Source organism: Podarcis tiliguerta (genome assembly GCF_965153285.1).
Source record: "Podarcis tiliguerta genome assembly, chromosome: 10".
NCBI lineage: Eukaryota > Metazoa > Chordata > Lepidosauria > Squamata > Lacertidae > Podarcis > Podarcis tiliguerta.
Window position 1 is genome coordinate 19,611,216 of NC_139543.1, and position 69,253 is coordinate 19,680,468.

The 69,253-nt window shown below is 44.1% G+C and overlaps 2 protein-coding genes across 4 annotated transcripts; one reads left to right on the plus strand and one right to left on the minus strand.

Moving 5' to 3' along the window:
- The first annotated feature begins 8,388 nt into the window (after window positions 1-8,388).
- On the plus strand, window positions 8,389-44,918 carry FAM3C (FAM3 metabolism regulating signaling molecule C). 2 transcript variants are annotated; one of them, XM_083400028.1, is made up of 10 exons: window positions 8,389-8,678; window positions 28,697-28,755; window positions 29,494-29,598; window positions 30,619-30,648; window positions 32,338-32,461; window positions 36,272-36,330; window positions 38,098-38,148; window positions 39,841-39,925; window positions 41,375-41,501; window positions 42,601-44,918. In XM_083400028.1, the coding sequence occupies exons 1-10, from the start codon at window positions 8,404-8,406 to the stop codon at window positions 42,688-42,690; spliced, it is 1,005 nt and encodes a 334-aa protein (XP_083256154.1). In that variant the 5' UTR covers window positions 8,389-8,403; the 3' UTR covers window positions 42,691-44,918. The 2 variants fall into 2 exon arrangements, with proteins under 2 accessions (XP_083256154.1, XP_083256155.1); XM_083400029.1 differs by lacking the exon at window positions 8,389-8,678 and adding an exon at window positions 24,765-24,864.
- On the minus strand, window positions 43,128-59,324 carry WNT16 (Wnt family member 16). Of its 2 annotated transcripts, none has more exons than XM_083399993.1 (4): window positions 59,041-59,324; window positions 55,097-55,371; window positions 52,933-53,219; window positions 43,128-50,474 (listed from the first exon to the last, which is right to left on the minus strand). In XM_083399993.1, the coding sequence occupies exons 1-4, from the start codon at window positions 59,139-59,141 to the stop codon at window positions 50,010-50,012; spliced, it is 1,128 nt and encodes a 375-aa protein (XP_083256119.1). In that variant the 5' UTR covers window positions 59,142-59,324; the 3' UTR covers window positions 43,128-50,009. The 2 variants fall into 2 exon arrangements, with proteins under 2 accessions (XP_083256119.1, XP_083256118.1); XM_083399992.1 differs by having other exon boundaries at window positions 55,097-55,386.
- Between the last annotated feature and the right edge of the window lie 9,929 nt (window positions 59,325-69,253).

The window sequence follows — 69,253 nt, forward strand, 5'->3', positions numbered from 1 at the left end:
TTTTTTGAAAAAATCCCTAAGCCCCGGGGTCACAATTTACGGAAAAATCTGACGTTCTCCAATTCACTCATTAATGGTGCCAAACAGTTGCAAATGCTCCCCTGAAAGGTTTGGCGGTCGAAACAGAAGGATAATTATCACAAGACAAGAAATCAGCCCTTGACAACTTAACCGGCAGAAAAAGATTTTTTTGAAAAAATCCCTAAGCCCCGGGGTCACAAAAATCTTACTTTCAGCAATTCACTCCAAAATGGTGCCAAACATTTGCAAATGCTCACCTGAGAGGTTTGGCGGTTGAAACAGAAGGCTTTTTATCACAGGACAAGAAATCAGCCCTAGACAACTTTACCGGCAGAAAAATATTTTTTTAAAAAATCCCCTAAGCTCTGGGGTCACAATTTCATAAAAAACCTGACTTTCGGCAATTCACTCAAAAATGGTGCCAAACGGTTGCAAATGCTCCCCTGAAAGGTTTGGCGTTCGAAACAGAAGCCTTTTAATCACAGGAAAAGAAATCAGCCATCGACAACTTAACCGGCAGAAACATATTTTCTTGATGAAAACCCAAATCTGACTTTCGGCCATTCACTGAAAAATGGTGCCAAACGGGTGGAAATGCAACCCTGAGAGGTTTGGCGGTCGAAACAGAAGGCTTTTTATCACAGGACAAGAAATCAGCCCTTGACAACTTAACCGGCAGAAAAAGATCTTTTTGAAAAAATCCCTAAGCCAGAATTTCATCAAAAATCTGACTTTCGGCAATTCACTGAAAAATGGTGCCAAACAGGTGCAATTGCAACCCTGAGAGGTTTGGCGGTCGAAACAGAAAGCTATTTTTCACAAGACAAGAAATCAGCCATCAACAACTTAACCGGCAAAAAAAGATTTTTTTGAAAAAATCCCTAACCCCCGGGGTCACAATTTACGGAAAACTCTGACGTTCTCCAATTCACTCAAAAATGGTGCCAAACGGTTGCAAATGCTCCCCTGAAAGATTTGGCGGTCGAAACAGAAGGATATTTATCAGAAGACAAGAAATCAGCCCTCGACAACTTAACCGGCAGAAAAAGATTTTTTTGAAAAAACCCCAAACCCCGGGGTCATAATTTCATCAAAAATCTGACCTTTGGCAATTCACTCAAAAATTCTGCTAAATGGTTGTAAATGCTCCCCTGAAAGGTTTGGTGTTCGAAACAGAAGGCTTTTTATCACAGGACAAGAAATCGGCCCTCGACAACTTAACCGGCAGAAAAAGACTTTTTTGAAAAAACCCCAAAGCCCCAGGCTCGCAATTTCATAAAAAACCTGACTTTCGGCAATTCACTCAAAAATGGTGCCAAACGCTCCCCTGAGAGGTTTGGCGGTCGAAACAGAAGGCTTTTAATCATAGGAAAAGAAATCAGCCCTTGACAACTTAACCGGCAGAAAAAGATTTTTCATCAAAAATCTGACTTTCGGCAATTCACTCAGAAATGGTGCCAAACAGTTGCACATGCTCCCCTAAGACGATGGGCAGTCGAAACACAAGGCTTTTTATCACAAGACAAGAAATCAGCCCTCAACAACATAACCGGCAGAAAAAGATTTTTTTGAAAAAATCCCAAAGCCCCGGGGTCACAATTTCATAAAAAATCTGACTTTCGGCAGTTCACTCAAAAATGGTGCCAAACGGTTCCAAATGCTCTTCTGAGAGGTTTGGCGGTCGAAACAGAAGGTTTTTTATCACAGGAAAAGAAATCAGCCCTCGACAACTTAACCGGTAGGAAAAGATTTTTTTGAAAAAATCAATAAGCCCTGGTTTCACAATTTCATCAGAAATCTGTCCTCCGGCTATTCACTCAAAAATAGTGCCAAACGGTTGCAAATGATCCTCTGAAAGGTTTGGCAGTTGAAATAGAAGCCGTTTTATCACAGGAGAGATATCAGCCCTCGACAACTTAATCGGCAGAAAAAGATTTTTTTGAAAAAATCCCTAAGCCGTGCGGTCACAATTTCAGCAGAAATCTGACGTTCTACCATTCACTCAAAAATGGTGCCAAACTGTGGCAAATGCTCCCCTGAAAGCTTTTTCGGTAGAAACAGAAGGATTTTTATCGTCGAAAAAAGAATTAGCCCTCGACGTCTTAGCATGCGGAAAAACATTTTTTTGAAAAAATCCCTAAGTCGCATGGTCACAATTTCAGGAAGAATCTGACGTTCTGCCATTCACTCAAAAATGGTGCCAAACTGTGGCAAATGCTCCCCTGAAAGCTTTTTCGGTAGAAACAGAAGGGTTTTTATCGTCAACAAAAGAATTAGCCCTCGACGTCTTAGCATGCGGAAAAACATTTTTTTGAAAAAATCCCTAAGCCGCACGGTCACAATTTCAGCAGAAATCTGACGTTCTCTTATTCACTCCACAATAGTGCCAAACTGTTGCAAACACTCCCCTTAAAGGCTTGGCAGTGGAAACAAAAGTTTTTCAATGCTCGGCTAAGAATTCAGGCCTTGACGTCTTAACCTGCGGAAAATCATTTTTCTTAAAAAATCCCTAAGCCCCGGGGTCAGAATTTCAGCAAAAATCTGACGTTCTCCAATTCACTCCAAAATGGTGCCAAACCGTTCCAAATGCTCCCTTGAAAGTTTTGGCAGTGCAAACAGAAGGTTTTATTATACATTAAAAAACCTGCCCTTGGCCCCTTATCCCCTCGAAAAGCATTTTTGGGGAAACATCCCTCGCTCACTGGGTCACAATTTCACCAAAAATCTAATGTTATTAGAATAACTCAAAAAGTTGCAAATTCTCCCCTGAAAGGTTTGGCAGTGCAAAGAGCAGGTTTTATCTTAGATTTAATCAATCGGTCCTCAGCCCCCTAACCCGCAGGTTCAAAATTTTGCGAAATGGATGTCTTGGTCGATGGTATCAAAGGCCGATGAGAGATCCAGCAGAACTAGGAAACAGCTTTCACCTTTGTCCCTAGCCTGCCGGAGATCATTGACCAGCGCAACTAAGGCAGTTTCGGTCCCATGATGAGGCCTGAATCCCACTGGAAGGGATCAAATTGGTCTGGATCCTCCAGGCATGCGCGGAGTTGTTCAGCAATTACCCGCTCATTCACCTTGCCCACGAATGGAAGATTTGAGACTGGGCAATAGTTGGGCATATTGGCTATGCCTAAAGATGTTTTTTAAAGAAGCGGTTTAATAACCACCTCTTTCAGCATGTCTGAGAATGCTCCCTCACAGAGAGAAGCATTCACCGCAACTCATGGATGGCAGTGATCTTACGATTCATTGACCTGGCATTGTACAGCTGCACATGTGGGTCTCCCTTGATGATTTCAGTTTCCATCTGGTCAAGACCAGACCTGGAGGCAAAGATAGTCCACAAACAGCGACTAAATCTGCTTCCTCGGTAATGACATGGTCTGGTCTTAGCCTAACTCCTCCTATTAATGGCACCATAACTCATTCCTCCAATTTATTTGACTCTTATAAACCTTAACTTTTACTCCCCTTCTACTCTTTTCCTGGTTTCAACTGTGTTTTCTTGCTCTACAAAGTTGCATTCATGACCTTACACTACTCCACATTGTAACCTCTACTGCTGAGTATTTTTGTCAGCCAGTTATGATTATTTTCTTGTTATAACATTTCCACATATAATCTATATATAATGTCCAGTGCTCTTTTAAACCCTTATTGTCTTTATATCGCAATCTATTTGTCATACTGGCAAATTCTATACATTCTAATATTTTAAGGTGCCATTCTTCTCAGGATGGTACTGCTCTCCACTTTTGTGCGACAGAATTCGGGCAGCTGTGGACACATACATCCATAGAGTAATTAGATCTTTGGGGATTTCTGTTGTTATTTCCAGAAGGAAAGCTTCTGGGTTTTGAGGAAACGTCCTTCTAAACATTTCCTTAAGTTCATTATGTACTATCTCCCATAATTCTTTTATTATTCTACAAGACCACCACGGGTGGTAAAATATGCCAGTTGTTTCTTTGCATTTTCAACATAGGTCACTTTTACATTTAAATATTTTGCCTGGTTTGCTTGGTGTCAAGTACCATCTGTGAATGATTTTTGGGTGGTTCTCCTTTAACGCATAACTAGCAGTGAATTTTAAATTTGTTTTCCACAATTGTTTCCACAAATTCAAATCAATATTATGACCCACATCTTGTGCCCAACCTTTCAAAGGGCTCCATGCAGGTCGTGCATGGAGTCGGGAGCAAAAAACCAAGATGGGCCAGAATGCAAAAGTGGGCAGAGAAAACCCCCGTCCAGGAAAACAAGATATTATCAAACTTGAAGGACGCTTCCCAGCCAAGGAGGTTGTGAGCCGGGCTGCGGGGAGCATGGCAGCCTGAGGAGAGTCCTGAGGGCTGGATAGAGAAGTCTGGCGTCACCCCTGTGTTACAACCAAGGGAAAACATTGCTCCAGAGACAGAACACCTGCTGTTGTTGGCTTAGTCCAGGCATCCCCAAACTCAGACCTCCAGAGGTTTTGGGACTACAATTCCCATCAACTCTGACCACTGGTCCTGTTAGTTAGGGATGATGGGAGTTATAGCCCCAAAACATCTGGAGGGCCGAGTTTGGGGATGCCTGGCCTGGTCATTCGAGAAGGAGTGTTTCCACCCCCAATGTTCTGCCCAGACACTGAGGTCCAGCACCGAGGGCCTTCTGGCGGTTCCCTCACTGTGAGAAGTCAAGTTACAGGGAACCAGGCAAAGGGCCTTCTCGGTAGTGGCACCCGCCCTGTGGAACACCCTCCCACCAGATGTCAAAGAGAACAGTAATTACGAGATTTTTAGAAGACATCTGAAGGCAGCCCAGTTTAGGGATGCTTTTAATGTTTGATGCATTACTGTATTTTAATATTTTGTTGAAAGCCGCCCAGAGTGGCTGGGGAAGAGCAGCCAGATGGGCATGGTATAAATAATAAATTATTATTAAAATTAATATTATTAAGGAGGCAATAGGTTTCCAATATGTCACCCCCTCATCTCAAAACCCTAGAAACTCAGTTAAGAAGGGCAGCAAACTGCTTCTAGCTCAGGCTCTCCCAAACTGGGGCCTCCAGCTGTTTTTGGACTATGATTCGCATCACCCATGACCTCTGGTTCTGCTAGCTAGGGATGACAGGAGTCATAGTCCAAAAACAGCCTGAGACCCAAGTTTGGGAAACCCTGCTCCTGACTTAGTCAGGAAACCCTGACTAAGGTGGAATCTACACACATATAAAAAATGCTGTCAATATGCTTCTTCTCAAAACGTTTCGAAAACCACATTAAATTTGCCATAGCTCACCGCCACCATCTAATGTCACATTTGTATATTGCACTTTACAACACACATTTTATTGGCAGCTGTGTAGCTGAGTCCGTATGTGGTTGTTCGGGGTCTCCTCAAGCTGGAGATGAGAGTCGGAAGAAAGGATTGTCTTCCTCCCCCCAAAGAATCCCGGGAACTGTGGTTTGCTCAGGGTGCTAGGAATTGCGGTTCCCCGGATTCTTTGAGGGGAAGCTGTGTGCTTTAAATGCAGGATAGTCTGAGACTCTGAAAAACCGGGAATGCTGGTTGGGGGTGATAGGAGTTGTAGTTCTACACATCTGGAGAGTGGCAGGTTGGGGAAGCTTAGGATAGGCTGAGCATGAGATCAGCCTCCTCTGGTCACCGTAATAGCTGAAGCAGCAGGTAGGTCTGGAATTTCCTGAAACTTAAATTTTATTTTAAAAAATTCATTATTACAGTTTCCAAAACCACATTCCATTCCCTCAATCGTACCTTACCTTATAATAAACGATAGCATTTCTTGTAACTTTATTTTTTAAAAATTTTATTTATATTTTTCATCATTACAGTTTCCAAAACCATGTTCACATTGAAACCAACATTTCCCTCAATCATATCTTACTTTATAATAAACAATGCAATTTCTTGAAAATTTCTTCCAGGCTGTCATTCTGTTTTTTTTCTGCGCCATAGACATTTCTATGAGAACACGCCCCAATTCTTTAGAAACAAGTGATGCCACTGCAAGGTCACCCATCTTAGCAAAGCCAGCACAGTAGGTTCTCCCAGCAAAAACCATACAATTAGCAGCTTTTTCGTAGTTCCCCCCTCAAGTTTATTAAATTCTGCAGCCCTGGATTTTTAGAGATGTTCTCCATGCTGCTCTAAGCCCTTCTGAGAACAACAGGAGTTACTGCCAGGTAAATAATAATAATAGTAATAATAGTAATAATAGTAATAATAGTAATAATAATAATAATAATAATAATAATAATAATATCTGGCTAGGTTTCCCCAGACACTCTGGGCGGCTCCCAACAGAATATTAATAATAATATGCAATAAAGGATTGCAGCTTTTATCTGTGGCCTTCCAAATTTTGTTGGACTTCTGTTCTCATCAACCCAGCCAGCATGCCTAATAGTTAGAGATGAGGGTATCATAAATCCAGTGCAATCTGGAGGCTCTAACTTTAGAGGTTAGGGCTGCCATATTTCAAACAGTGGAGCTTTTTTAGCAAAGTTGTTAAGCTCTTTTTTAAAGTTTTGCCCAGAGTTGTCAAGCTTTTATGGCACAGAAAATAAAATAAAATACTGTTTTTGAGCTATTTTTATGGAAAGTCAGCAAAAACGGCACTGCCATCATGGGCTGCCTTACGCCCAGATTTTCCCGGACGATTTTTGCCCAGACACTGCTGCAGCTACAGTATTGCATAAATACAATATGTAGAATGAATTTATACAAAATGTAGTAGACTATTAATATTTCTATTAGTATTAGGTTAATAATATGAAATTTTTAAAAGAATGTATGGGTTAGGGCATTTTTTGTATCTATTCATATCATGTTTCTCTCACCTTTACACAGTTCAGTGTTTTGTTCTTTTCCCTTTTTTCTTCTTTTCGTATCACTTTACTACTTTATATTTGATTTTTCCCCAATAAAATGTCAATTAATAATTGCCAAAAAGAAGGACAACGCCTTTAAAGAAGGAAGAACTTTCAACAAAGAATGGGGGAGATATGCAGATTATTTTTTTAAAAAATGGTAAACAATTAAATACATCAAGCAGTCAAAAGAAATATGTAGCTGTGCGGTATAAAGTAATGGATAGATAAAGTACAGTGAGATTAATTGGAAGTCCATTTTAAATTTCTTCTCTATAAGTTTTAGAATTGTGTTCAGTATCAGGAGTATATATGATGATAATTATATTAACCTTCTTGTATCTTATAGTGCGGTGGTTTGTTTGATTTTTCTGTTATTTGTTTGTTTGATTGTATGTTTGTTTACTTGTATGTACGTCAGTTTTCTCATAAATGTATTTATTTTAAATTAATAAAGATATATTTAAAAAGGTGACTTTTGAAGAAATACAAAGAGTAAGAAACGAAAGGAGCTAAGAAAGAGAGGCAAATGTTTGTATATGCTACGGCTGGCATACGTCCGGATTTTTTTGGACATTTAACAGGATTTCAAAGGTGGAATTGACGTCCGCGGGGAATATCCAAAAGGTGGCGCTTTGTCCTGGATCAATCAAAAAATCAAGTCAATCTAAAAATACTGAATGGTTTAGTTTATGCAAAAGGTGCAGGAATTTCTGGTATGCAAAATGATCAATAGAAAGAGAAGAAAGTCGTTGATATTTTAAGGTTGTTTAAATGAATATTCAAAAATGTAAAACTGAAAAACTTAACAATTATTATTTTTTTAAATCACGCTTTTTTTGGCGTCTGTGTAAAAAATAGTTTTTTTGGGGGGGTGTCCTGGTTTTTCACTTTTTGAAATATGACGAGTGGCGACACTAAGGTGGAGGGAAGTCTAAGCAACGACAACTATGTATGCAATCGTTATTTGAGGATTGTTGCTGTCCATTTGGAGACCCCAGTGGTGAACCTGCTTCTGGAAAACCCATTTTGGGCTATCCGTTGAAGCATCAAAATGATCTGAAACCGTGAGCTGGATTCGAGAGGCGGGAATAAAGAAAGAAATGATAAGATTAAGTTAAGGGTCATGATCATAAAGATAGGGTTGCTATATTTTTAAAAAGTGAAAATATTTGGCAAATCTTTGTTGCGATTTCATTGGCAAAATTATTGAGCTGCTCCCCCCCCCCGCAAAATTTCGAAAGAACTGGACGTTTCCGAGCTATTTATAAGGAAAAGCGGCACGCGATCCATCCGCCCGGATTTTCCCGGATGCACAACCCGACACCCCTCACGCCCGCGGCATTGGCTGCGTCCCGGGAATTCCGGACATATGGCAACCCCGCCGAAACGACGGGGGTGGGAGAAAAAGGGGAACATAAAAAAGAATGCTATATTGTACGCGAAGTCGATTTGTTAGAATCTCAATAACCCGAGGTGGGTTTTTTTTTGGTGGTGGGGGGGAACAATGCGGCCCGGGACACCGCGCTCTGCACTTCCCTCGGAGCGCTCTCGGTCTTGGAGCGCCTCAGGCTACGCGAAGGCCGCTGCGCCACCACAGGCGCGGCGGTCCTCCAGCGCTAGGGGGCAGCACTCCGTCCCTCGCTCTGCGCCGCCGCTCTGGGCGGCCGCCGCTGGGTACGCATCGCGAGCCTCCAAGGCGCATGCGCAGTCGGAGGAAGAGGCGAGGAGGCGGTGGCGGCGGCGAGACGCTCGCTGCTGGTGGGCCGGCGAAGGCGGCAGGTAAGGCGGGCGAGGGAAGAAGAGCCTCCCCGGGAGGAGAGGCGCGCGCGCGTCCCCTGCGGCCTTTTCCATCTCTCCCTTTCCCTTCGGAAGCGGGCTCCTTCTACAGCCTCGGTTCCTCTTTCGCGGCCGCCCTTCCTCAGCCGCCTCTCGGCTGCTGCCCGTCCTCGGCTGGGCGCCTTTGGCAGCTCACCTCGGACGCCGGCGGAGGAAGGAGGCTCTGCGGCTCTTCTCTTCCGAAAGGCGAGGGAGCCCGCGCGCAACGCAGCACACGCAGCCCTCGCAGGGTTCGAAACTAGCGTTGCTCCAGGCGCATTTGGCGACCGGAAACGCCAGCAGTTTCAGAGCTCTGCGTTCAGCAGCCCTGCGCCTGAGATTTCTGGTGAAACCCGCAGAGTGGAAGGAAAGGAGGACCCTTTTCTGCCTCCCCGCTTCCAGCTACTCTCCGAAGACTGGAGAAGACCCCTGTTCTCCTCTAATCATAGAATCTTAGAGTTGGAAGAGACCACAAGGGCCATCGAGTCCAACCCCCTGCCAAGCAGAAAACACCATCAGAGCACTCCTGACATATGGTTGTCAAGCCTCTGCTTAAAGACCTCCAAAGAAGGAGACTCCACCACACTCCTTGGCAGCAAATTCCACTGTCGAACAGCTCTTACTGTCTAATCCAAGAGATGATGATGATGATGATCATTACTTTTGTATACTGCCCTGTGCCCAGGTCTTAGGGCAGTGCGCAAGGAAAAGAGCACAATATGAAAACACAAAATGCATAAGAAAAATACCCGCCCCCCCCATCACACTTTAAAAGGCCAAAGGCCTGGTTAAAAAGGAACATTTTTGCTTGGTGCCTAAAGGTGTACAGTGGTACCTCGGGTTACAGAAGCATCATGTTACAGATGTTTCAGGTTACAGACTCCACTAACCCAAAAATAGTACCTCGAGTTAAGAACTTTGATTTAGAACGAGAACAGAAATCGCGTGGCGGCGGCAGCGGGAGGCCCCATTAGCTAAAGTGGTGCTTCAGGTTAAAAACAGACCGCCGGAACGAATTAAGTTCTTAACCCAAGGTGCCAGCCAACTCTTCCTAGGGAGAGCTTTCCACAAACAGGGAGACATTGTAGATAGCACAGTGGGAACTTTTTCGCCCTCTTCCCCCACTCCTGCAGGCAGTTTCGAAATTCCCATTGTTCTAGTGGCATTTTGCAACAGCGAATTTCATTAGTGCGAGCAGTTTCTGAGCTCTGGGTGCAGCCCTGCATCTGAGATTTCTGATGAAAACCGCAGAGTGGAAGGAAAGGAGGACCTTTTTCTGCCTCCTTGCTTCCAGCTACTCTCCAAAGACCAGAGAAGAGCCCCTCTCAAGAATATTAGGGGGTGGGCAGGGGAAGGAATGTGAAAAATGAATGGAATATTTTAGCTGCAGTTTGTTCGTTTTCAGTTTTGTATTATTGTTATTAAAAAAAGTGTGCCTAGACATTCCATTGTTGTGCCCATAACCTTGGTTTATAAGGTGCCGTTTAGCTCCTAGCTTTCGTATCTCCATTTCTAACACTGATGCCTTCACATTTATACGTTATTCAGGGAGAGCTTAGTAGCAAAACGAAGCTTTCAGCTGAATACAGAAACAGTGATTCAAGAGCTGAAAGGAGCCAATATATAACACATTGTGCAGTAGTTACAGTGTTGGATTAGGACAGGATTTCCCTATGCCATTTAGCTCCTAGCTTTCTTATCTCAGTTTCCAACAATGACCCCTTGCTTTGAGTCTTGCCTCTGCCCTGAACTTCCTAGGTTGCTACTCATGTCTTTCTCTCAGCCTCAGTCTACCCATCTGCGAAATGGGGTGTGCGTGTGGTGATACTGGCTGACTTTAGGCACTTGAGCCAACTCCTGGGAGCTGAGATCCCTTTGACCGCCCCCAATAAAATATTTGAGGAGGCTGGCTCCCCTCCCAAAGTTGGTAGGCGTTGCCATTCCAATGGTGTGCATGGACCACATCATGTGATTGATTATGCGGGGCTGAGGTTAGCTGGGCACCCCCAATATTTTATTCAAGTTGGCACCCCCATGCTTGATGAAAGGGTCGCCGCTGCATAACGCATGTGAAGCTCTTTGCGTGCTTGAAAACATTTTATTTTGTTTGATGTTAATCCCATATATGCCCTATCCAACTCTGCGGTGCAGTGCTTCTATGCGCTTGTAGGTGTCCTGAGAAGTTCAAGCTGCATGGGTTAAATGAGCATCCCAGAGCATATACAGAGTGTGGTTCCCATGGTCGCTGAGTAGCCACAGTCAGCTGCCACGCACCTGGAGCTGGGGAAGTCTGAAGTCCCACCTCCTCCAGGAACTTTGAGCACTGACACTTCTTCCGAGAAATGAAATACTGCTTAACACATATTAATCCTCTTGTACTCTTGTCAGTCTGAGTGATAACAGGGTACATTCTCCCTCCCCGCCTTGTGTATTATGGGTGCATAAAGCAGAGCATGATGATATTCGTTTGTCTGTTATCCACGTCACCACTGGAGTGGTGAAAGTCTGCATTCTCAATTCATTATCAGTGAAGTGGGGATTGGTTTTCTAGATAAAATTTAATAGGAGGTTACAGTGACAACTTCTATGCATGTTAAAGCTACTGCTAAGCCTCTTTGAAAACTTTTTCTGCCTCTTCCTCCTAGGCTATGTCCCTTTCTTTTTATCTACCTAGATTCTGCTACTGTGCCAAATATTTATTGGTTTCTTGCCCTGACCTCTCCTTCTCTGCAGTCTTGGAGCATTCCTTGTATTTCAAGGAAGGGGCAGCGTTCCCAAAAGGCATATGCAGCAAAGCCTACTGGACAATTTCCCCTTCACACCACTTTTGCGTTATTAACATTTACAGACCCATAAAAGTAGAGATTACTCTGCCTTTGTACTGGGTGGGAGGCGTCAGGATGACCTGTTTGTTGAGTCATGATTGTGATTTCCTTGTGCAAAGTTTGCAGGGAGGTTAGATGATGTTAGCCCATTGCTGATCATTTGTTCTGATTTGTTTGCCCTGCCGCATGAGGCAGTTGTTATCCCACACTTGCCGCGGGCACCACTGGCCTCTGTCCCTCTTTCCTTCCCTCCCTCTTCCGATGCCCTTTTGCGTCTCTGCCTCCCAAAGGCTTGCACAGCTGTTTGTTGCAGCAGTCCTGGCTGCAAGCTCCCCAGGGGAATGGTACCTCTGGCGCTGGCCAAGGGATGCTTCCCAGGCCCCTGTGGGGCAGTGTGAGGAGGCACCTCTCTTTGGGGCGGGGAGTTCAGACACACAATTACCTGACAAAACCCAAAACCTTGTCAGAAAGGAGCATGCACAACGGCTATGAATTTGGAGGCACTACATATATTTAGAGTAGTTCTTAAGGCAGTTTGATGGAGCCTCTGACTGCAAAGAGTTTTAAAAGGGCGGGGTGAATTGAGAACAAAATAATAAATGGGGTTTCATAAGTTAAGTGTCAACTGATGCTTGTTGGGACCACTATCATGCTTTCAAGTCCTGCCCCTCTCGTGGGGGTGTGGTAGTAAAGGTTGGTGCATCACTCAGAGGAGGAGTGCACATGCTGTCTCTCTCTCTCTCTGGAGCATGGCAGGGAATTGTGCCCTGTGACTCTGCCCAGGGAGAGGGCAGAAGCAAGAGAAATCGGAGAGGCTGCAGTCACCACTTCATTCTCTTGCTTGACAAACCTGGCTTGGCAGTGTGGAGAATTTGGACTGTGGGGCCCCCTAGAGGGAGAACGCAGGCCACCCACTTCTTCCATGTGCAGTACAGTGGATGTTCAGGTTGTGAACATGATCCGTGCGGGAGGCACGTTCACAACCCGCAGCGTTTGCAACCCGCAGTGCTTCTGCGCATGCGCGGCCGCCGAAACCCGGAAGTAACCTGTTCCAGTAGTTCTGGGTTTCGGCGGATCTGTAACCCGGAAAAACGCAACCTGAAGCGTCTGTAACCCGAGGTATGACTGTATAGTGTGGAGCATTCCAATCTCTTTGGTAACTAAGGTGAAATCTACACACATATAAAAAAAACGCTGTGAAAATGCTTCTTTTAAAAAACGTTTTGAAAAATACATTGAATTTGGCATCCATTCCCCTTCCTTTGTTAGGTTGTAATTATCATCTAGAAGCAGGAGGCTGACCTTTTTTACTTTGTATAAGCTCTGTGTAGGAGATCCATTGGTAGACACCACATTCGCGCCCTTCTCCCAAGTCTTAGCAGTTTGTTTTACAAAAAGAAAATATCTGACAGTGCTCAGTTGAATTCAGTTAATTTTTTTGTAAGTACGTGCCTTTAGACTAGGCATTTAAAAAGCAGTAGAGGTCATACCTTTATTGAACAGTTTAATTAGCGCTTTAGTTTGTGTGTGCGTGTGTGTGTATATATAAAATCGGCTTGCAACTTCTGTGCATTTAAATTGTGCAAATTTAGGTTTTTGCACTTGGTCTAAATAGATAAATGAGAAGGGGCGGGCATCAAGGAAAGAAAAAATGGCACTGACCTTGGGAGACTGTGTATAGCCTTCGGAGAGTGTTTGGAGGTGCCGTGAGAGTGTGTTTTGACTATACACAATTCTGGCTTTACACGTGATCCCTGGAACATAATCCCTTGTAAGTTGAAGGTCAACTCAATAGTACTTCTACCTCAATGCTATTCACATGTGCCTGAGACTGAACGCAGAGTACTGAGGACTTGCTTCAGAGTAAGCATGCATGGGAATTGCACTGTTAATATTATAGTAAAATATTGTACAGGAGGTCATGGAACGAAGGATTCCTTATTATCTAAGCACTACAGTATTTGCCTTTCCAGCTGTAAAATAATAATAAAAACCACAAGTGTTTGCATTGTAGGCCTGGCTTTTCTGATACCATGGTTTTAAATTGCTTTTTAATTTTCATTCTGAAGTGGAACTGTTAACAGCAGAGTTATTTTGCACTTGCATGATGCAAACCTGTACATTTATTTTGGGCCCCTGAGCATCTTTATGTACAGTGGTGCCTTGCAAGACGAAATTAATTCTTTCTGCGAGTTTTTTCGTCTTGTGAATTTTTCGTCTTGCGAAGCACGGATATGCATTGATGGTTTCCCATAGGAATGCATTGACGGTTTTAAGAAAAAGGCGCAAGACGTTTTCGTCTTGCGAAGCAAGCCCATAGGGAATTTCGTCTTGCGAAGCAACTCAAAAAACAAAAAACTCTTTCATCTTGCGAGTTTTTCGTCTTGCGAGGTACCACTGTATATATAGAGAGAGATTGTAGCCCTTAAGACTGGTGATAGATATGAAATTCTTCCTCAGGAAATAGAGGAAAATTGCACAGAATTCTGAACCAAAGTTTTTCAATGCAAAGTAGCTCCTTACTTCCTAGAAGCAACTGCATTAAGCAAAACCTCCCGAGTCTTGCCTTTCCTGGCATGCAATTTTTGATAGCAGCCAGCCGTACAGTCTGCATGGGTGAGTTAAATTAAAGCCATGGCTAAAAAATTACCCTCCTGAAGAAGGTACACCCCCTTTTGGTCCTTGAAATGGTTTCCTTCACAACCCCTAGTTTAGCACTAAAGCATCGAACCGAAAATGCATGTGGCCACCACACATGATTGCCTTATGTGATTTCAGGCCAGAGGCAGAAGTGGGGGAAGCATAGTGTGGGAAGCGTAGCGTAGAGAGGAAGCACAGCGGCAGAGCACACACTTCTCATGAGGAACGCCCTGGGTCAAACTCTGGCATCTTCAAAGATCTATGGCCAGCAGAGAGTAGATCATACTGGGCTCGATTAACCAGTTCTCTGGCTCAGTATTTTTGCATTTCTGTATTTTTCCATCTGAAGAAATGCATGCAATCTAGCTTTTAAAAATCACCGTATTTTTCGCTCCATAAGACGCACAGACCAGAAGACGCACCTAGTTTTTGGAGGAGGAAAGCAAGAAAAAATTATTCTGAATCCCAGAAGCCAGAACAGCAAGAGGGATCGCTGCGCAGTGAAAGCAGCGATCCCTCTTGCTGTTCTGGCTTCTGGGATAGCTGTGCAGCCTGCATGCGCTCCATAAGACGCACACACATTTCCCCTTACTTTTTAGGAGGGAAAAGGTGAGTCTTATAGAGCAAAAAATACGGTAAATTGAGAAATTGCTAGCCAACCATTTTTTCTTTAATGGTCCATCTACTGAGCCCGCTCTGAGCCCGGCCTTGGCCCTGGGGAGGGCGGGGTATAAATAAAAAAATATTATTATTATTATTACTGATACACAAATTAATTTTAAAACACCTTTCTTTTGCATGGGTTGTGTGGAATGAGATCTTTGGTACAAGGCCCGTTGGGAGTGCTGGGCAAAGTCAGGGTTAGCCAAACACCAGGTGCATTTGGCACCTGGCTTTTGACCACTTGCAACCTAATGAGGATGCCTGGGTGGCAGGATGGCGCCTGACATCTCCACCATCTGGAGGTGCATGCCTGGGGAATCATTGGAACTTGACTATTTTACACACTAAAACCACATCCTGTAGAAATCTACCAGTTACATTTAGTTGCGCAGTCAGAATGAATTTCAGAAAGCAAAATGCTTTTTCCGTGCAGCCTGAGCAGGAGCGGTGTACAGCATTGTAGTTAATTGTTGTAACTTGTCTTCCTTTATTCCACCCCACTGCCCTGCTCACAGTTGTGAAGAATATTCTTACATTAGGAATCGTCTGTGTCACCATTCAGAAAAAGAGGCAGGAATAGGCTGATATACAGGCAGACTGCCCTGGATCAAGTGATCCTCTTTAAGTTCTTAACCAAGCTCAATGTTGTCATCTGAACTAGCCGGATATTTAACTGAGAATCAATCACAGTCAGTCCATCATTTGAAAAATAAGACTTTAAAGCTGTCTTGCCCCCAAATGGAAACTAGACATTCTGTTTTGGCAAGCCTAACCTTGGTTTAAGGAACCATTTGGTACCTGGGCTTATATTATCTGAGTTTCTAAAACTGGGCAAAGTGTCTTCTGGTCAACCCCCTTATCTGTCAGTAGCCCTGGTGGGTTTAATGTGACTGCAGTGGCAGTGATCCAAAGAGCATTAAGCCAACTGTATAATTTCCCACAATGCCCCAGGGTGAACCTGGGCTGGAGGCATTGTGGGAAATTTAAAGAGTGGCTATTCCCAGTCACTTGCCACTGCTCAGAAAGAAGGATCTAGGAGGGGCCCAGGGCAAGCTTTGTCCCTGGGCTCAGCCAGCTGCCCAGAGATAGCAGGTGCTGACGTATGCTTTCAAAATCCAGCTATTCTGCAATTACGAAATTGAAAAGGTGAAAGTGCACGCACACTTGGAGAAAAATATCTGAGGACTTGAAAAAAAAATACATCTAATTATTAACCTCCAAAGGAACATGCAATAGAAAAATCATGACCACTGTTGCATAAGAACTGTTATTTCCTAGTTCTCCTTCACAGATTCTAACCTATAGTACTTTTTTGCAGAACAATGTGTAACATTTTGCAAGTGAACTTCCTTGTTTCCTTTCTTTGCCTCTGGTTCTTTAATTTGAGCCAGGCTTGCAAGTGCTGTTAGGATTTGGCACAGCTACATAGAGAAGGGATGGTCTCTGAATATCGGTAAAGCGCCACTTCTGGTTATGAAATAAAACGCCAAATTCAATCCTGCATAGTCCTTCAAATAAACTTGTACACAGAAGCTGCTTTCTCTTAAGGGAGGTGCAGTTTTTGCAGCAAAGCCAACCAGCTGATTAGAGTTCCCTTCCCACTACGCCCTGCGACTCAGTAAACGGAACGAGATACGAGCTCTTTCCAGAGACAGAGATTACATTTGGCGTTGATCAGGTTAAGAAAAATGGTAAGGAGTGGAGGTTTGTGGTGGGAAGGTACGGACTCGATAATTGATAAAGAGTTTCATTTGTAGTGCGCTGAGCATGTCCAGTGGCAGCTATATATATCATAGAATCACAGAGTTAGAAGGGACCCTGAGGTTCATCTAGTGCAATATTAGTACTGAAAAAGGGAATCTGCTGCAAATCGCCTGGGGCAGTTTCTAGTCGCTGGTGGTGACCTGGCAACATGCTAATGAGCCTGAAGTAGTTGTGTGGAAATGGTATCAGTTATTAAGAAAAACAATTTGTAAATTAGGGTTTGCATATCTGATGCCTAATGGCGTGATGTCAACTGTTTTAAAGTTTTGTGTATAAGTAACGAGATTATTTCGCATTAAGTTGAATTAATTTGAATGCTGAGAATAAAGATTTAAGAAGCAGTGTTGACCAGTGACAGAAATTAGGCATTTCCTCAGGGGCAGTGTTAGAAACTCAGATATATAAGATAATCGCCAAATGGCACCTTAAACCTGGGTTACGGTCACCACAACGGAATATCCAGCCACTTTTTTTGCAATGAAATTACTTATTATTATCATTGTTATTATTATTTCTATGCTACTTTATATCTTAAAGAAAAAATATTGAAGTGGTTTACAACACATTAAAATATCAAATACAGCAATCCAGAATAAAACAAATTCAAGGAAAATATTTCATATCCTTCTCTAAATGAGAAGGATCTTTTGCCATCCCCATATTCATTTACCTACAGTGGCACCTCAGGTTACATACGCTTCAGGTTACATACTCCGCTAACCCAGAAATAGGGCTTCAGGTTAAGAACTTTGCTTCAGGATGAGAACAGAAATTGCGCGGCAGCAGCGTGGTGGCAGCTGGAGGCCCTATTTGCTAAAGTGGTGCTTCAGGTTAAGAACAGTTTCAGGTTAAAAACAGACCTCCGGAACGAAATAAGTACTTAACCCAAGGTACCACTGTACTTAATTTATAGAGTTGCCCCACAGCAGAAATGCTCTAGGAAGGCTGTGGGGTATAGTGGTGACATTGGGCCAGTCACAGCCTCTTATCCTACCTCAGAGGGTCATTGTAGGAATTAACTGAGGAGGTAAGAGAACCATGTACTCCTTGGAGAAAAAGGTGGGATAGAAATGCAAACAAATAAGCTCTTCTGCTTACCTTACCTGCTTAAGAAATCTGGAGGGGCCAGCCAGATGGAGATGTCAGCTGCCATCCTGGCATCCAGACATCTCTATGTGGTCGCAATTGGACCTGTGCCAGACGCAAATGGCGCCTGGCTAATTTCTAACACAGGTTACAATTGGCTGCCGTTCTCTTTTTATTTATGCTTTTCACTCATCACCCTTTTCTTTTTCACAACTCAATTCAATAACTCAACCCCAAAATATTAGATTAGCTTTCCCCAGCAGTTGTTGAGGGCTCCCAGTTCCTCCCATCTCCAACCATTGGTCATGCTGGCTGGGCCTGATGGAAGTTGCAGTCCAAAAATCTGAAGATCATCAGGATGGGCAAGGCTGTGTGCAGATTTATGAAGGCTGCAATCTTGTAGACATTTCCCTGGGGAGCAAGCTTTATGGGATTAATGGGGACTTCCTTCTGAAGACGTGTGTTAAGCATTGCATGGTAAGATGCCTCAAGTGTAGCTGCTGTTTAATAAGTGCCAGGAACGTATTATATATATATTAAAAAACTTATACCTGAAGCAAAGTAGAAGACTTTTTTTTTGTATCAAAGGCTGTCGATCCACCCCCCCCCCCCACGCTTTTCAGGTTTAAGCGGGCCAGAATGATCATGTTTTACAATCTTGCATGGGCACGCATGCGGTAGTTACTTATTACTAAATTAAGAATGATTAAGACAGGCTGGTGTTTCTAATACTGGTGCACCTGCTGTGTGTAATTGCAGCCTGCCGCGGGTAAAAACCGTAAAGATTTTAGTGAATGGTTTTTCATCTTACCCGCAAATAGCTTTTTCAGAAATTTAATTTGAGCAGTTTCTAAGAGGGCATTCTCTTCTCCCCGCCCCATACCAAATAGTTATAAGAACCATATTTTAGCTTCCGTTTGTGTACGTTGGGTGAAAGGTCTATATCAGAATCTGCATTTGATTTTTTTATTCCATTAAAAAAAATGCATTACTATAGCTGTTACCTTAGGTGCATAGACTTGTGGAGAGGCTCCTTTAAAATCACTGGGATTTGCATCTGAGTCAACATGCCTTGTTGGATCAAGCGGCAAAAAGAGAAGTTTCTAGAAAAAGTTGCTTCTTTAGATTTGGAAGCATGGGGCAGCAATTGTGAAATTGGATAGGTAGGCTGTTAATCTAACCCTGGGCAAGCCCTTTTCCCTCCAACACCTGTAAAGATAAGGAAGAAAATCATGTTTGAGCAAGGACATTGGGAGGAATGTGAATTTTCTTTTTTCTCTAATAATTGCCCACCTTTGCTGTAAGAGCTCCCAAGCAGCCAAAGCCCATTAAATTCCCTAATGTGGAGAGGAGTGGCTTTCTCTTTCTCACCCAAAAAAGGATTTTTTTCACTTCAGTATTTATTGCTCTGAATGGGAAAAAAAATGTGGGAAATGATGGACCTTGTGAAAGCTCTGGGCCAAAGTAACAACATTCCAGAATTTCTCAACACCGATTGCTTTTCAGAGAGTCAGATCTGGCTTATCCAGTTTTAAAGAAAATGCTATGTGGAAAGGAAACATTCTGTATGGAAAATAGCAGGAGAAGCAACTGCATTAAGCAGTTATGACTGATTTCAAAGGCGGAATTGACATCAATGGACGCATTTAGACATAGCAGTAAACCATAGACCAGCTTTGGGTTTGTATGTAAGGTAATAAATTTGGAGCCGAATCTGTAACAAACTTCCGTTTCCGATTTTGTCCAAATGTGGGGAGGCTGGTTTATAGTAACAAGAGAGTTAGGTGTTTTGATAACAGCAATCATTTCTCGAACTGGAACCTGGCCTGTTATCTCCTCGAGGGGCTTGGAATGCTTGGATACCAATCCTTGTTTTGATCAATTAAAGGGTATATCTTCCTTCCAAACCATGCAGGTTCCTTGTGTACTTCCTTCCGATTGCACTTGCAATTAAGCTACCTATTTACCCCTGAGAGAGGCAAAGGTGTATGATGTAACTGCAATTACTTTCAGTGCTAACCATGTCTTTTGATGAATTGTACGACATGGTGCGTAACAAGTGAGATAATTGCCTTTCTCTTTTGAGAATGTTTTCCCCCACCCACCCACCCATTCATGAATGAATGAGCTGTTCCCCTCCCCATTGCATGCAGGTAATATCTTAAACGGAGAGATTCATTCAACGTAACTAAACATTTTCTTCAAACATGGGCTTGATTCATATCTAACACCAAACTATGAATGCCCAAATGATAGGACTTTTTTGTGCTTTCCCTGATTTTTTAATGATTTATTTATTGTAATACCCCCCTTGCCATACGTCTGGGTTTTCCTGGACATTTTGCCAATTTAGTAAAAATCCACCAGGCCACAGAATGGCTGCCCAATTCCCGGATGTGTCCAGGAAAACCTGGATGTATGGCAGCCGTACCAAATGAGCCTTGTGTTTGCATGCTCCCTGCTTTCCTCACAAACTTTATCTCTCTCACTTCCCCATTCATGCAGAGCATCGTCTGCCATTTTGTCCAAATTTGCAAACTATAGGGCAGGGTTTAGCTAAGGAGTCCTGCCAGTGGAAGCCTTGTTCAAGGACTTTCATTCCACCACGGGGCTTCCCACTGCCTTGGAAGTTAGCTCTTGGGCAGTCAGATTTATCTAGTTTATATATCAAGGAATGAAACTTGTATGCTTCCCAGCATTAGAAATTTGCCAGGCGCATTTTGCATCTGACTATTAGCCACTTGTGACCAAGTGACGATGACCAGGCAGCAGGATGGCACCGACATCTTGGCCATCTGGAGGTAGAATTCTCTCCACTATATTTTATCTGCATAATCAGAACGAATTTCAGGAACCAAAACATACTATTGAAAAATATGACGTTCGAGCCATCAGGCCCCCCAGTTGGCAACTAGGCATTCCGTTTTGGTGACTGTAACCCTGGTTTAAGGAGCCGTTTGGCACCTAGCTTATACATCTGAGTTTGTAACACTGATACTGTCCACCTTCTGGGGCTTCTCATGCACAGAAGTAACCTGGCCACAGTTATCCATGTCTGATGACCTCCACAATAGACCACCGCAACAACTTTAATGTGAGGCTTCCTTTTCAAGAGTTTTTGGTGTGGCACTGAAAACTGCTTTGCTTTCCAGATTTCCTTACCTCAATACATTACATGTTTATTTCATTTTAGACAATTTATTTATTATAGAGAAATATTTATCAACTTATTTTACTGTTTAGTTCTACTAGAATCAGAGATTCCCAAGTCATTGGCATCAAGGCAGAATTAACTTCCTGATGCTTTCACAAATGAGCATCCCATGTTCTTCTAACTCAGTGAGAACACTTTGAATTGATTTAACTAACATAGCATTTTGTCTTTTGTTTTTCTGTGTCCTCTAATCTCCAGCATTCATACCAGAACTGCATTGTTATTTGACTGAGTGTGCACTTTCCCCTTGTTCTACAAGTATCTAATGCTGCATTCTAATCTGCCTGATAGTTAATGGGGCGGATGGAAAAACCTGTTTCCTGGTCAAAACCAGTGTTAGAAACTCAGATATAAAAGCTAGACTCCAAATGGCCGCCCAAACAAAATGTCTAGTTACCATTTTGGGGCAAGATGGCTCTAAAGTCTTATTTTTCAAATGATGGACTGACTGTGATTCATTCTCAGCTAAACACCTGGCTAGTTCAGATGACAACTTTGAGCCTAGGTTAAGAACTTTGAAAACTTAAAGAAGAAAAATCACTTGATCCAGGGACAGTCCACATATGTATTGGCCTATTCTGACCTCTTTTTCTTATTGGTGACTGCTCCTGCTCAGGCTGCACAGAAAAGGCATTTTGTTGTCTGAAATTCATTCCGATTGTGCAAATTAAATATAACTGATAGAATTCTACAAGGTGGGGTATTTCTGTGTGAAAACAGCCCACATCCAAGGATCCCCAGATGGTCTCATCCTGGTGCCCAGGCATCATCACTTGGTCACAAGTGATCGAAAGCCAGGTGCCAAATGCCCCTGGTGCCTGGCTATAATTTTGAACACTGGATTCAGCTGAAAGCTGAGTAAGCTCTCCCTGAACAAAGTGACTGCGAAGGCATCAGTGTTAGAAATTGAGATGAAAGCTGGGAGCGAAATGGCACCTTAAACTGAGGTTATGGGCGCAACAACGGAACACTGGAAGGTGTGTAGATATGCCTGTCAACCCCTGCCCTCAGGAAAAGTGTTGGCACTAGGATGTACATAGAGAAAGTAGAGCACAACTTGTGTGCAACTTTCATAATTTGCCAGGCGCATTTTGCACCGGGCTATCAGCCACTTGTTTACCTTCCCTCCGGAGCGGTACCTATTTATCTACTTGCACTTTGACATGTTTTCGAACTGCTAGGTTGGCAGGAGCAGGGACCGAGCAACGGGAGCTCACCCCATCATGGGGATTTGAACGTTTCCGTGCGCTGCCCTGGTTCGCCAGAAGCAGCTTAGTCATGCTGGCCACATGACCTGGAAGCTGTCTGCGGACAAACGCCGGCTCCCTCGGCCATTAAAGTGAGATGAGCGCCGCAACCCCAGAGTCAGCCACGACTGGACCTAATGGCCAGGGTCCCTTTACTTTTATCAGCCACTTGTAACCAAGTGAAGATGTCCGAGCGTCAGGATGGCACCTGACATCTCCACCATCTGGAGGTGCCTGCCTGGGGATCCTGGGATCTCAACTGTTTTCACACACCAGCAAAACATCCTGTAGAATTCTCTCTGCTATATTTTATCTGCATAATGAGAACGAATTTTAGGAACCCAAAAGGTGTATTGAAAAATACAACTTTTGACCCTCCTGGTCCCTAAATGGCAACTAGACATTCCGTTTTGGCGACTGTAACCCTGATTTAAGGAGCCTTTTGGTGCCTGGGTAATATATCTGAGGATCTAACACTGCTTGTGTGGAAGAAGTGAAACTTTTTCTAGGTGGTAGGGACTGCTTCGGAAGCAAAGGCAAACTTGTATTGTTGGCTGTTAATAGGAAGTGGAGGAGGCGTCCGAGCAGGAAATATCAGTGGGGGAAAAGGCACAGAGGCAAAGAGGACTGAATATTCAGTGATCTGAGAAGCAAGGACATGAGGGAAGAATGAGGAAAACACTGCTGACTTTGCTGATTCACGTGACTGATAGAATCACCGTGTATTTTCAGGGTGACTGTGGTGAAAAAGAGATGAAAAATGTTTACATTTTCCGAGGGTACTATAGTACCCTACTGGAAGTTGCCATTGGGTTAGGTTTCTAGATAGCTTTTTTTAAAAAAATGCAGAAGCCTTAGATCAGTCTCTCTCCATGTCATGCAAATATGGATGTAAGACCTCATAGAATCATAGAATCATAGAATCATAGAGTTGGAAGAGACCACAAGGGTCATCGAGTCCAACCCCCTGCCAAGCAGGAAACACCATCAGAGCACTCCTGACATATGGTTGTCAAGCCTCTGCTTAAAGACCTCCAAAGAAGGAGACTCCACCACACTCCTTGGCAGCAAATTCCACTGTCGAACAGCTCTTACTGTCAGGAAGTTCTTCCTAATGTTTAGGTGGAATCTTCTTTCTTGTAGTTTGTATCCATTGCTCCGTGTCCGCTTCTCTGGAGCAGCAGGAAACAACCTTTCTCCCTCCTCTATGTGACATCCTTTTATATATTTGAACATGGCTATCATATCACCCCTTAACCTCCTCTTCTCCAGGCTAAACATGCCCAGCTCCCTTAGCCGATCCTCATAAGGCATTGTTTCCAGGCCTTTGACCATTTTGGTTGCCCTCCTCTGTACACGTTCTAGTTTGTCAGTGTCCTTCTTGAACTGTGGTGCCCAGAACTGGACACAGTACTCCAGGTGAGGTCTGACCAGAGCAGAATACAGTGGCACTATAACTTCCCTTGATCTAGATGCTATACTCCTATTGATGCAGCCCAGAATTGCATTGGCTTTTTTAGCTGCCGCGTCACACTGTTGGCTCATGTCAAGTTTGTGGTCAACCAAGACTCCTAGATCCTTTTCACATGTACTGCTCTCAAGCCAGGTGTCACCCATCTTGTATTTGTGCCTCTCATTTTTTTTGCCCAAGTGCAATACTTTACATTTCTCCCTGTTAAAATTCATCTTGTTTGTTTTGGCCCAGTTCTCTAATCTGTCAAGGTCGTTTTGAAGTGTGATCCTGTCTTCTGGGGTGTTAGCCACCCCTCCCAGTTTGGTGTCATCTGCAAATTTGATCAGGATGCCCTTGAGTCCATCATCCAAGTCGTTGATAAAGATGTTGAATAAGACCGGGCCCAAGACAGAACCCTGTGGCACCCCACTAGTCACTCTTCTCCAGGATGAGAAAACCTCTGGGTTTTCTAAATTTCCTGCTATTATAACAGGCCTTCCAAGTGTCCCCGTTTTCCAGGGGCAGTCCTGGTTTCGGATCTGATCCTGCTTTCCATTAGGATGTCCCTATTTTCATCGGGAAAATATTGAGGGTATGGAGTTATGCAAGGATGTCAGGAGGAGATAAGTATATATACAACCTTTAGAAGACATCTGAAGGTCGCCCTGTATAGGGAAGTTTTTTTTTATGTTTTTTTATGTTTTTATCTATGCTGGAAGCTGCCCAGAGTGGCTGGGCAACTCAGTCAGATGACCAGAGTATGTATGTATAATGTATGTATGAATGAATGAATAGGATGTCCCTATTCTCATCAGAGAAATGTTGGAGAGTATGTTATAAAGCCTCTGCAGTCACATTTTAAAATTTTATATATTCATTTTGTAATGAAATCGTATTTTTACTTAATCGTTGCAAGCCACCCAAATAACTACTTTGGGCAGAATACAGACACATAGTTAAATAAGCAAACCACTCACTGGTTTAAGCTGGATGAATTTCATAAAAATCAACTGAAGAACAGCTGAGTTATAGCAGTTTAAAATGTCCGAAGCGCTGAAATTGCAACTGGTTTATTTGTTCTTTTTAATGCCAAGGGACGGGGTTGGGGCAGCAGACTCAGGAGTAGTATTAGTGCATAGAGATGTGAGTTCTAAGCGATCAGAGTAAGCAAGACTGTGGAATGTCTATTCAACTGTTCAACTGGTCACCATAGGCAACCACAAATTCTGCCTAGGCGAGTATGCAGAATTTCCCCCAGGTGAGCGTTTGGGATGGCAGAGAGGCAAGGATGCTCTGCAAGCCAAGCCCAATTGGTTTCTGCAGTGGAAGTGAAATTGCTTCTTCTCCCTCATCCTGGGAGCTGATCAGGCTAGCATGGCTGAGGTGTTCAGCATGTTCTGTTGCCAACCCCATCTCACCTGCCAGCTAGGGTAAAACGAAGATGGTAGGCATGACTGGAACCAGCTTGGGGGGGGGGGCAATTTCCCTGTAGGCAGTGTTGGAAAAGGTAAAGGACCCCTGGATGGTTAAGTCCAGTCAAAGGAGACTCGGGTTGCGGAGCTCATCTCGCTTTCAGGCCGAGGGAGCTGACGTTTGTCCACAGACAGCTTTCCAGGTCAAGTTGCCAGCAGGACTAAACTGCTTCTGGCACAATGGAACACCATGACGGAAACCAGAGCGCACGGAAACACCGTTTACCTTCCCACCACAGTGGTACCTATTTACCTACTTGCACTGGTGTGCTTTCAAACTGCTAGGTTGGCAGGAGCTGGGACAGAGCAATGGGAGCTCACTCCGTCGCGGGGATTCGAACCACCAACCTTCTGTTCGGCAAACCCAAGAGGCTCAGTGGTTTAGACCACAGCGCCTTTTAGGCAGTGTTAGAAACTGAGATATGAAAGCTAGGAGCTAGATGGAACCTTAAACCTAGGTAACGGGCGCAACAATGGGATGTCTAGGCATGCTTTTTTTTACAACACGCCTAATGAACTGCAGCTAAAATATTATGTCCATTTTTCACATGGTCTAGTCCTTCCCATGCCCACCCCCCTGATATTCTTCAGAGGGTCTCTTCTCCAGTCTTCGGAGAGCAGCTAGAAGCGGGGAGGCAGAACAAGGTCCTCCTTTCCTTCCACTCTGCAGTTTTAATCTGAAATCTGGGGCGCAACACTGCACCCAGAGCTCATAAACTAAATAAGTGCACCTAGAACAATGGGAATTTTGAAACTGCCTGCAGGAAGGGTGGGGGAAGAGGGTGAAAAAATCCCCACTGTGCTATCTGCAATGGCTCCCTGTTTGTGGAATGCTCTCCCTAGGGAGAGTTGGCTGGCACCTTCATTATAAACCTTAACCAGGCATTTGGCAGATTGACATCCAATGCCCTTCAAAAATGTGATGGGGAGGGGGGATTTGTTTTTATTATGTATTTTGTGTACTTATATTGTAATTTTTTTGTTGTGCACTGCCCTAAGACCTGGGTATGGGGCGGTGTACAAAAGTAAGAAGAAGAAGAAGTGGAGGAACTGGAAGATTGGGGCGACAAGGGGAAAGTCCGAGGGGAAAGCATGGCAGGAACTACAAATAAAAAAAATGGCCTACTTAAGAGGGATAAAATTTCCTGCATTTCAAGATGAGGTCTATTCACTTTCCATTTTGATGCTTTAGATGCTGAAATTTGTACAGCACCTCAACCTTGACTCTTCTCTTTTACATTGAACTCCCTTTTTCTTTTCTCTTCTCTTTTTTCTTCTTTCTTTCTTTCTTTCTTTCTTTCTTTCTTTCTTTTTCTTTCTTCTTTCTGTTCCCTGAATTGTTCAGAAAGAGTTCCCAACTCTGCTTGGTGATGTGGAACAATTAAAAGATAATGCAGGATTTGGTCACAGGCTTAGCAATAGAAAATATTGTGGCGTAATTCAGACAAATTATGGTTGCTGCTGCAGCTGAGCAGATGTGATGCTATAAAATGATCTGATTAACAGCACGTTTATGAAGCTGCCCAAACTGAACTGCTTTGAAATTGGAGTTTTTAAATAAGTTAATTTTAGTGAATTGGAAACGTGGAATAAATTGGCTCTTACAGGCATATTTTAAATTACGTTTATGTGCGGAAAGCCTCTTGAAAGCATTCCCTGGATTTTGAAATACCTTCTCAGGGAATTCTACAAGGGTGGGAGATGACCAATTTTCCAGAAATTGTCGCTGCATGTTAGAATTCCAGATGGCCAAGTCTTGGTGCGTGGTGTATAAATCGGTGCATCTGCGGTAAAACATTCAACTGAAGCAGTGGCGTAGCGTGGGGGGTGCAGGGGGGGCCGGCCGCAACATCTGGGGGGTGCGCTCGCACTCGCAGCTCTCTGCCTCTATCTGGCTCACTCACTGTAGGGGGCGCAAATTACTTGCCTTGCCCCGGGTGCTGACAACCCACTATACCACTGAACTGAAGCTGAGTTGCAGGCAGCAGATCCTGTTGAACCAGATCTCTATCTTGGAAAAATATCAGTGTGCACCCAACCTGCTTTTATATTTGGTTTACGCTGTAAGCATCAGTGAGCAGGAAGGTGCATGTGCCTTTTGAGATTAGCTCTGTTCCAGCCTGGAGAATGTAGGAAGAGCTACAAACAATCTTCCTCCAAAACACATTTGAATTAATGCTAATCTAGCTGTGCCAGAGTCCTGGCTTTTAGCCCAGTGCCCTACTTTCTTGAGCGGAAAAAGGATTCTTAGAATGGGCTCCCCCTCCCTATTTTTATGAAATTTTAATTTAGGAGCATTCGGTGAAAGACAAAATTAGCAAGGAGTATGTGAAACTGGTAAAGTCGTGATACTTTAGTTTATTGGTTTTGCCAGTGTTGTACAAGTGTAAGTAGAATCAGGTTATTCAACAACAACCTTTGAGCATGCACGGGGGGGTGTGGGGTGTGTGTCATTATATTAATATTAAGACTGGAATCCTAGGAGCTATTTTAGGCACAATCAAAAGCTTGCAGGCACCCTCTGGGAAATTGACTCTTCCTTTTTGAGAACTGGGCCCCTGTGTCATATATTGCAAAGTGCTTTTGAAATCTCTGTGGGATTTCAAAACTGTTTTGCATGGGGGACTATTCAAAGCAGTTCAGCACTCAGAACTAGGTTTCGTTTTTTGCACCTTCTTGGTTTTGATAGTAGTACAGTTGGCGTCATTCTTTCTGTGCAAACATTTTCCACTGAGTGAGTGTATGCCAAATGAGCGCAGATGGTTTACTCTGATTCCCCCCCCCCCCCGCCTTTATTTTTAATCCATACAGCATATAATCTATTTGGAATTGGTAGGTGCAAATAAATACAGCTCATGGTGTATATTCACAATTCAGTTGCAATAGGAATGAAAATAGATACATTTATCAATTGCAATACGAATGAAAATAGATACATTTATCAATTGCAATACGAATGAAATCAATACATTTATTGATTTCCATAGGAGAGTTCGTAGAGCACTTGTAATCTCTAACAAATCCCATGGCTTCTCTTTTTAATGTTCTGTAATGTTGCCTCTTCTTACCTAATAAAAGTTGTGCAGTGTTCCAAGGAAAACAGAAGTATGGTACTTTGGGTTAAGTTCTTAATTTGTTCCGGAGGTCCGTTCTTAACCTGAAACTGTTCTTAACCTGAAGCACCACTTTAGCTAATGGGGCCTCCTGCTGCCGCCACGCCGCCGGAGCACGATTTCTGTTCTCATCCTGAAGCAAAGTTCTTAATCTGAAGCACTATTTCTGGGTTAGCAGAGTCTGTAACCTGAAGCGTATGTAACCTGAAGTGTATGTAACCTGAGGTACTACTGTATGGGGCTCAGAGTGCCCAACCTAAAATGAAATGTATACAGATAACCCTTGCAGCCTCTTCTTGTATCCTGTCTTAGTTGCTTACCAAAATAATTTCTAAAAGTCTCCAGATTTCATTGCATGGTGAAATTATACATTTTTTATTCGGGATCATGGTGTTGCCATCAGCCCATTATAATGTTTTAACGGCACTGATTAACAAAAAATGCTCTGTTTGATTGTTCTAGTACAGTATAACTGAATGCTGCTTTTATCCCTTCATTCTCCTAGGGAGCTGGTTAAATGCAATTGTGTCAATAACGAAAAAAGGGCAACCATGAGAATAGCAGGTAAGAACAACGACCACCTTATTTTTTGGCTGGTGAAACAAGATACGTTAGTCTGCGCGGAAATGAAGATCTGTCCTCTCAATGTTTCACAGTTCAGTTAATCATGAGTGTTTAGTTTTGAAGTGGTCAGCCAACATTTAATTCATTGGGACTATATGGCCAGGCTGGTTTAAATTATGTGTGGTTTGAGGTGTATCTGTTTTTTCCAGGCCTGCTTTTCGTAGCATATTAGTATATTACGAATGGGAGCAGTCAGGAATGGATTTTGGTATGTTTAAGGTCTGGGAAGTTTTTCTTTTGTTATATAAATGTTTTTATTTCAGTTTTATAATACAAATGAATAAAAAGAGGAGCAAAATGCAACAGCACTATTCAGAGCAGTCATACACGTTTATGCCAGAATTAATACATTTCACCAGTCCATTTCTGTAATAAAGTGCCATGTGTAAGATACGTATTTTAGAGGTACGTTGCAATATATATATATATGGGGGGGGGGGAACCATATTTGATAATAAGCTCTGTATTCTTTATATTCTAATAAAATTTATTCAAAAGAAAGAAACACACGCGCAGAGCAAGGCTTGTTTTTGTGGGCCAATGGCTCTTGTTCCTTTCCCAGCAGCGTTTAGGGTGTTGCTCTTTTTGATCTAGAACTCTTAGTCAGATGGCTTAACAAAGGTGTTGTTGCATCAAAATAATAGCAGTTAATGATAACGCACCCTTTTTTCGGAGCAGGAGCTGCGAAATTGGCGGTAGCGGTAGCTGTCTTTCTGCTGACATTTTACGTCATATCCCAAGTTTTTGAAATAAAAATGGACGCCAGCCTAGGGAACCTGTTTGGTAAGTGATTTGCTTCTGTTGTTTTCCCTGCATATAATTTCAGCCAGAATTAGGCTGCTAAACAGTGTAATCTTACACACATCTATTCAGATTTAATTCCCAATGAGTTCAGTGGAGCTTACTTCCTAGTAAGTGGATAGAGTTGCAGGCTAGGTGATTTATGCATGTAATAATACTGCTTTGAAAGAATTATTTCTCTTCTGAGCCTTGTGTTCTCATATATGCTGTGATGTTAAACTAAACCGTGCTGGGTGATTTTGTTTTTGTTTTTTTGCAAATTGCTTATCAGCAGCTGCTTTTATTTATTCTATTCTATTTTGTTTCATTTGTTGCCAATTTGTTAGTGTTTTGCTTCCTGTTTGATATACAGAAAAAGGTTTATTTTAAATTTTTACTTATAGGAAATAAAACTTTATAGAACCTAAAATGGCTTTCTTTAATGAGCCAATAACTCAATCACACAATTTAGAATGGAGAAATATTAATTTGTAGGCAGTTATTCCATTCTTAAGGAAATCAGCCCTGAGTGCTCACTGGAAGGACAGATCGTGAAGCTGAGGCTCCAATACTTTGGCCACCTCATGAGAAGAGAAGACTCACTGGAAAAGACCCTGATGTTGGGAAAGATGGAGGGCACAAGGAGAAGAGGATGACAGAGGACGAGATGGTTAGACAGTGTTCTCGAAGCTACAAACATGAATCTGACCAAACTGCGGGTGGCAGTGGAAGACAGAAGTGCCTGGCGTGCTCTGGTCCATGGGGTCACGAAGAGTCGGACACGACTGAATGACTAAACAACAACAACAACAACAGGCAGTTATTCCATTCAGTAAAAATACTGTTCCGTGACAGCACGTTCTGCACTCAAACTGGAATTGTACAGTTTCTGTAGGCAAGCACTGTCTAACCTTGGAGAAAAGCCATAACTTTTAAGCCTTCTCTTCTATTTGATAGACGTTGACCTGTTTTTTGTTTGTTTGAACGTGATTAAGGAATAATATAAAATGTTATCTCTTTCAGCAAGATCACCACTGGAGCTACCTGCACGGCGTAAGTATCGTATAGCAGGGTTTTTACTTTTTCGTGTTCTATGTTCTTAGTTCTTCTATAAACCCAAAATAAGATGCACATGACCCATAGGCAATCTCCAGCCTACTCTCTTATTCCAATTTTCCTAAGAATGACTAGACCACATGTGAATTTACACACAGTGGCAGAGCAGGACCATAGGGGCTGGGGCAGAAAGCCTTGGTAGAGTGGTCATGAGCCCTGGGTTTGAGTTTCCTTGCTGAAAACCCTTCCAGCTACTAATGAACTGAAGCTAACTCCACCACCTAGATGGGGCCCTAGAAGCTACCTATTATTCCTCCTTTTTCTTCTTCTTCCTGGATGGAGATGTTCCCACTTCTTGACTCGGGCTTACAGTAAAGCCATTAAAATTGTTCAGGAGTGTTTAACATTTGCTTTGATCATTTTTTCAGAGAGGTGGCTCATCTCAGACATGGTGGCTCATCCTCTTGGCACTGTCTTCACAATAATAATAATAATAAATTATAATAAATTATAGACAGACGCACAGACACACACACACACACACCCTGCCCATCTGGCTGGGTTTCCCCAGCCACTCTGGGAGGCTTCCAACAGAATATTAAAAACAGGATAAAACATCAAACATTAAAAACTTCCCTAAACAGGGCTGCCTTCAGGTGTCTTCTAAAAGTCAGATAGTTGTTTATTTCCTTGACATCTGCTGGGAGGGCGTTCCACAGGGCGGGCGGCACTACCAAAAATGCCCTCTGCCTGGCTCCCTGTAACTTGGCTTCTCGCAGGGAGGGAACCGCCAGAAGGCCCTTGGAGCTGGACCTCCAGGTTGAATGATAGGGGTGAAGATGCTCCTTCAGGTATACTGGGCCAAGGCCATCACTGGGATGGGTCAGGGCCAAGGCAGCAACAGCAAGGTTGCGGGAGCATCTGCATGGGGCTGCTGAACCTGGAGTTCCCCTGACATCACCACCTTGCTTCATCCTGACCACTGCAGCGCCGCCACTGGGAAGATGCCACTGCCTCCAACCCCCTCTAAATGAGCCGCCACTGGAATGTTCAGCTCCAGATTTACACATTCTTTATGTTCTCCCCAGTGAACATTACATTGAGCTATATCTCGACCCGGGTCCCCATTTTTTACTGGACCAGGACTCCATCAATCCTAACCAGGATGGGCAATGGAAGCTGTAGTCCCAACAACATTTGGAGACTCAACCTTGGGATAGCCATTGCATTTACCTCCGTCCTTCTGTGTAATTTCTGGAGCCTAAAAAAGAAAGAGCCGTTGGGCAGCTCAGGTGGTTAGAGCATGGTGCTGACAATGGCAAGGTTTCTGGTTCGATCCCAGCTGCATATTTCTGCATTGCAGGGGGTTGCTTCCAATTCTATGAAATATCTATGAGATATCTCAGAAAAAATTCACATTCTAGAACGCATGAATTTACACGTCTGCTCTAGTAGAAGTTGGTGGGGTAAATGATACTTGATGAATGATAATATTCATCAAGACAAGTGTGTCTTTTGGCTTCACAAGACACTTTTCCAGATGATTTTCTTTTTTTAAAAACCACACTTTGGACTATCCTGTTGAAATCAATGTGTTCATGCTGTATAGTCTTTAGAAATAAAGATAAGAGAGCATCTGATGTTATATCGTTTTTCTGCTAATGGGATTTCTTTTTCCCTCCAAAGCTACAAAACCCCCGAGATATAAATGTGGAACGACTAAAATTTGTCCAGAGAACCATTTTGCATTCAAAATGGCAAGTGGAGCAGCCAATGTCGTTGGGCCTAAAATTTGCGTAGAAGATAATGTGTACGTATCACCTGATTTCACTTCTGTTGGTTTTCGGAAGGTAGTTTTGGATAATTTGCACCCTGGTCTTCAATAGAAAATGTACATTGTCTTTAATTTAGTTTGGAAACAAAACGCACATTCCCTGAGTGCTTGCAATTGTTTCTGTGCCTAGATCTCTACAGCAGGCTATAACTATATAGAGAGAGTATCACCAAACACTATTGCCCATAGGAGGCATTCATGATTCCATTTCTGCTACCCAGTCAAGTTGATTTTGCTTAGGCAGACTTTCTTTTCTGATAGTTTAAATTACAAATACAGGAGGAGGTGGGGCAGTTTTCATTAGTTCAATTTTTAACGCTGGCTGACTTTTTCTTTTTTCTTTTATACTTTTGGTGGTGCAAAAATTGTTTCAGTGCTGGATTTTTTTAATGTAATTAAGTGCCTTGGCTTCTGTTTTACATTGGATTGGCAGGATATAAGATTTCTTAATAAACAGTATCTGATCCAGTCCAGGGAAAATGGGAAGAGCTGGTGTTTCTGGCACCAAAACGCATGGTACAAGAGTAGGGTGGATGAAGCCTGTCTTTCTTTGTTTTCAAGCAACCACATCCATTCTTCCAGTTTTGTGTTGACGTGCCAAACCGGCAGCGTGGAAAGTGGGAACAATAAAATTTGTGGGTATCTTGAGGTTATGAATGTTAATGCGTGTATGTTCCACATGCTTCACATAACTCCACTCTGTTAAGATAGTCTGCTACTTGGATAACATCATAAGACGTCAAGCTGGAGGCTACTCTTTTAATTGCAAAGGGTTTTACCCAGACTTGGCAGTCAGGTCTCGGTTGGCAGAATGGAGAAGGGTGAAGATTTGGGCATTTCTTCCTGCATCTCCTCTCAACATGCTCTAGTCTAGAGGGTCCTTCCGGGTGGCGTTGTGGTCTAAACCACTGAGGCTCTTGGACTTGCCGATCAGAAGGTCGGCAGTTCGAATCCTCGCGACAGGGTGAGCTCCCGTTGTTCTGTCCCAGCTCCTGCCAACCTAACAGTTCAAAAGCACGCAAGCGCAAGTAGATGAATAGGTACCGCTGTGGTACGAAGGTAAATGGTGTTTCCATGCGCTCTGGCTTCCATCACAGTGTCCCGTTGCACTAGAAGCGGTTTAGTCATGCTGGCCACATGACCCGGAAAGCTGTCTGTGTACAAATGCCGGCTCCCTTGGCCTGAAAACAAGATGAGCACCACACCCCATAGTTGCCTTTGACTGGACTTAACTGTCCAAGGGTCCTTTTAGAGCATCCTTTCTCAACCTGTGGGTCCCCAGATGTTGTTGAACTACAACTCCCATCACCCCTAGCTAGCAAGGCCAGAGCTCAGGGATGATGGGAGTTGTAGTCCAATAACTTCTGGGGATCCACACAGAACTGCTGTTTAAGAGGGTCCTCCCACCCCTCTGGAGGTTTAAGGGGGACCTGGGAGGACTTGGGGGAAGAAGGAATTGCCAGAAATGGCTTTCTGCCCCTTTCCACTGACAAAAGCCTTCCTTAACCATCAGCGGAGTGATATGGTTGGATACAGCCCCAAATGTTCAGTAATAGGTTAGGTTGTGTCACTTTTTACTGTGATTAAAATGGCATTGTAAGATTAGAAGCATTTGTGACCATGGGGCAGCTGCTTTTCTCCGTGTGGCTTCAACTCATCATCAGGGTCAGTAGCAGAATTCCCCCCCCCCCTTAAGTATACAGAACTCGAAGTCCATTTCTGTAAGATTAGTATCCAGCACAATAACATATATATCTCTTTGCAGATTTTTTTGCTCGGCTCAGGCCATTTTCCCTAGTGGAGTTAGTCAATCTCATACTCTGCTTTATAATGTACCAGGATGAAACCTAAGCTGTCCGTACTCGCCTGTGTTTTTGTATCCTGGATGCAAATTTACTGTGGAATGCTGGAGATAATGTGAAGGTTTAAGAACGGATTTGTTCTAGAGATTAACAGCCACGCCAAATATTTGCATGGTTTCCGTACTGTTCTGCTGTATACACCACCATCCCAAAAGGGCTCAGCCCTGCCAGTCCAATGCTAGCCTTACTCGGAGTAGACTGATTGAAATTAATGAACATGACTAACTTAGGCCCATTGTTTTTAATGGATCTTAATTGGATATATTCCAAACTTTTTCGGTGGGGGGGGGGGTATTTCTGGCCCAGCTTCTCTGGAGTCCCTTGTCATCTGCTTTCATCTTTCAACTTTGAGAGTTACTGGAAAGAACAAATTGGTCTTGCATTCTTGTGCATGTTCATATTAAGAGGTTTTTTATTCTTTCAATCAATATTTCTCTCGAAACTTCTGGAGCCATTGTTTGGCCTCCTTGTTCCTTTGCCCTTTCACCCCAACCAGTCAGCTGGCACCAAAGCTTCCAGATCGATTTATTTCACTGCAAGATTAGATTACGTATCCAAAGGCCAGAGTTGTGATCTGGAAGCTCAGGTGACATCTGAGGGACTTACGAAGCAGGAGAAGAAGTGTTTCTTGATGTATCTGATGAGGTTGATGTCCTCCTTTAAATGCTTCCTCCATTGCTTCATAAGTTAAGGTGGCATTCAGGCCGTGCTGAGCAGGGCTTGCAGCTTGGGGGCTGCTTTCAGATCTGGCTCTTAACTGGGCATCCCCAAGTTCACCTGTGTCACACAACGTCTTTCTCAAAGCTCAGTTGGCACACCTGGTGGCGTCCTTACCCAAGTCATCCTCTGTTGAAATGTTAATCCATCGTTTCTCAAATTTGGGTCCCCGGTTCTTGTTGGGACTACAACTCCCATCATCCATGACCGCTTGGTCCTGCTAGCTATGGATGATGGGAGTTGTAGTCCGGCAACAGCCGGGGACCCACGTTTGACAAACGATGTGTTAATCGTACACTCTGAATGGAATTTTAGACCTTGAAATACTTCTCTGTCTTCCTGTCCAGGTTCCTTTCTGCCAACACTTCAGCAAGAAACCTAAAGTGATGCATTGCTACCCCCTTGTGGTAAATCCTATGCATCACAGTAGCTAACTCACAGCAGAATTGGGGGGAAAAACAAAACCCAACACCTGTATCTTAAAAATGAAATAAAATGCTTGGCTCACAAATGCTGTTCTGCCGAGACAATCTGATGGTCTATAAAGGACATCGTGCTGCATATTAGGGTGCAGACTGTGTGCTGAACCCAAACCATAACCCAGCAAAGGCCACATCGAGAGTATTTTCTCTTCTATAGCCCTGCTCTTGTTTCAGTTTCTATGCTCTGTAAGATAGTGCCAGAAAAGCTGCTCTGTAGATGGGCCTGTTGTTTAACAGGAAGTTGATTAAGATGGTGCATGTTTTTCTTCTCCTCATAATAATAGGAGGTTCTCTTTTCCCAGAAATGGGGCATGGGTTGGGTTAATTAGTCGGATTTGTTTAACTTGAAGAACGTGTGTTAGTTAAAGCTGTATATATTGAGATTAGCTAGATGAGTCTCACTGCTGGCAGTGGAATAACTGGTCTCCCTGAATTGTAGCTTTTCATAGTAGACCCTGGGTAGACATGTTAGATCAGATGCACAGTCCAATTTGTTATGCTGTCTGCCATCTGTAATAATTTAAAGTGATGATGGAAAAAGAGCCAACATTTCCTGTAGCAGTAAGGTGTGCAAATTTCATTTAGCCCAGAGGGGAGAAGTTCACATTTCTTACAGGATGTCGTTAGAAAGTATACTATACTCTCCACAACCTCCAGTTGGCAGCGGGGAGTTGGAGAGGGGGAAAGCTTGTCATAATTCCCTTTCTCTGCGATTTTCGTTTCAGGTTGATGAGTGGAGTTAAAAACAACGTTGGAAGAGGGATTAATATAGCTCTGGTCAATGGTAAGTGACTGGTTTGGGGTTTTTTAACCGTATCAGCATTCTTATATTAACGTTACAACTATTTCCATGCAAGTAGTAAGGAAGCCTGAATGTTGGCACGGAGAATTAATCATAGGTAAAGGGACCCCTGACCATTAGGTCCAGTCGTGACCAGCTCTGGGGTTGCAGCGCTCATCTCGCTTTACTGGCCGAGGGAGCCAGCGTACAGCTTCCGGGACATGTGGCCAGCATGACTAAGCCGCTTCTGGCGATCCAGAACAGCGTACGGAAACACCGTTTACCGTTTACTGCCGGAGCAGTGCCTATTTATGTACTTGCACTTGACGTGCTTTCAAACTGCTCGGTTGGCAGGAGCAGGGACCGAGCAACAGGAGCTCACCCCGTTGCGGGGATTCAAACCGCTGACCTTCTGATCAGCAAGTCCTAGGCTCTGTGGTTTAACCCACAGCGCCACCCGTGTCCCATAGAATTAATCATAGTAGTAGGCAAATTTCACATTTGGAATGACTGGATCTAGCTAAAAATGAACAGTCAGTGGTAACTTTCAAAAGAGGCTAGCATGACCTGCAACTAAATGTTGCAGCATAGAGTGGTCCTGTTCAGGGTCCTTCCAGAATAATTGCATTCCACTCCCCCACCATCATTTTTTTTCCTGCTTTCCCCACATAACATGCCCAGTCCTCATTGCAAACCTTCGGCTTCCACCGATGCTTCTGATAACCTCCCTTCTTTGTGTGTGGATGGCCCCATTTTACCAACATCTACACTTGGAAAAAGAGTGTATATGTATTGACTATGTCCTTGAGAAGAAAAATACAAGGTCTGGCTGGCACTGGTTCTCGCTTTGTTAACTGAAAGGTTTTATTCCCTCCTTCCTTCATGGCAGCTGACAGCACCGAAACAAAATAACAGTAAAACTTATAAAAATTTATTGGATCCTAGCACGCTCTTGCCTTTTTGTACTTGTTGAAGTCATTAGAAATAATTCCAGAAAGAGGTTGCTGCCACCACCCTTTGCAAAAACCTTAATAACTTGGGTGACTCTGAGCTGAACTGTTGCCTGTTGCTTCCTAGGATGTTGTCCTCTAGCAGTCCAGCCCCAAATGAGTTTTGGGGGTATTCCTGCTAATTATCTACTTCTTAAAACCTTCATGAAACTCTAAAACAGTTCTGATTGTGGTTTTTCGTAGTTTACACGGTGATTTTGGTTTGCTAATGAAACTGTTGGCCAATAGGAGTTCACATTTCTGTCCCCAAACGTAATCTAATCTTTGTGTGTACACTGTAATTAAATCCAGAACTTCATCCCTGTTGTAAGCAGACCACCCCGATAACTTTATTAAAAATCTTTACGAAATGACAACTTGCATCTCTCAGTATTATAATATTTTTTTAAAGAAAAAACAACTAGTTTGGAGGACAATTTCAGTGGAGGAGGGGTGAAAGCTTAGTCAAAATTTTGTGTAATGGCTTTTAACATTCTGATAATCACTAGCTTTAAAAATGTGGAAATCGCTCGTGGCCTCTGCTGGTGATGGCTAAAGTCAAGCAATGGCCAAAGATGGAGGCATCCTGTACACTTAGCCAGATTCTGTCACTGGTTGGCAGCTGTGTTAGAAGCCCACTTTGCTTTGTTATAAGCACAACAATGCAGAGCTTTTTGAAGGGGCTGTTTGCAGCTTCCATGTGAGCAAAATCTGTTCACTTTATCTGTAGCGATTTTTGAATGTGCTGTTGTGTTAAACTTACTTATTAATCCTTTTCTAGGCAAAACAGGTAGCATGGTGGATACAAAATTCTTTGACATGTGGGGTGGAGGTAAGTGCTGGAATACTTGGTTCTTATATTAAAAAATCAGTATAAAATGAAAGTAGTTAAGCACATCTTGAAAGAACTTTGAATTGAAAATTGCATTTTGATTTTAAAATAATAATACTCTCAGAATCTAGACATTTGAAACTTGTTGGCATTGCTAGGTTGTTTGCAGACTTGAAATATAAAATCTCCCATCAGCTATCAAATACGTTATATGCTGGCGGGTGTGTGAGCAAAACTGAATGGTCTCTGCATTTTTAGCTTGTGCAAATTGCTGAATAGGAAGCTGGGCATTTAATTGGATTGATTCATTTAATGGCATGATTGATGTACAGTGGTGGGGAAGAATGAGTTGATTTTCTTTTGCTTCATTGCGAATCAGGTTGGTTTGTTTTTTAAAATGTGAAATACTTTTTAGCTCATTTTCATTTTTAATTATTTTGCTTCCTGATCTTTAGAGGATGCTTGGATTTAGCCCTTTACAATGGATTTTCCTTGCATTTTTTCACAGCTGATTTTTATGTGGCAGTGTTGATTTTGATACTGACGAGGATGTTCTATTTAGTTAAGTTTTATAGAACGTAGAAATTGTCTCCTTTTTGTTTTGGTATTATTTGCTGTTTATTTGAGATGTCTTAACCTATGTTGTAAACTGCTTAAGAGTTTTGTTTAACTACGAGCGGTATATAAATGGTCCAAAAACAACAACAAAACAACAACAACAACAACCATGCTTCTGAAATCCACACAGCAAAAGGCTGGGTCAGCTCACAGCGGGAAATGGAAAGAACTAGAGCCGTGCATGCAATGGAGTGTGCACCTAGAAAGTGCCCCCAGAAGATCACAGCTGGGGAACCTGTCTCTCTCCAGATGTTGTTGAACTACATCTCTCTCCTTTTGGCTGGGGCCAATGGGGTTCCAGCAACATCTGGATGCCACATGTTCCTCACCACTACGGTAGGATTTTTGTAATTGGCGTGCAGGAGTTCCATAGTAGACAAATAAATGTGGATAGCATTACCCAGTTGCAGGAAGTTAAAAACATTAGCATATACAGTGGTGCCTCGCAAGACGAAAAGAATCCGTTCCGCGAGTCTCTTCGTCTTGCGGTTTTTTCGTCTTGCGAAGTAACCCTATTAGCGGATTAGCGCTATTAGCGGTTTAGCGGCTATTAAAGGCTTAAGGGATTAGCGGATTAGCTGCTAAAAGGCTATTAGCAGTTTAGTGCCTTAGAAAAAGGGGGTGGGGAGCGAAAAAAAATCGCAAGACTCGCAAGACATTTTCATCTTGCGAAGCAAGCCCATAGAGAAATTCGTCCTGCGAAGCGCATTGAAAAACGGAAAACCCTTTCGTCTAGCGGGTTTTCCGTCTTGCAAGGCATTCGTCTTGCGGGGCACCACTGTACCATTGCATATTGGCTGTCATTATCATCAAATGCTAAACACCATGGCATGTCACCTATCACTACTGTGAAACGCCAGAAATAGAAATTTTGAGCAGTCTGCAAATACATGGCATCGAAATTTCGCAAAGAACATTCAGAGGTAATTCGTAAACATAAATTAGTTTGGGCTCTTAATCCCAGCGACATTGCTATTTTCCATCACATAACTTCTTTGAAAGGAAGTCCAATGTAGACATTTTAGCACTGCATGCGATTGTGACTGTGTTGTGCTAAACTTCTGTTTCGTTTAGATGTCGCCCCGCTTATTGACTTTCTGAAGACCATTAAAGATGGAACAATCGTATTGATGGCAACCTACGATGATGGCGCAACTAAGTAAGCAGTTGCTAAGACCACCCAAAAAAAGAGGGTTGTTTACACATAGGGAATCAGTCATATGGCTAAGGACTAAGGCAGCAATGTCTTGTCAGTTGCTGTAGTAGCAGTGGAGGACACCATTTCTCCAAATGTTTGACACCCCCCCAAGGCCATTTCCACAATCTGTAGGAGGCGGCTGAGCCTAAGCATTTGTGGGGAGGAGAGGATACACTTTGCCAAAGCATGAGATCAAGGTAGTGGGGTAGGAGAGCAGGAAAAATAATAACCACATTTTGCAACCAATGCAAATTCATGTATTGCAGGGGGTTGGACTAGATGACCCTCGTGGTCCCTTCCAACTCTACAGTTCTGTGATTCTATAGAGTCTGAAAAGCCCGGGACCCAAATTTTCATGCTATGGTGACTCATTTACCAGTAATGTATTTAGCGTTAACTCTGGAAGTGTACATTTGATTCTGACCAAACTAAGCCTCCTCATGTATACTGTTCTTCAGTGTCAGGTGTGGGGCTGGTAGTTGTGGTTTTGAGAAAAGGACCTTGTGGATCTATTTAGGTCCGTGGCCTCATCTAGCTATATAATCAAGCAAAATGACTAGGAAAAGGCATGAGAACTTCAATGCATTTGCCCTTGAATAGGCTATGCTTCTGGAGTTTACAGCTGGGAGCAAGGAGAAGGGGTAGTGGCCCAAGAGAGGCTAGGATAATTACCGTATATTCTCGAGTATAAGCCGACCCGACTATAAGCCGAGGCACCTAATTTTACCACAAAAAACTGGGAAAACTTATTGACTCGAGTATAAGCCGGTTCACCACACCACAAACCAGGTGGTGGCAGCAGCGGAGGAGGAAGGAGCAGCCCGAAAGGACCCTCTTTCAAGTATAAGCCGAGGGGGGCTTTTTCAGCAAAAAAAATGTTCTGAAAAAAGTCAGCTTATACTCGAGTATATACGGTAGATGAAATGCATATTTTTCTTCAGTGGCCATGGAAGTTTATCTAAAGCATTGGCATCCAATAGCATCCATCTGTTTCAAAGTGAAGGCATCAGTGGACTTGAATTGTACCGTTTTGCTCAAGTAAACACAACTTGAATCAGAATGGTTATTTGAATCAGTTGCGTAGATCGCAGCCAATGTTACCCCCCAGAGGTTGCTGCTGTCATCATCGCTGACATCTGGTCATGCTGGTTGTGGCAGATGAAAGTTGCGCACTCAGAAGCCAACCCATTGGCAGCTCATGGTTTAGACAGCCAGGACCTTATCAGTTCATTTGTTTATTAATCCTTTTGATTTAGACAGCCAGGACCTTATCAGTTCATTTGTATATTAATCCTTTTGATTTAGACAGCCAGGACCTTATCAGTTCATTTGTATATTAATCCTTTTGATTTAGACAGCCAGGACCTTATCAGTTCATTTGTATATTAATCCTTTTGAATCTTTTCCAAGGCTTAACGAAGAATCGCGGAAACTAATATCTGAACTAGGAAGCACATCCATCACGAACCTTGGCTTCAGAGACAACTGGGTCTTCTGCGGCGGGAAAGGAATCAAGACTAAAAGCCCATTTGAACAGGTTTGTTCTCAGGTTAATGTTTGGAAGCGCCATGTGGAGTCCAAGACTCACAGCTGACGTGCCTTGGCCTCCGCAGGCAGCAGAATGAATGTGCTTGTAGAATCCTGAGATGATATGAAGGACTGCACTGCTTTAGACTGCAGACAGAGGATGCCCATTTTAATGTTTCTGCACATTCAACCAACCAACCTTCCTGTAACTAGAAATCCAGCACTTTAAGAGAGAGAGGTTTCAACTTTGCAGGCTTTCTGTTTGCAGGAAGTGTTTAATATAGGGAAACACTGAGTGGTTTCCACCTGCAGAATGAAATGCTGTGTCCTGTTCTGCCATCCCAGCATTTTAAACACCTTACTCTGCTGCAAGAAGTCTCAGTAATACCTTTTGCCGTAATCCAAAAGCACATTGAATTTCCACCGTTCACCCTGCGAGGGAAGTTGGAACTTGCTGTTTCTGTAACAGATACAGGAACATCTCAGATAACACTCACGGTTTTTGCATTTCCTAGATCATATCCCTATTGCTTTTAACGGGCTCTGAAAATTAGCTTCAGAGCACATTCCTCTTCTTCTGTATTGCAGAGCTGTAGAAATGTATGCAAACTTGCAACTGCTGTTATAACATCTGCGTTGATTTGAATTTCCCCTTTCATTTGGTGCAATTGGAACGTTTAATTCAGTTCTGTTACACACAAGTTTCCCAAAGCCTCTACCTTTCATGTTTCAGGCACACCAGCAAGTTAAAGTGTTTGCTCCATGATTGCTTCCTTATCATTTTATTAAAAAACAAAATGGAAGGCTAGAATATAGATTTTAAAAATAAGTGTTTAGCCTTTGACGAAGGATAGCTTAACTAGGTGTCTTACCGTCTTAATAGCTCACTTCCAAACATGTTGGGGCTATTCTACAGGAAGTAGAGTAAGCCTTATTATACAAATTGTGACATATGTGGTTATGTATATATATATTTGCAAGATCACAGTAGATGAAAGGAGACTATGTAAAAAAGTTTTTATTTCATAAATGTATGTGGTCTCTTGCTGGAAGCCAATTATTGCTTTAGTATTTTGACTGTTGCAATTGTCCTCCACCCCCATTTGCAGCATATTAAGAACAACAAAGACACAAACAAGTATGAAGGATGGCCAGAGGTCGTGGAGATGGAAGGCTGCATTCCACAGAAGCTGGACTGAAGGCATCGTCAAATGGACATTTACAGTGCGAAAGGACATTGGAGGGAAAATGCACTTTCTGCTGCTGTGGGGTAGAGAATACTTTGTATGGAGGAAGAAGAATTACTGTGTATGGGCACATCCCATCCAGGCTAGTATCTCGCTCAAGGCCCATAAAAATGAATGGGAGCTGAGCAAATGAGCATGGTGAATCGCGCAATTCATTTTTAAATGGGGCTTGTGCAGGGATTTATCCGGCCAGATTGTGCCCCATGTAAATACTCTCCAAGCATGTTTCCACCTTAGAATGTGCATGGGCATTGACATTTTTGAAAATCCGATTTATTTATTGTCAAAACAGAGATCCTTCTTTTGGTGTAAATGTGTACATAGGCCCAGGCCGAGGAAATTACTCTTTCTAAGCATCTTCCTCCTATCCTTACTTGCTTTTCTTTTACTACCCCCCCCCCCCCAAAGCACAATGTTCAGGTTATTTTATGGTAAATCTCTTTTAGAACTACCAGCATAGGCCATTAAATGTACCCAATAAATAACTGAACTGATCCTGAGCTATGTTGTAGTTTGCTCAAACAATGGTGACGTTGGCTGCAAGTGCATATCTAGTGGGATATGCCAACCTTAGCCAAAAATGCCAACTTATATTTATGCTCTGCCTCTTTGAAAGCAGCATTCTTCTGTGATCCCTCCTCCTTTTCAAACCTTCAGATAGGTGAAGGTTGAGTGTTGAATACAAAGTTGTAGGCTGCTATAAGAAGCACAATTAAACCCTTTTAAAATGAAAACCAATGTATATCATTGCGTCCGTTGCTATTGTTAGATTATCTGTGGCCCATGCTTCTGGTTAGCAAAACATACTGCTAATAGAGCAGGATAATGTAGTTGCTTTGTGTCTGTGTGTATTCAGCTAGACATCTTTTAAAGTTCTATAGACCACCAACCGCGCCAATTGCTTTAGATAGTATTGGAGAGAAACCCACCATTGGCAGTTAGTGTTATTCTGGAAGCAAGCAATTGCATGTTAAAAAGTAGACTTAATTTCTGTTAGGAATTAAACTCCGCACGCATCAGCCAATCTGGGCAGTTTTGCTACCTATCCTACAAGTAAAAAATTGAGGAAGGGGGTTGAATATTTTGGGGAAGGGAACTCTTACGGAGCACATCTATATTACAGGACTGAAAATGTTGCCAATTGAATAGCCCGTTTTAACGATGGGGTTTAAAAGGCAGACCACATCTTTAATGATATTTGATGTTCATTTGTGGTGCATTTCATCACCCCCCGGCAGGTGTGTGCATCCTATCGGTACCGATGGTTTGGAAAATCCATGTGCCACATTTTTTGTGACTAGGCTCTAAAGGGCTCTACATGCACAGTGCACACCTCTGGCAATTGCTAGAATCCACAGACCGCTTGTCCCCCCCCCAAAAAAAACCCCCCATTCCTTCTCTTCCTGCTGCGCCTCCCCCCCCCAAAAAAGCCACCTCCAAGAAGCAGAAAGACAAGCTTCTTCCACAACTTGCTGGTACTTGGTGAGAACTGTGGGCCCAGTGTTCCTAAAAGCGACTCAGGCCATTTGGGTTTTTGCTTTGTAGTAGGGGGGGCTGCAGTGGTGCTAATTTCTGCAGTCCTCCACTGGGGTTAAAATTTGGGTGGGGTTTTTTTAGACTTGTACACAACTCAGAGGCAGTGAACCTGCAGCCCTTCAGATGTAATTCAGCTACAACTACCGTCCCATCCCCCCACTGGTCTTAGAGACCTTATCAAAGTGTAATATAGTTTTGATCGTGTGTTTGCTATAGGGGATCAAGTTACATTTCTGTGTACTGTCTTGTCAAGTCTGCGCTGTGTTGGCAGATAGGGTTAGCCAACCTTCCCCGCCCCGACAGTAGGAGCATTTGAAAACCAAGCAATTGACTTGGTTACTGAGAGTTGCAGTTGGACTAATCAAATATTGTTTGCACTAAAGATATTAAAGCAATACTGATAATTATGACTTAAAATAGTTCAGAAGAGCCACCCAACTTTCCAAACCAAGAGCTGGTGACTGGAATCTGAGCTGCTTTACTGTTTTAACCTGTTCATACCATGTTTTTTCTCCCTCCTTCTTAGCAATTTACTGTAGCCTAGCAATAAAATGCACCCTCAACCGTCAAGGCAATTATTTGTAAATACCATGCAGATTTGTTGTTCATGTTCAGAAGAAATAAAACCACATTTCTGAGTATTATATTTTTTCATCAAATAAAGTTTTTAAAACCCATGACCAAAAGTTTTATGGGCTCCGCCAGAAGCCCATGTTTTTACTTGGTGTACAAAGATGCTGAAAGCCTGCCTTAGAAAGGTGAAGCACAAACGTGACAAATCCAAGCATCAATCCCCCTACACTAAAAGCAGGAAAGTCCTGATTGGCTGCAGCTCTGCTGAGAATCCACACAGTACCAACCTCTTTGGAAAGGGAGTTTGATGCTTGCAAGCTCTTGGCCGTCAATCCCTGGGATCAGGAAGTATGAAAGCCACACTGTAGCTGCTTCATGCATACATTGTGCAAAGCATGCTAGCCGTGAACATCTGCCAGAGAAATCCTTCTGAGCATAGGTTTTTCAGTGCCACAAAACTTCCCTGCGTTCTGGAACCGACCAGGTTTTCAGCGTGCAGGGAAAGCCTTTATGTGTAGGCGTCCCCTTGCAGATGGCCCTGCCTAAGGCTTGGACTTCAAGAGTGATGCATATGTAACAATAAATAACTTTTTATTCAGTTAACAAAGGTGAAAGGACATGGTCATATTTAAAGTATAAAGCAATGAAATACAGCACCTTAAAAAAATTAAGTATATTAGATGGACGTTGCTTGGCTACCCCATGAAGTTGCTCCACCTGCAATAATCTTACTCATTCTCCCGTTGAGTCTGTTTGTGCAGATGCCACGTGAGCTGCCTGCATCTCTGCTCTCAAACCCATGTGATGAGTTATAAAAGATCTAAAAACCGCCTTACCAAATGGGGAAGATTAAGCTTGTCTCCATCAAAGACGAAGGGGTAGGATCCAGATCTGACCATACTTCAGGCAGAAACCACTGGAATCAATGTGATCTAAGTTGGTTGTGGCTAATTTAAGTTCCCACCGATTTCAGTCTAAGCATGATTAGTTCTGGATCCAACCCTATGACCATACTGCCAGTTCTGCACACACTTGCATGGGAAGAAGTCTCATTGATCTCAGACTTGCTGCTGAGAAGCCATGCATGAAAAACCAACAAAAGCTTATCTCAGAAATTTAACAGGCTTAAATAAAACACTGGCTGCGAACACGCATAACTTAAATACATGCACTATATAAACCTTTAGTCGTATCAAAAATACAAGACATTTAAGCACAGATGCTTTCCTTCAAAGCTTCCATTTACATAATAATTACCATGACATCACCCTTCATTTTTTGCGGAAGTATAATCAGTCCCAAAAGACACTGTTGAGGCTGCCACCCCTATACAAGCTTAGCTGGGAGTCAAAACCACTGAAGTCGATAGGATCAGAACAAGCAAGCACAGGAATGAGCTGGGTTAAGTAGTGGGTTTCATGTGCATATGTATTCCAGCAGTTCCAGGAAGCCAACCCACATGTGCATAGCATTTAGGGTTTTATGTACCACACAGTGGCTGCAAAGCGAGATCTGCAAGAGCTAATAAAAATTCTGCTTTTGAGCTGAAACTCGAGGCTTGCCCAATTCCGCCAGCATTTCTTCCCGTCAATAGTGCTGATGTTGACAAAACACTGCTTGGGCTGTTAAGTAGATCTATGAGCCAAGCCTAGTGGCTAAGCCGGCATATAAAATAACCAGTTGAGAGATTATAACCAGATGCAAATAAGTCCATTCAAATCAATGAGATGTTTCCACGAAACCGCCCATGATTCAGCAAAGCAGGCCAATGCATAACACCAAACAGGGCAGTCAGCTGCCAGCTATGGAAGATGGAAGGGGATCGCTAGCCATTAAAGCAGGGTGGAGAAGTTCCAGCCTGCTGGCCAAACTTGGCCCAAGAGGGATTCAAATTTGGAGCACAAGACTGTCTTCCTTGATCCATACTCACTCCCCCCCCCCAACATATGTGACATCAGGTTGTAGCAGATAGAGATGTGGCTTTCAATGCACCATTAGGAGCCTTAGAGCAAGCCGATTGTGCATTGGCAAACAGGTTTCCTAGGTGGAACTTGCTCCCGTAGTAGCTGATGTCTGCAGGCAGGTTTTGGAACTGCCGCCCATCGGCTAATGGGTAAAGGAATGTTCGAGGAGCGTGAAAACACCATGCAAAGCTCTTTTGCAAATCCTGCATGGTGCTTTGAAGGCCTAACTTTGGGACTTCAAAGCACCCAACTACCTGACATCAATGTGAGGTCATGTGTTGATGGGTGGGCAGCCCTGTCCACCTGTGAAGTTTGATCCAGTAAGAATCTGCAGAGCCAAAAAGTTCACCACCTGAGAATTAAACACTTTCCCCTCATACATCTCTCCCCATAACAACCAGAAGCCATGATCCAGGAAAGCATGCACAACAGACCTATACAGTCAGATTTTCTGCTGTTCTTAGAGAAAAGTCCCATGCCATCTCACTGAATTTTAGAATTCAATTCAAAGCTGCTCCTGCTGTGCAACAGATTAACCTACTGTAGTTCATTGGTGATGATTCTATGATACATAAGGTTATCTGGTCCTCTGCCTGAACATCTCCAGCAATGGACAGCCCACAACTGTCTGAGACTGCATATTCTGCTATTGAATGGCTCTTAAGAAAGGCTTCTCTTAAAAACTTTAGCCGAAATCTCCTTCCCTGCAATCTCACTGCTGGTCCTAGTCCCATCCTTTGGAACAGTGGAGAAGAAGCCTGTTCTGTCTCCTGTATGACATCCCTTCAGATATTTGAAGGCTTGAACTTAATCATCACTTCTTCAAGCAAAACATACCCAACTCTTTACCCAACGCATTGCACACAGAACTTGGTTTCCAGATCCCTCACCAGGTCAACCCTCCTATAGACATGCTCCTCATTGCACGGATTCGAACCGCCAACCTGATTGGCAAGACATGCTCCAGTTGGACAATGTCCTTAGAAACAATGGCACCATTCACAAAGCAGGAACACCTTGACTTGCCTTTTTCACAGCACAACTTTACCCATGACTAATCAGAATGGGCCTTACTTCCAAGTAAATGGGATAACAGCCTCAAGCTATCCATATTGGATAAGCTAGAAGAGCCAAGGTAATTTAGAATCAGTAGGTTGGTGAACCAGATTAGTAGCTCAGATGGCAGAGCAAGAGACTCTTAATCTTAGGGTTGTGGGTTCTAGCCCCATTGGGCAAAATATTCCTGTATTGCAGGGGGCTGGACTAGATGACCCTTGTGGTCCCTTCCAACTCTACAGTTCTGATTCTAAGACATTTCTTCCCGTAAGACCAAAGGCACATCAGCAAACACCTGAAAAACTAAATCAAGAGGATAATTTTGTGTTCCTCTCTCTTACCTTTCCTAGAGCCTCTGTTTTAAGAGTTGTGTCAAAATTGAGGCCATTAAAGGTTGGTCCAGTGTTATCTTATAAAATTTCAGAAAGCATAATTTAAGCAAACATATTAACAGTGCAATCCTGTATGTCTACTCAGGAGCTCACCCCTCTCACTTCAACAGGACTTGGGGCAATTCCAGACTGTTGCTATTTGGGGGTGGGATTCCATCACAAACTGGCAAATTCAGGCTGTGCCATTATAGCTGACTGGAAGGTTTGCTGCAAGAAAAGCCATTCCCCCAATAGAACAGACTTTTTGCAGTAAGGAAAGTGACAGGAAAAGGCACTTGATAGAAAGTATGGGACAATGCTTGCTGCGACGCAATGTCATCTAACCTCTGTGCAAACAAATCAGGATGCATGTTCATTGAATAGCCAACATTGCCCAAAATTTGCAAGCAAGTTCTTAAGTTTGCAATGCCCATTTTTTAGTCAAGTATATGACTAAATCTACAGATCAGCCATTTTATTGGACGGAGCTCCAATGCCATCTAGTAGATCCGGACTCACAAAGCTTATCAGTTTATCAACATTGGCCACAGAAGTGGCTTTCGGCGCAAGAGGAAGGGATGAGGTGGTGGCGAGGTCATTGTTGTGCAAAGACACCAAAGGAGTTGATCCAGTACTCCTGCTAGTCCATTTGCACCACAATGACCTCCAAGTCACCCCCTTCCTTCCTCCACCCCAGCTGGCAAACCACTTTTGACTGACCATACTTGCAATGACTAGGAAACAATGACTGTGCAAAAGAAACAAGATAATTGATTAACCTGATCGGAATAAATGCCTCTTGCAGGGTAGCCAAAAAGATCTAAAGGGAGCAATGCATCCATCCATCATGGATTGATGATCCTCTGGTCAATGGAACATGTGCCAAATTCGCTGACACACACACCATAGTTTTCACAGCCCACTGGTGTGTTATAGTCACAGACAGGTGTGTTTAGCAATAGCATATTGGAGACATTTCCATAAAAAGAATGGAGCATCACATCACAAAACAAAAATAATCAGCATAATTGGGGGGGGGGGGAATGAGAATGCCTTAAGCGACGACACAACAACATTCCTACAAAGCTGTTCCATTTCTCTCCCTTTTCCTCAATGAAGCTTTTAATGGCACTGGAGAAGACACAACTAAAAATTTAAAAAACCACCATGAGGTCGCAGCTACACATTATTTCACTTTAACTGGCGTGTACTCCCAACGCCAAGGTCCAGATCTGCCCAAGGAACCCATTTTAGACTCGGCTCGGTTAACTGATGAACATCTCAGTCTTACCCTTAACATTTGACTAGCTAAGCAAACAGCCGTACAACTCCTGGTAATCCTTTGCTCCCAGAGGTCTCAATAAACAGAGTACTCTTAATACATGGGATCAGCTTATCTCGTACCAGGCGTCATTGTAGCCTCCCAATATTTCATTTAAGCTCTTCTGGCTGCCTTGAGAACTGTGCGTGTCCAGCGTTGGCAAAGACGTGTCCATCTCGACTTCACTGATCAAAATACTGACTATTCACGGCGATCATGGACACGAGTCGCTCCAGTAGGCCACCCAGCTAGGCAAAATTCTTCAGATGATCCAGGTCTCCACTACTATTAGTTTTAAATGGGGCCTCTACTTATTCCGAGCTGCCCTTTCGATACAAACCAACACCTTTGGCCCCCAAGGCTCTTCATCTCAAGACGCCTCCTTAGCAGGACCACGAGAAGGCTACTTCTCAAGGTTTCTCATCATCTATTTTCAGGGTAGGTACGGTTTCACTTGCAAGTATGGACATCAGTCATGGTCTCGCATCTTCTGCAGCGTACATAACAACACCAAACAAACTTGCAGTCGCATCTCTCCACTTGCCTGACAACGTGTGTGTTGTAACCGCGGCCGCAGCACAGGAGGTTGCATCCATCCGGTCCCTCGGAAGTACGGTTGCATTCCCTTCCTTGAGTCCCGGGGACTCCCAGTTTGGGATCTTCAACGCAGTAGTTCGGGGACTTGTGGATGTACAGCAGATCTTCTTTGCGGATTGGTATCTTTCGCTGCCTTTTGTCTTTCCTGCGTATCTTTCTTCTTGCCCTGTCGGAAATCTGGATGCTGCTTTCGTACTTCTCTTTCAAAAGACTGCCAATCTTTGCAAAGGAGGACATAGTCTTCCAGCACGTCTTGAGAGCGCAGGAGCCGGAGACACCGTGGCAACGGCAATCCACCGTCATCAGCTTTGCGACGGCCTGGGGGAAAGTTGAGACCAAAACAACCCACGATCAAGCAATGTTCCGCTCATTTGTTAACTACCGAGCAACAGATTCTACGCTTCTAAGGCTATGAAATGACAATGCCCAAAATGTTTAAACATCTTCCATTTAGGAGTTGTCTGCTTCTCAGAAATGAGGCCAGAGATTTTTGATTTTTTAAAAAAGTGAGAGAGAGCCATACCCACAACTAGAGCTCAGGTTCATGTTTTCATTGCAACAGCCTCTCTTGCACCCGAAGAGCCAAGCCATTTCGCAAAACAGAACTACAGCCTGTCTCTTTAGCCATGGCAAAGGTTGCCAGCCTTTAGGTGAAAGAGCTGTGGGGCAGCAATCACAAAAATATTAATAAAGTATTTAACAACAACAAATTAACAGTAATTGTTATTTCTGTTATTCTTGTTGCTGTTATTAATTATTATTGTTGTTAAAATTTAAATACCGCCCTTCATCAAAAGATCTTGGGGCGATTCACAGAACGGTTGTTATGAGGTCTTGGCATAACACAACACAGCTGCTGTGATGGTGGCGGAAAAGTTGCATAACTCAAAATTAGAGACAGCGTCGTCGTTGCTGCTGCTGCCCCATCGTCAGAAAACTTCATACTTGCCATGGGGAATCACCTATGTCCTGCTGGCTCCGATTGTGGAGATAACATAAAACTGATGGACAGCAACACAATTGTTATTGTTTTTTTCATGCCAGTCTCACTCTTACACTCTCAGCACATACAGATACCAGAGACACATGTGCTTTTCTCTCCAAAACACAAATACTTGTATTCCCCACCTATACACAGTAACTCCTTTTTCCTCTACCCAAGTGCACCTCTCATGTTCTTAAAAATGGCACGTCAATCTGTGTAAGCATCTGAATAAGCACAAGATTATATATACAGTGGTACCTCGGGTTAAGTACTTAATTAGTTCTGGAGGTCCGTTCTTAACCTGAAACTGTTCTTAAGCTAAAGCACCACTTTAGCTAATGGGGCCTCCTGCTGCTGCCATGCCGCCGGAGCACGATTTCTGTTCTCACCCTGAAGCAAAGTTCTTAACCCGAGGTACTATTTCTGGGTTAGTGGAGTCTGTAACCTGAAGCGTCTTTAACCTGAAGCGTATGTAACCGAAGGTACCACTGTATACATATTTATGGCAGAGCAGCTGATATGTGCACCTGGACCACAAGAACCATCCTTTTCACAAGAATCTTGTCCTCCACTGAAATCATTGCTAACCCAAGCCCCAACTAATATCTGAAATAGCATCCCTGACAGCTAAGGACTTGCAAAATCCGAGTCCAGTACTGATCTGAGCTCCATTATTGGAATATATTAAAGGTAAAGGTAAAGGTACCCCTGCCCGTACGGGCCAGTCTTGACAGACTCTAGGGTTGTGCGCCCATCTCACTCAAAGAGGCCAAGGGCCAGCGCTGTCCGAAGACACTTCCGGGTCACGTGGCCAGCGTGACATCGCTGCTCTGGAGAGCCAGAGCTGCACACAGAAACGCTGTTTACCTTCCCACTAGTAAGTGGTCCCTATTTATCTACTTGCACCCAGGGGTGCTTTCGAACTGCTAGGTTGGCAGGCGCTGGGACCGAACAGCGGGAGTGCACCCCGCCGCGGGGATTCGAACTGCCAACCTTTCGATCAGCAAGCCCTAGGCACTGAGGCTTTAACCCACAGCGCCACCCGCGTCCCCACTGGATAGTTGGTTGGGGATTAATTTTAGTACAATTGTTCTGTTCCTTTTTGTTGTTGTTTTATTGGTTCTGTATAGTTTGTGTTTTGTTTTTAAGGGGTGGGATCAGGGCTGCCTGGGAGTGGCTCCCCAGCCAACACAATGGCTGGGACAAGTTCCACAGGGGGGAAAGCACTGGGACATCCGATCTCGGTGATCATGGGCAGGAGGCGGAGTTACGCTAAGACCAGACCATGTCATTACCGAGGAGGCAGGTTTAGTCGTTGTTTGAAGACTATCCCTGCCTCCGGGTCTGGCCTTGACCGGATGGATACTGGAATCAACAGGGGAAACCCACATGACCTGAAAGTGTTGCTGTGCAATGCCAGGTCAATGATGAATAAAACCACTGCCATCCACGACTTGATTGTGGATGGAGGATTTGACCTGGCATGTGTGACAGAGACCTGGTTGGAGGAAGCAGATGGGCCTGTCCTTGCCGCTGCTTGCCCACCAGGTTTCTCTTACGCACAGCAACCCAGGTCATGTGGGCATCTTAAGGCAGCCCTGTTCAGGGAAGTTTTTAATCTGTGATATTTTACTGTATTTTTTGTTTCTATGGAAGCCGCCCAGAGTGGCTGGGGAAACCCAGCCAGATGGGCGGGGTACAAATAATAAATTATTATTATATTATTATCCCTCTACCATTCAATGGCTACATATTACAAGCGGAATAGGAGGACAGGAGTCAAATCCATACCAGTCTTCCAGCTTCGTTGTTATGCAGGTTCATGGCTAGCAGCCTGCTGCCATCTTTCCCCGTGACATTTTCCACAGGGCCATCTAAAAACTTTCTGCTCAGCCACATTCCGTACTGGATGTCATCGGAGCAGCCGCCCCAGTGCCAGCCTTCGCTGGCCGAGCCACCACTCTGCAGCTTGGGGTCACAGGCGCAGTCAGTCATGTTCCCCACGCTGCACGAATGAGTCACGGAATGCACAAGGCCCGCTGCTGTCACCGCCGAGATGAACGCTGTTTCTTTGGTACCTGCAGAAGGACACAGTCATTCAATCAATCTCCTTTACCGGCATAGAAAAAGTGCTTCATATACAGTCGTACCTCGGAAGTCAAACAGAATCTGTTCCGGAAGTCCGTTCGAATTCCAAAACATTCAGAAACCAAGGCACGGCTTCCGATTGGTTGCAGGAAGCTCCGGATGTTTGGGTTCCAAAGAATGTTCGCAAACCGGAACACTCACTTCCGGGTTTGTGGTGTCTGGAAGCCAAAACGTTCGACTCGTAAGGCGTTCGGCAACCAAGTACGACTGTACATGATCAGAACACAACAGAGTTAACGAAACATAGGAGATACTTTAGGATTAAACTGTACAGGCACCGTGAGATACAAAAATGGCTCTTGGGACCTACGGTGACGTAATTTCATGGCGTCACTCAAAAATCTTGCCACATTCTCCACAATGTCATTTCTACAATTGCTCAGCAGTTAAGACACCCTGGAAGAGTCGATAAATCCCCTCCTTCAAAAAGGGGGCCAAATATTTATCATACTTTTTTGCACAAACTGGGAAATAAAACAAAACATGTGAGGAATTCGACCTGTTTTGTGACACAAGGGCAGTGACTTTCAGAGGATGGGATTGTCGAAAATCTACCTGCAGGCGGCAAGACATTAAATCTTGCAAGGGAAAGAGCTCTGCGTAGGTGGGGATTGAAAGCTGGTGAAAATACGGAGCGTCCTGACCGAACGAGGGTGGAATTCCTAACCCCAAAGGGAAACAGGTTTTGTCGGCTGCGCTGCTAAGGCTTTGGAATTCAATCTCTAGGATGTGAGGGCGACCTGGCTGCGACATCTGTCACCCCACTGATTGCCAGTGTTGGATTCTACTGAAATGGCGGGCTAGGCGGCTGTCCTCTTCCACCCTCACTGCCTCATGTGCTTCCCTCCCAAAGCTGCACGCTTGATGGAAGAGGCCGACCATCCCAGATAGGAAGGTACCACTCTTAGGAACATCACTCAAAAAGGTTGGCAGCATTATCCTGTGGCCAGAATGGTGCCCGCTCCCATTAAGTCAGCAGGAGAGAAATCTTGGCCCCCCTCCCAGGGAAATTCATTCCATTTACGTCCAGCCAAAATCAACAGGGCAATTTAGTCACAACAGAGTTCAAAGGGACTTCAGTGTTACCAGCTTGCTTTGGATTGGGGCCAGTGTACCAAGATCACATAACTTAGGGCAGCGGTCGCCAGGTTGGCATCTTCTAGGAGGGATGTGGGTAGTGCTGTGGTCTAAACCACTGAGCCTCTTGGGCATGCCAATTGGAAGGTTGGTGGTTTGAATCCCTGCGACGGGATGAGACCTCATTGCTCTGTCCCAGCTCCTGCCAACCTAGCAGTTCGAAAGCATGCCAGTGCAAGTAGATAAATAGGTACTGCTGTGGTGGGAAGGAAAAAGGCATTTCCGTCCGCTCTGGTTTCCTTTGCGCCAGAAGTGGTTTAGTCATGCTGCTCACATGACACGGAAAGCTGTCTGTGGACAAATGCCGGCACCCTTGGCCTGAAAGCGAGATGAGCGCCACAACCCCATAGTCGCCTTCGACTGGACTTAACCGTCCAGGGAGCCTTTACCTTTACCTCAAGATGTTGCAACAACAATGACCACTGCTTCCGCTGGTTGGGGAAGACAGGAATTGTAGACCACCGACATTTGGAAGGCAATTGTTGGCTACCTTTGAATTAGTGCAAAGGACGGGGAACCTTTGCCACATGGTCTCCACGTGGTCACAATTGGCCCTGCGCCAGTCGCAAAAGACACCCGGCTAATTTCTAATGTGCGTTGCATGGATGGGACGTGAGACGGTGCGTCTCAAACCTGCCACTTTCCCACTCCTCCCAACCAGAGGACCTACCGCTGCTCAGTTCATAGCCAAAGCCGGAGGAAGCAGGAGCCGCAGAGATGGGCGAAGGGTTGGAAGGCGTAGAAGCCGTCTCGAGCGGCAGGAGGCAGTTCCAGCGCTCGTGTTTGAACTGGCTCTGGCACTCCTCGATCCCCAGGCGGGCTCCTTCACGGATGCTGGGCAGGAGGTTGGGCTGCTTCTTGCACAGGTCCTTTTGACGGCCGTTCAGAGGCAGGTTGGCGCAGCCCAGTTTCTCGGGGACACCGAAGGAGGCCATGCCCAGCCACCTGAAAAAGCAGCCCCTGGGGTGAGACCCAAGCACCGGACATTTCATTTGACACAGGTAAGACGAGAGCGGCCAAAACAGGAAAGAGGAGCCGCGACTCAAACAACCCAGCGATGTGAAAGGACTATCAAAACACCAGAGGATCAAAGGAACACAAATTCACGGAAAACTCACAGAGGGAGTAGCCAAGGCTGTGACCCCCATCATCTCTGACCATTGGCCATGCTGGCTGAGGCCAATGGGAGCTGTGGTCCTCGACATCTGGATATTAAACAATGGTCACCAGTTAGATCATATTACACTGATCCTGGCACGACTGCACTGGCTACCAATTAGTTTCTGGGCCCAATTCAAAATGCTGGTTTTGACCTATAAAGCCTTAAATGGCTCAGGACCGCAATACCTCAAGGACCGCCTCTCTGCATACATCACCTGACGCCCTTCTTCCTTAGCCTCCTCCACATGATGTCTGGATCGTGGCACCAGGAGAACGGGGCCTTTTCTGTAGTGGCTCCCTGCTTATGGAGTGCTCTCCCCAGGGCGGTTCGCCAGGCGCTTTCATTCTATATTTTTAGGCACCAGGCGAAAACGTTCCTCTTCATCAGGCCTTTGGCTGATTGATGTGGGAAGGGGGGTGTTATTATTTTGTTGTTTTGTTTTACTTATTTTCTTGTTTTATCCTGCATTTTAATCTTTGAACCGCCCTGAGATCTTATAATGAAGGGTCGTATATCAAGCAAGCAGGTACAGTTGTACCTTGGATCCGGAACGCCCTGGAACTCAGACGTTTTGGCTCCCGAACGCCGCAAACCCGGAAGTGATTGTTCCGGTTTGTGGACGTTCTTTTGGAAACCATACGCCCAACGGAGCTTCCGCAGCCAATCAGAAGCTGTGATTTGGTTTTCGAATGTTTTGGAAGTCAAACGGACTTCTGGAACGGATTCCATGTGACTTCCAAGGTACGACTGTAAATAAATAAATCTGGGCATTTCCCTTTTTTAAAAAAGTGATGCTCAGAATACCTTGTAATCTTTATTGGGCCACTTCCAAAAGCATTATATGACACTTTCAAATGCCACATTCCCCAGCAATAGGTGTGGAACAAGAAGCACCTGAAATCAGACGATAAGCTAGGACTGGAGAGGAGAGGGAGGGGTTAGTACTAGGCATCATGGATTTATGTGGCAGGGCCTGAGAGGATCCTGCAGGAGGGATCACTAGCTCCCACATCCCGAGAGCGCCGGGTTTGACAGCTGGGTGGAGTCGCCCATCTGTCAATCACCTGGCGCCACCATGACATCAGGCGACCCGGTTTTTCTTTCTTTACCTTACATGACTTCAGGTGTGGGGCAGGTGAGCTTGGACAAAAGGGCCCCACAGGAGTTCTAGAGAATCTAATGAGGTCCAAGGGCTAGGCACCCTTTCTCAAACTTGGGTGTTGTTATTGGGCTACAACTCCCATTATCCGCAGCTACCAGAGATGATGGGAGTTGTAGTCCAACAATATCTGGGGACCCAGTGTTAGGGAAGGCTGGGCTAGAGGCTCCCCACTGTGGCCTTCTAACTCGGCAACAGTCAGAAAGATGACTGAACAGTCCCTTGGTAGGTGATAGATGTCACTGAGGAACTGTACAAAGCCCTTTGACCGGGAAATTCCCATAGTAAACAAAGGGCGATTTTAAAAACCTCATTGTACAATGTAGCTTTCCCCTTCTGATATACAGTGGTACCTCGGGTTAAGTACTTAATTCGTTCCGGAGGTCTGTTCTTAACCTGAAACTGTTCTTAACCTGAAGCATCACTTTAGCTAATGGGGCCTCCTGCTGCCGCCACATCGCCGCTGCACGATTTCTGTTCTCATCCTGAAGCAAAGTTCTACACCCAAGGTACTATTTCTGGGTTAGCGGAGTCTGTAACCTGAAGCATATGTAACTGTACTGATATGAGATAATTCAAACACAATTCCTGGAGCCACTTGGGATAATAGAGTCATGAGAGGCTACTGGATTGTAACAGCCTGTATCACATCTGCCGTTAATGACATTCCCGCAAACACCCCAAGCCTGTGGCATTTGTGTGTGTGTGTGTGTGTGTGTTTAATTTAATCAGCACAACACATATCCAGGCAGGATTCCACCTTGCCAGATCCTGAGCACAAAATTATCTCTGCAAATGTGAAAGGAGCAGAATCGTTTCACAGAACGCATCCTCTGAGCACAAACTAAAAAAAAACCTTGTGGGATGAGACCAAAGGCATTCTCTTTCCCAAGCAAAGGCATGTGGGAAGATGGGAAGCAAAAAACCTACTACTGTTGCTATATAACTGGTGTGCTGGATCCGCCCCCCCCCCCCGCCTTATTTGACAACCCTGGTTTCCAGTATTTACAGAGCAAGGGGAAAACGCTTCGCAGTCCACTTTCTCCATTCCATGCTGGGTGAGAGCATCCAGGGGTGATCTGGTGTTTAGAGCATTGGGAGACCAGCTTTAAATCTTCACTCAGCCATGAAATTCATTGGACCAGCCACCGTTTCTTAGCCTAACCTACCCTGCAAGGTTGTTGCGAGGATAAAACGGGGAGGGGGAAAAAACCATGCATGTACCTTTCAGCTTCTTGGAGGAAAGATAGGATATAAATAAATGCATGCTAAATTGTAGACCATGTAACCAAGTTTCAAACAGATGCGTACCTTCAAATCAAATCGGGGTTTCAGGTTCTTCTCAAACAACACACACAAAATAGATCTGCAAACCTTGCTACCACCATTTGTGAATATTATAAAAGGGGAGGCAGGTTTGTATTTATTTTTACTAAAGGAATCGAAAAAGTTCGCTTTCTAGGGCGTTCGAGAAACTTGTAAGGATGAAATCAGCCTTCCGCGTTGCTACGTTTGCAATGTGTTATTTGATGGGGGAAATGGCAACCCTGGTGAAAATGTACAGGCAATGTATCTGCCATTCATATATATATCGCGCACTAACATTACCCAGTTTTAAAAGGGACCTTTAAAAAGGTGTTTCAGGAGCATTTGCACACATCCTGCCTTGGCGTTCCTTCTCTCAAGAAGACACAGGATTCCCCCGATTCTTTGAGCCTCCTTAGTAAAGCAGCTCCTTTTAGATCGGCATAAATGACTATGCATGCAACCGCCCCTTTGAGCTTTACTAACGCGGCGGCATTTGTTATGGGAATGAGCATCCTGGCTCACCAGGTGAAGGTTTGAAAGTCGCGCGACAACCCACCAAAGAGCTTTCCTTATAAACGCGCCTCGCACGTGCAAAAAAAGAAAGGCGCTTCCGTGTCGTGCGGGAAAGCTGACATTCTATTATGCACAGACCCGGGAGATTCAAACCCCGCACGTGTGAAAAATGCCCAAAGCCCGGAATCGAGTTAACTCCTGGGTAACTTCGTTGGTTTGAGCACTGTACTGATATAAGGCCAAGCTTGTAGGTTCGATCCCCGTATGGGACAACTGCGTATTCCTGCATTGAATTGCATTGATCCTCGCGATCCCTTTCCAACTCTACGATTCTATCATCTTTGAGAGACATTCTGCAGAGCTGAGAACGGCTTGCATTTGTCCCGAAGGCAGGAGAGGCGCAGCCAATTCGATCACCCCACCCCCGACCCCGGGAGATCAGGGATCCCGCTCGGTCCCCGCTTCTACTCACATCCAGTTGCCGTGGGCGCCGCAGGGCCAAAGTTGCCAGAGCAGCGCCGTGCACAGCACGCACAGGCGAGGCAGGATTCCCCAGGGCGTCCCCTTCTCCATAGCCAGGGCATGGAGATCCCCACCCAGCCGCTCTCCGCTCCCGCAGCTGCGATCTTCAGTCCTGAGCAGAGACAGCGCCTTAAAAGCCCTTCCCCTAATTGAGGGGAGCGCCGCTCACGCGGATCACCTGCGAGGGCAGCGCGATCCCCGGCCCGCGATCCACCGGACGCGACCCAAGAGAGCAGCGCGCCCTCCGAAAGGGAGAGAAGTTCTGGCGCGCCTTGCCTCGCTCCTCTCGACTTCGGCGACTCTCGCTCGCTGCCTCATTGGATGGCGGCGGCTCATCAATATGAAACGCGCTTCTCATTGGCTGCGGCGCGTTCTGAAGGGCTCGCCCGCACGCGGTCGCAATCAGGCGGCCTGCGCTGTGCTCTGCTAGCCTTCTGCAAAGAAATAAGAATAAAACCGAATTTTTGCGCTGCAAGAAGGGAGAACGCGCGTCACGGAGCATCAGGGAACAGCCGCTGCTCTGGATCCTGAAAAATGCTGCTTTCCGTGTCTCAACACCATTTTACTAGGAATTCTTCGCTTGCTGCCGGGAGAGATGGCACAATAACTCCCTGGAATGTGATAGCAAGCTGAAGTTTGCATCCTTAGGAAAGCTCGCTGCATCAATATTATAACAGATCAGGGGTGAGCAGCCTTTTTCCAGCTCGAGGGCCACGTTCCCTCTCGGGCAGCCATCTGAGGGCCGCATGGTTGATTGATTGACATCCAATGCCCTTTTAAAAGGTGTTTTTTTGTTCTTTTTATTTTGATTGAGTGTTTTGTGGTGTTGTCTTTTGATTTTGTTCTGTGAACCACCCCTGAGACCTCCAGCTATAGAGCGGTACAGTGGTACCTCGGGTTGCATATGCTTCAGGTTACAGACGCTTCGGGTTACAGACTCTGCTAACCCAGAAATAGTACATTGGGTTAAGAACTTTGCTTCAGGATGAGAACAGAAATCGTGCTCCAGTGGCACGGTGGCAGCAGGAGGCCCCATAAGCTAAAGTGGTGCTTCAGGTTAAGAACAGTTTCAGATTAAGAATGGACCTCTGGAACGAAGTAAGTACTTAATCCGAGGTACCACTATATAAATTCAATAAATAATAAAAATGCCGCGTAGCCAGGATTTTTGTTGGGAGGGGGCCGAACCTCAGTTAGCTATGTATTTTTATTGGTTTAGGGGGCAGCTGCCCCTCCCTGGCCCCCCTGTTGTGGGGGCGCCTAGCTGCACCTATGCAGAACAATAAATTGCAACTTTCCCCTTTGTACAGTGGCCTAGTTTTCCCATGCTCACCTATCCTCCATCCATGCATGATCAGAGTTTGAAGATATGTTCTAGCCAGGCCAAAACACTGAAGACAGGGGCAAAGTAAGGCTGGTGAGGGGTGTGGCTTGGGAAGGGGTGTGGTCTAGGGAGGAGCCAAGGGCAGGATTTTAGGCTTGGGGGCCACAATTAGCTCCCATGCCTAAAATTCCTTACCCATCCCTGCAATAGATCTGAATAAATCTAATTCTTATAAAAGCTTTAGACAGCGATATCAGAATAGTTTCCAATCCCAATAGTTCTGGAGGTTTAAAAAAGTTACTTTATAAAGAATGAAAGCGTCCTCTCTCCCAGTGCATATGATTGCAGCTGCCTCACTCGTTTTTCAGCAAGTAGCGTGAGCAAAATTATTAAGTTGCTGTATCACCTGAAACTGAAATTGTGTTAAATTCTGGAACCGTTTCTCCAGGACAGATTTCGACACATTTAGGAGGGATGTTGTATTGTTTTGAATCTGCTGTTTATGACTCTGCATCTCCCCCGTGCACAGGTTCTGATGAAGGACCCTGTTGTGGGGGCGCCTGGTTGCACCCCCTAAAAAAAGCCCCCACAAAAAAACACTCAGGGGCACAGCCTCCCAGCCCCCCCTCCCCAATCTATGGACCTGTGATTGATTTATTCTATTTCTGAAAACAGAGATGGAGGCTGTTTTGACCAGGCCCCTAGCTGTACAGAATGGGGATTTTTACATAGGAATATACAAGAACACTGCCTTATACTGAGTCAGACCATTGGTCTATCCAGGGCTTTCTTTTTTTTTAGCCAGAACTCACCGGAACTCAGTTTCGGCACCTCTCAGGTGGGTGCCATTGCCATTCTAAGAGAACAAGGGAGGCGTTCATGGTGAGTTCCGGCAACTTCTTTTTCTAGAAAAATAGCACTGGTCCATCTAGCCATCTATATACAGTGGTACCTTGTTTCTCAAGCGCCTTGGTATGCAAACGCCGAAAACCCAGAAGTGTTATGTACTGAAGTTCTCACCCTGGGCCAGCAGGGGGATACTGTAGATAGTTCAGGTCCACATATGCAAATAAGGGATCCAAAGTGACATTCAGTGATTGGATAGTTACAGAAAATGGTTACTGTTGCATTCTAGTGGAGCTCTATATAAGCAGGCTGGCTGAACCCTTCAGTTCAGTTCTGTTCTGGCCTGTGAATAAACAAGAGCTGTTTGAAGAATTGCTGTGTCATCTGATATGTTCACCCACAACTTAACAGGAAGTGTCTGGTTTTCAAACGTTTTTCAGAAGCCGAACATCCAATGCGGCTGTCGGCTATTGTTTCTGGGGTGCCTGGACCAATCAAAAGCTGTGCCTTGGTTTTCAAACATTTCGGAAGTCAAACAGACTTCCGGAAATGGATTAAGTTTGACGCTTTTGTTTTTGCTATTTATTTTGCGTTTTTGTTTTTGAGGCTTTTCCAGTTACTGTATATACTCGTGCATAAGCCGATTTTTTCAGCACATTTTTTATGCTCAAAAAGCCCCCCTCAGCTTATACTCGAGTGAGGGTCCCACTTACTGTTTGCTGCCGCTGCTCGTGCCACCACCGCTCTTGCTAAGCGTGGTTCCTGTTCCTGCCCTTTCAGGCTGCTCCTTCCTCCTCCGCCGCCTTTGCCGCTGTCGGCATTTCCCACCCTAGGCTTATACTCGAGTCGGTAAGTTTTTCCAGTTTTTTGTGGTAAAATTAGGTGCCTCGGCTTATAGTTGGGTCGGCTTATACTTGAGTATATACAGGTAATTTGTTTTTGTGACTGTGTGGAACCCGGCTCAGCTATTCATTGATTGATGGTGTGACTGCGGAAATGGATAACGTTAAATTGCTGTTTTAGGGGTTGTTTTTAAAAGTCTGGAACGGATTAATCCCTTTTGCATTGCTTTCTATGGGAAAGCGCACCTTGGTTTTGGAACGCTTTGGTTTTGGAACGGACTTCCGGAATGGATTAAGTTTGAGAACCAAGGTACCACTGTACTGGCAAGGGCATTTTGGGGTTTCAGACAGGGGGCATTCCCAGCCCTACCTAGAGATTCCCTACCCAGGAATTGAACTTGGGTCATTCTGCATTCAAAGCAGATTCTCTGCCTCTGAGCTATGGCCCTTTTCACCAGTTACTGCCCTCAAGTCCAAATAACAGAAGCAAGATGAATGACTAAGGTGGACAATGAATGCACCTGACTTCTCAGAACTTTGCTGAAGGAGTGGGTGGGCATCCATCACATTAGAACAGCAAGACTACGCTTATTAAAATATGAGTTACGCATGTGCTTTGATTTGTAGAACAAAAGAAATAAATATTAAGTGGCCATGGATTTGTGGTGAGGGAGGGGAGCCTGACATCCACTCACTTAGGGGAGAAGTTTTGATTCGACCTTCTGTTTTCTACCAGCCCTAGTACGATTCTATGAACTGAAAAACAACATTTCTGCCATTATCTTGATCTATATCCGAAACGACTTACTTCATCAAAGGCTATCTGACTTGCCTGAAGTCAAGGAAGTGCAGAAATCTTCTTTCAGTTTTTTTACTTGGCAAAGGATTTGAAGGAGGGCGAATGCTCCATAAATGAGATAATTTTACTTCGGGAAATATTTCTGTTGGAGGGTAGGGAAACACATCAGAGTTCTACAGCTGTTGCATTCCACAAACGAGGGCAGCCCTATTTAATTGGGTGCGGCGTTTGTGAGGTTTGTTGTAGAAGGGAAACATGGAGATATTGTTTGAGAATAGAACACACACACAGACACACACACCGGTAAGTTGCTGTGTTTGTGTATCACACAGAATGATAATGGAAGACTGCCTTTATGGATGATGGAGTCCAGCCTTTGGTACATTCTCCTCCCACCTTCCCTTAGCTTTCCTCTTGACCTTGCATCAGTCTCTCTCTCTTTTTTAATAGACATTTTATTGGGGGGGGGGGACACTCAAATATGAAGCAGTAATGTGATTGGTGGTTCGAATCCCCGCGGCGGGGTGAGCTCCCGTTGCTCGGTCCCTGCTCCTGCCAACCAGCAGTTCGAAAGCACATCAAAGTGCAAGTAGATTAATAGGTACCGCTCCGGCGGGAAGGTAAACGGCGTTTCCGTGCACAGCTCTGATTTGCCAGAAGTGGCTTAGTCATGCTGGCCACATGACCCGGGAGCTGTACGCCGGCTCCCTTGGCCAGTAAAGCGAGATGAGTGCCGCAACCCCAGAGTCGGTCACGACCTGACCTAATGGTCAGGGGTCCCTTTACCTTTTAAAGTGATACAACAAGAAAAAAGAATAAAACACACAACTGTGTAAAGGGAAAAATATAAATGAATATATACAAAAAAAATACCATAGCCCATACATTCTTTTATAAATTGGATATTATTGTCCTAATACTAATGTAAATATTAATAGCCTACTACATTTTGTATATATTTGTTCCAAATATTGTTGCATTTATCCAAGCAGAGTCTACATCTGTAAGCAGTCCATTTGTAGGTTGCAAGTGTTATCATATTCTCAATCTGCTGATTAAAGGAGAGCATGTCTTTATTCTTCCACTTCATCAATATCAGCCTCTTGGCTACCATTAGAGCATGTAAAATCCATTTTTGTTGTCCTGTTGTTAACTTTCATATAGTAGGTAGACAGTTCATCAGTCTTATGGGGGGGGGGGCAGGCAATGCAGGCAGGGATTAAGGGTGGAAGATTGAATCATCCCAACCGACCCACAGCAGAGTTCCACCAGTGGTGCATCTACACTCACTTATTACCTGCCTGAGGACTCATTTCAGGGATGAAACCAACCGGCTTTCTGTTTGCTGAAACTGCATCCAATCTCAGCTGTGCCTCACTGAAGAAAAAGACTCTCAAGCCCGTGTCAGTTCCATTCAGGAATTGTACAAATTTGAAAACTATGAGGGGTGAATTGGGGGTATATGGTGCCCTTCGTCAGGAGACCGCTTGTCTTGTACAATCGTAACTTGGAAGTCAAACGGAATCCATTCCGGAAGTGTGTTCAGCTTCCAAAACGTTCGAAAACCAAAGCGCAGCTTCCGATTGGCTGCAGGAAGCTCCTGCAGCCAATCAGAAGCCCCTTTGGATGTTCAGCTTCCAAAAATAGTTCGCAAACTGGAGCAGTCACTTCTGGGTTTGAAGCGTTCAGGAGCCAAAACGTTCGAGAACTAAGCTGTTCGAAAACCAAGGTACGGCTGTATTTGGGTGAGTCACTTTGTTGCAAGGAAGTCTCCGCATGCAGGCGCAAGAAGATAATAGCTGTGTGCACCTCCATAGACTTGTAGCTCACGAAAAGCGATTCAGGCTTTTCTTCCCAGCTGCGTCACTGATCTGCAATAACTGGAAAAGCAGAAGCTCATATTCACCCACAAGTAAGTCCCACCGTACAATGGAGCTTACTCTCACATAAATTGGTTGATTGGATTGGGGATATATTTGTATCCTGCCCTTCAAACTCCTGAGGCAGTTTATAGCAAAGTCTGAAACATAAAGATAACAATAATTGAATGATGGAAACTCCAATGCAGTGAAACAGAACAAAGCTGCTGAGTAGAATGCTCCCTCAAACTACTAAGACTTCATAAAATGTAAAATGTTTGCAGGTTACATAATTCTGGACGGACATTAAATTTCTTTGTTCAAGAGGATGCTAAGACTAAATTGCAGGACAGCAACTGACTGTAACTTAGGGCTCATTCACACTTTTCTTTGTCCTGTGATTTCTGAGAAGTTCTTCTTTTCTCCTGCTGTTTTCCTCAGAAAATACCCGCTGTTTACTGCTGAATTGGAACAACCTGCAGATTGGGGTTTGTTCTGATTCAGCAGTAGGCCGTGGGTTTTCCCAGGAAAAGTTGCGGGACAGTAGAAAAACCTCTCAGACCCAGAAATCATAGAATTGTAGAGTTGGAAGGGACCACAAGGATCATCTAGTCCAACTCCTTGCGATGCAGGAATATTTTGCCCAACGTAGGGCTCAAACCCACAACTCTGAGATTACGAGTCTCACACTCTACCAACTGAGCAGTCATAGCACTAACTGAAGTGTGGATGAGCCCTTACTAATAGTGAACGGAAACACAGATGGATGAATACAGTGGAACACAGCACATCATTTACGGATGTGTCAAGGTTAAAGCTAGGTGGGAAAACGGGATTTATTTAAGTTGCTTCATATTTAACACCGCTCTTGACATTCTTCAGTGGCAACAGGTTAAAACCTCCCTGCAGCTGCCTTGGGGAGTTAACTGAAGGAAGTCCTCCAATTCTGACATAAAATGATCTGCCGTGCCAGGCCACTCGTTTTCATTCAAAGAAAATAAAAAAAGCCACCCTATCATTTTTAAAGCCTGGCTTCTGCAGTAAATTAACTTCTCACTATAGCGCAAGCCGTCCAAATAGCTCCCGCAGGCATATTCCAAAGGCTCGAATGATTACATATAACTTGCACGTCAAACTTTCAGTGGATGAATGCATTGCTATTATTTTTTGTAATGTTAATAGAAGCTTCGGAGTCAGGAGTTTAATTTTTCATCTGTCGTCTTGGGTGCTATGGAAGTGCTTGTCAAGTCTTGGTGCTTCAAAGAGTACTTCTCAGGCCTGTCCCTCGGGACCAGTTCTACATCGGCTGCCACGTAGAGACCTCATTCGCTTGTTCCTCTTGGCAATGGTGACCCTGTGGTAAGCTTCTTGTGTGCAGATTCTTGCCATCGGGTCTAGTGGATTCTTCTGCCCACAGCACCACAAACACCCTGAAGGAAATATAGGCTGTGCCTAAGCGAGCCGCCGCATATGATGTCCTCCTCACTTGGTAACAGCAACCACATGGAGAAATTGCTGTAAGGCTGCGTTCGTGAGGAGATGGTTTGCAACGCTCACAGCCACCGTCTCTTCATACAATAATCAGGAGTGAAATATGAGATACTTTGCCCTGAGCTGAATAGTACAGTGTCTTCTTCCACTCAAGCCTTCGCTTTGGCCAGCAATTGAGGTAACGTATCTCAGAGAATTAAGTATTTTTCTTCTTATTAGCCAAGTACAGTTTTGGCTCTTCAGCTTCTGTGCACATCGCCAGCAAGTTGACCGTATTTACTTCAGATGTCTCCTGCCCACTGCAGTTGTTCTGGTTTCCAGAAGTCTTCACAGCTTTGACCACATATGGACCATAAGGTCTCCACAGATATTCCAGATGCTTGCGAGTAATGACTTGAAACAGAGGGAGTGGTATCACGCTGAGCAGCTAATTCTTCCTCTACACTTTGACAATTTCCCATTTGAGGATTCAGATTGTGAAGGTTCGCAATCATGACCTTATACCTTGGGTAGCAGTGTTAGAGATATGGAAGCTGGGAGCTAGAAGGCATATTAAACCGAAGTTACGGGCTCAAGAACAGACTCTCCATGTGTGCTTTTTTTTTAATTACAAGCATACAAAGCTGAAAATGAATGAACTGCAGCTAAAATATTATGTTCATTTTTCACATGGTCTAGTCTTTCCCCTGCCCACCCCCCTAATATTCTTCAGAGGGTCTCTTTTTCAGTCTTCAGAGAGTAGTGGTGGAGGCAGAAAAAGGTCCTCCTTTCCTTCCACTCTGCAGTCTTAATCTGAAATCTTAGGCGCAGCGCTGTGCCCAGAGCTCAGAAACTGCTCGTGCTAATGAAATTCCCTGTCACAAAATGCACCTAGAACAATGGGAGTTTCGAAAACTGTTGGGAAGTCCAAAATGTATTTTCTGACTAACCTTTTATCAGTGCTACGACGTATGTCATACAGGTATTGGTTCTGCTTAGGGCTGTACTGGACAGTATATCTCCAACAAAGCACAACTAAAATGGAGGCTTATAAACAAAAATAGTTTCTAAAGAAAAATGTCCAATGTTGAACCTGGCTGGAAGCTCTAGATCAGTGTTTCTCAAACTTGGGTCGCCAGCTATTTTCAGACTACAGTTCCCATCATCCTTGTCCCCTGGTCTTGCTAGGTAGGATTGATGGGAGTTGTAGTCCAAAAACCCAAGTTTGAGAAACACTGCTCTAGATACTAAGCCAAGAAACACATAGCCTGTCTATGGTAATTCAGTAGCAATGGAATCACACCCTCCTAAGACCTAGAGACATTTCTTATTACTTCAGGTATTTCTGGCATTCAATATAGGGCTTGAGTCCTGACACAAACTAAGGAACAATGGAAGATGAAATTCGTAATGTGGAAGCTACAAAATCAAACCGCATAACCGGAACTCAAACGTCAGCAGTAGCACCCCACAGAATTTGTTGAGGTCTAACTATTGTATATTTGTGATGGCATTGATCACTTGATTGTTGCTTCTGCTTTGGCAAAGATTAGCAAATTTGCTTCATTTTGGCTGATATTCTGATGTTTTTGAAATAATAATACAGTGGTTCCTCAGGTTACATACGCTTCAGGTTACATGCTCCGCTAACCCAGAAATAGTGCTTCAGGTTAAGAACTTTGCTTCAGGATGAGAACAGAACTTTGCTTCAGGATGAGAACAGAAATTGTGCTCTGGCGGCGCAGCGGCAGCGAGAGGCCCCATTAGCTAAAGTGGTGCTTCAGGTTAAGAACAGTTTCAGGTTAAGTACGGACCTCCAGAACGAATTAAGTACTTAACCCGAGGCACCACTGCAATAATTACACATAACACTGGGCAAAGCTGTGTTTTTTGCCATTGTTATTTTACACTGGATGTGCTCAATACAGGCCTGGATGACTGCAAGGGTAATTCAGTAGTGACCTCCACTGTTGTTGTCTAATTAACTTCAAAATGAAGAGCTTTGATTCATCTTAAGTATTAAACGTCAGCAGTGCGGGCCAGTGAAATCCAAAGCATTTCTGCTTAAAACTAAGTCCCATTGTTAACTAGAATTTCATCCTATGAATGTGTATACGGGATCGCAGTCTGCAGGCGCTTCTTTTAAAGTATTGGCTCTGTTGTTGTTATTTTCCTTTTTATCATCCATGAAAATTGCTGCTCCAAATAATTTGTCAGCCCAGTCTTCTAATGTCTGGAATAGAAATAGAAATATCTTTGTCTGGAGCTGAAGCTTGTATTAAGGAAGGAGTACATGCATTTCAAGGATGCGGGTGGCACTGTGGTCTAAACCACTGGGCCTCTAGGGCTTGCCAATTGGAAGGTCGGCGGTTCGAATCCCCACAATGGGGTGAGCTCCCGTTGCTCGGTCCGAGCTCCTGCCAACCTAGCAGTTTGAAAGTACGTTAAAGTGCAAGTAGATAAATAGGTACCACTCCGGCGGGAAGGTAAACAGTGTTTCCATGCGCTGCTCTGGTTTCGCCAGAAGCAGCTTAGTCATGCTGGCCACATGACCCGGGAAAAGTGAGATGAGCACCGCAACCCAGAGTCATTCACGATTGGACTTAACTGTTAGGGATCCTTTACCTTTACCTTAGGCGCATTTAAGGGAAATCATAAAATAAAAAGACACACTAATAAATTACTAAAAAAAATTCTGATTGATGGTCTGTTAAAATGATTGTGCTTTATTTATTCGACAACAACCATAAGTATACAGTTTTCACATCAGACATACAGGTCTCCACATATTCTGCAATGACAGTAATGTACGGTATGCTGTATGCAATTGCAGATCTTAGTAGCAGCAAGCAGTGCCATAAATCTCTTTTCCCGTGTTCTTAAAAAAAAAAAGGTGTTCCATTGAAAATACTGAATATGTGAGTTCATAAAGAAACTATAATGTATGGTATAACAGTTGGCAAGCATATGGATATACAAACAAGTCACTGTAGGACACATTCATGAAATTAATTTTTGCCTTG

Coding starts and splice junctions, on each gene's coding strand:
- FAM3C (XM_083400028.1), top strand. CDS start 8,404: ATGCGGCCCGGGACACCGCGCTCTGCACTTCCCTCGGAGCGCTCTCGG. Junction 30,649..32,337: donor ACTGGAGCTACCTGCACGGC/GTAAGTATCGTA, acceptor TTCCCTCCAAAG/CTACAAAACCCCCGAGATAT. Junction 36,331..38,097: donor TAATATAGCTCTGGTCAATG/GTAAGTGACTGG, acceptor ATCCTTTTCTAG/GCAAAACAGGTAGCATGGTG.
- WNT16 (XM_083399992.1), bottom strand. CDS start 59,141: ATGGAGAAGGGGACGCCCTGGGGAATCCTGCCTCGCCTGTGCGTGCTG. Junction 53,220..55,096: donor TGGCTATGAACTGAGCAGCG/GTAGGTCCTCTG, acceptor GTCCTTCTGCAG/GTACCAAAGAAACAGCGTTC. Junction 50,475..52,932: donor ACAACGAAGCTGGAAGACTG/GTATGGATTTGA, acceptor ACTTTCCCCCAG/GCCGTCGCAAAGCTGATGAC.